Source organism: Ovis aries, chromosome 3, assembly GCF_016772045.2.
Source record: "Ovis aries strain OAR_USU_Benz2616 breed Rambouillet chromosome 3, ARS-UI_Ramb_v3.0, whole genome shotgun sequence".
Lineage (NCBI taxonomy): Eukaryota > Metazoa > Chordata > Mammalia > Artiodactyla > Bovidae > Ovis > Ovis aries.
The window spans coordinates 221151110-221218556 of NC_056056.1; the positions used below are offsets into that span (position 1 = coordinate 221151110).

Consider the following 67447-nt stretch of genomic DNA (forward strand, 5'->3'; position numbering starts at 1 on the left):
GGTGGTACATTTGTTACGATTTGTGAACCGACACTGATACCTCCTTATCACACAAAGTCGATAGTTGGCCTTAGGGATGGACATTCTTTGGGTTTGGACCAACCTATAAGGACATGTATCCACTATGACAACATCATAGAGAAGTTACATGGCCAGAAAAATCCTCCGTGCTCCATCTGTTCATCCCTCCTCCCCCTAACCCTTGGTGACCTTTGATCGTACTGTCTCCATAGTTCTGCCTTTTCCAAAAAGTCATCAAGTTGGACTCACACAGGATGTAGCCTTTTCAAACTGGCTTCTTTCACTTAGTAATATGCATTTATGTTTCCTGACTCTTAATGGCTTAATATTAATAGTTCTTTTCCTTTTAGCACTGAATAACATTTTATTGTATGGCTATACCACAGTTTATCCACTCACTGAAGGACACCTTGGTTGCTTCCAAGTGTTGGCAAAATGACTAAAGCTCCCCAAAATATCCGTATGCACGTTTTGCACAGATTTAAGTTTCAGCTCCTCTGGGTAAATACCAAGGAAGGAGAGTGATTGCTGGATTGTATGGTAAGTGAAAGTGAAGTCGCTCAGTCGTGTCCGACTCTTTGTAACCCCACGGACTGTATGTAGCCTACCAGGATCCTCTGTCCATGGGACTCTCCAGGCAAGAGTACTGGAGTGGGTAGCCATTTCCTTCTCCAGGAGATCTGCCCAACCCAGGGATCAAACCCGGGTCTCCCGCATTGTAGGCAGACGCTTTACCGTCTGAGCCAAGAGGGAGTGGGGGTTGTGTGGGAAGAGTATGTTTCATTTTGTAAGAAACCAATGAACGGTCTTCCAGAGTAGCTGCACCAGTCTGCGTTCCCACCTGCAGTCAATGAGAACTCCTGTTGCTTCACGTTTTTGCCAGCATTGGGTGATGTCAGTGTTCTGGATTTGGGCCATTCTAATAGGTATATAATGGTATCGCATAGTGGTAATGCATTTCCCTAATAATATTGGATGCAAGGTATGTTTCATATGCTTGTTTGCCATTTGAATATCTTCTTTGGCCAGGCATCTATTAGGATCTCTGGCTGGGCATGTTTTATAACCTCTCTGCTCCTCAGTTTCCACTTCTGTAAAGTGGCAAAAATAATATCTATCTGTTCTAGTTCTGGTCCCAGTAGAAGATAGAATTTGCCCCAGGTGGTCCAAATAAGTCACGTGACTAAAGAGACTACTTACAGAGGTGTGACAGGATCAGGAGCGCCCAGAGACCAGTGATGGCAGGAAGCTGCCGCCATCCTTGGGGCTGGAAGAACTATCAATAGCAGAGGAAATAATGTTTCCAGCGGAAGCTGGTGGGAGCTAGTCACAGAGGGCTTCCCGGCCAGAGTTGTAGTCATGGAGGTAAGCAGATGGTGCCTATGCGCAGCACGTGGCGATAGGAAGAGAGGCCCCATCCTCTCTCCCTCCCCCTCTGATCTCCAGCTGTTGTCTCCACTGGCCAAACCCAAACAGGCATCAGTAAGGGATGCAGTCCACAGGACTGGCACAGAGTCTGGATCTAGGGGGGACAAGGGAGGCCACAAGTGACGAGTGACTGGCACTGCTCATTGTGGGGTCATTCATCCACTCATTCTTTCAACAAACATCTATCTGGCACCTTCCAAGTGCCAAACACTGCGCTAAGCACCAGGAACCCTTTGGAGGAAGAAAAGAGACAAAGCCCCACCTTGGGGAATTTGCATTCTACCATTAAACTATGGGCTTCCTTGTGGCTCAGTGGTAAAGAAGCCACCTGCCAAGGCAGGAGGGTTTGATCCCTGGGTCAGGAAGATCCCCTGGAGAAGGAAATGGCAACCCACTCCAGTATTCTTGCCTGAGAAATCCCATGGACAGAGGGGCCTGGTGGGCTACAGTCCCTGGGGTTGCAAAACAGTCAAACACAACTTACTGACTAAACAACAACAAACTATATAATAAAGAAATAGCCCACTGCAGAATGTAATGCCAAGTGCAAGTACTAAGAAGTAAAAGGAAGCAAGAGAAGAGAAGAGAAGGGTGGGGCAATGTTAGATAGTCCAGAAAACATGCTAGAAACTCCCAGGGCACATTCCATGGGTTTGCTCAGCTGGCCCCTCCGTCCTGATACCCCCTCCTCCTTCAGGGATGCCAGGGCCTGCTGCCCAGGCAGAGGTGCTCATCCCAGGGCCCTGGAGCACCCTTCAGCACACTCCCTCTCCCGGACTTGGGCACCAGGAATGACTGCCCTTCGATTGGCCCCATTATGCCACTACTTCTGGGCGTTGGGTAGCTTAGCTGCAACCAGTGCAAGGATGGGAAAGATGTTTTAGTCCTGAACATAGACATAAATATTTGCATAACTGCATTTCAAAACTTCACAACAATCACTACAGGTTAAAACATACAAAAACTGGTACCCATCTCTGCCAGCCCACCCCAGCCAGGCCGCCTGGCCCTGGCAGCGCTCAGTGACTCGGCTTCCAACCAGCACTGCCTGTTACTCTAACCCTGCCAGAGAATTCTGGTCCAGGAGTCCCTCCCACCCCCCAACACAGTGTCAGAAAGGAGACAAGGGTAGTGTCTTTAAGTGAAGGTGAAAAGAATCCTTTTTAGACACTCTGGAGTGTGGACCTGGGCGCTGGGTGCAGAGGGCTGGGTGTGGGGTATTGGGGTGTTGGCTATTTCCACCGCAGCGGAACTTTTCAAACGTCCTGGGAGCTGGGGAATCACCAGGAGGGCTTGCTAAATCCCAGGTTCCTAGGCTCCGTCTCCAGTTTCTGTAGGTCTGGGTGAGGCCGAGAATTTCCAGTTTCTATTAAGTTCCGGGGTGATGCCCATGAAGCAGTCGCCCACTCTTTGACGACTGGAAGCCCTGGGATATTTAGATGCTGGAAGAGTTCGTCTGTCCCATCCCTCCCCTCTCTGCCCCACCCCACGGCCCCACTCCACCCCCCGCAAAACCCCAAGCCCCAGGGCAGGGATTGAATCTGAGCGTCTGATCTTTCCTCTCAGCTCCCGGTCCCCGCACAGGCTGCGACTTGGGGAGGGGGCTCTCAGTGGGCGTGGGAGAGAGCCGAGGAGAGATGGATCACTGGCCAGAGATCCGATGGGACCGCCCGGGTGGCCGGGGACGCCCCCTTCCCCGGCGGGCGCCGCCCACAGCCTGCGCAGTGCACCCGGATGGGGGGGATCCGGGGAGGGCACCCCCGGCTCGCGGCTGCCAGCTCGGACGGGCCCCGGCCCCCCGGCCTCCGCAGTGGGTGGGCGTGCCCGCGGCCCAGGCGGCCGCCTCCCGCCGCCCTCCGGCGGCCCCGGCGGCCCGGTGGCCGCAGCCGCGTCGGGCGCCCTGCGCGGGCCCGGGGGGCGGAGCGGGGCGGGGCCACCGCGGCCCCCTCCCCCGGCCCCGGGCTCCGGCTCTGCGCGGCGGCAGCAGCGGCGGAGGCGGCGCGGGGACCAAGGTGAGCGGCGGCGACGGGTCCGGGAGGCCCCCGCCGCGGGAGGGGGCCGGGGGAGGCGCGCGCGCCCCTCGGAGGGTTGGGGGGCCCTGGCGGCGCCGCCAGAGTGGCGTGTGTGCGCGCGCGCGCGCGTGTCGCGTCTGGTGCGGGGACACGGGGTGGGGTGGGGGTCGGGCTGTCCCCTTGGTTGGGGATCCAGCTTCTCCCACCCGGGTCTCCCGGGACCTCGGAGCTCGTCTCTCGCAGTCTCTCTCTGGACGCGCCCCCCGCCCCCACCTCGCCCCACTCCGCCGGCTTCTCTGTCTCTGAGTTTCTCTGTCTCTGTGGGTGGGTCTCTGCATGTCCGTCCAGCAGCTCGTCCAGCTGTCTCTTTCCTGATCGCCCTCCCCACTCCACCCCGCCACTGCCCCCTCCCCCTCGCAGCTCTCCCTTCTCTTTCCACTGCCCCCCCTTAATGGAGCAAACAAAGATGGTCGAGGGAGGGAGACACCTCGTTTCTGAGCCCTGTCCTGGCTCAGCGCGGGGGCCCCACCCCTTGGCCTCTGGCCGGGGCCTGCCGCCACCTTCCTGCAGGGAGCTGGCCTACAGAGCTGTGGGGGTGGGCTGGGGGCAGCAGGCACGTCTGAGGGCAGAGGGCCTCCCGCCTCCAGCAGGAGCATGTAGAGCCTTGTGCCCTCCACCTGGGGAGCCCCCTCCCATCTTTTGAGAGGTGGCACTTGAGGCGGACGTGCCCAGTCAGAATCAGATCTGACCCTGGACCCTTTGCCCTCGGGCAAAATCAGATCATGCCCTGGACCCGGTTGGCATGAGCAGCGCCTGACCGCTTTCTAAGATTTTTTTTTCCCAATGGAGCTGAGGTAGGGGAGAACTTGCTGGGGCGGGGGAGGGTCCCTGTTCCCCGGGTCCTAGGGTGTGGTCCAGCCCTGCTCGGCCAGGCCACTTCCTGAGGGCGACCTCCATTTCCCCCTCCATGGCTTGGGGCGGCGGTCAGAGCTGCAGGCAGCCGCCATGAGGACCCTGTGGGACGGCCATCGGGTCCAGGTGATTAGGTATGCTCATGGCAAGACCGGAGCTGCACCCCGGGATCCCAGAGGCCAGTCCCTGGACTGCATCTGAAGGGGGCGGGGAGCTCCCTGTGGCCACTCAGACCTGCTGCAAGGCCCAACCCGACTCTTCCTGGAGCTCTGGGAGGAGAGGCTGGCAACTCTAGACCGTCCTGTCTAACGACAGTGCTTAATATAATGCTGACCCCTGGGCTCCTGTCCTGACCTCTGATGGGGCACCAGGCATCTGCATTTTACAGCTTCAGCCCCCTTCTGATGCACCATCAGGTGTGAGCGCCGCTGGGTGGTGGCATTGGGTGATCAGACGAGGTCACATGGCTCCGTCTGCCTGGCATGAGGTGGGGCAGACCCAGGAGGAGCCCATCCTAGGGGCATGGCCTTGCTGGGGCAAGCCACTTGCCCTCTTTGAGCCCAAGTCCAGTCGATCAGAGGAGGTTCCGGCCTCCTCAGCAACTTTACTGCCGAATGGGCTGGGGTTCTGAGGCATTGTTTAAACGAAGGTGAGGCAGATGCTATGAACCCAAGCAGGCCTGGATCAGCATCCCAGGACCCCCGCTGGCTGGCTGTGTGGCCCTGGGCAAGTCACTCAGCTTCTGTGGGCCTCAGGTTCCTTATCTGGAAACTGGGAACCACAGCATTACCGACTCCTAGGGGGTGGTCGGGATCCAAAGGGGCACCACGCCCTGGCACAGCAAAAGTACACCTTGGCTGTGGGGGGCTGGGGGGTGGGCACCCATCGTGCGAGTGGCTGGGACTACTTGTGTCTCATCTGTTCTCCCTGTCTGGTGATGGGAACAGTCACATGGACGTAATTTCTCATCAGCAGGGAAAGTGATCTGTGCAGAAACGTTTGTTAGCTAATGGGGTTTTGGTTTCTAACGGGCGGCTAAAAGGGCCTGAGGATGGCCACGCGGAATTGCCCAGACGGCGTCGGGTGGCACTTAATGGCATCCGGCTGGGTGCCTGTGCCAGCTCTCTTGCTCAAGGCAGGCACTGGGAGACGGCACGTTTATCTTCCGGGCAACCCCTGGCAGAGTCAGGAGAGCAGAAACCCAGGACGGGCCGGGGTGGAAGAGGAAGGAGAAAGCCCTGGGCCCTAGCCTGGTGCCCCCAGTGGTGGGCATTCGTGGATGTGAACAAAATCATCTTTGGGACATCTGTGAGGGGAGTAGAGCTCTCGAGATGCCCACAGAGAGACAGAAAAAGTCATTCACTCATGCCTTCATTCCCCAGAGCCTTCTCCAGGCCTATTGGGTAGCTATGGTCCCCAGGGAGGCAGAGAGACCCACCCAGAATGGGGGAGGCCGCAGACACAAGCTGGTTGGGGATCTGTTGGCTCAGATGGGCTGTCAGTGGTCCTCCGGGTGAAAATCGGGGTCAAGACATCCTAGGGCAAGCCTCACCCCAAGGCCCAGGGTGGCCCTGAGGGATACGGATACGGAGGAGAACCAGCGTTGGAGTCGGGAGATGTGAATTAGGACTGTGGGCTGTGATAACAACCTGGGTTAGTGGGACAAGGAGGTGACTTCCTGGTGACAGTATAACCTTTTTTTTTTCTTTTAACCACATCCCTCTTTTATGTCTCAAAGTCGAACTTCAGTGGGGGGAGCACCTGGGGGGGGGGCGGGGGCTTTGAAGTCGGTGTGAGCAGAGTTCTAGTGACTCAGGAATCCTAATGTCTCAGGGGAGTAGCCTGGATGGCACTGCCCATAAGACTTGGCTCTGACCCCGACCCAAGTCCTGGGTGCCCTGGAGGAGGGGCCAGCAGGGGCCGACGGAGGGCTGCAAAGGCTGGAGACCTGAAGGCCAGGTCCACCTGGCACAGTTTATAGCTGTGTGGCTGCAGGAAAGTTGCCTAACCTCTGTGAGCTTCAGTGCTCTCATTTGCGTAGCGTGGATTGGAACACTCAGCTTAGGTGAAGACCTGGGTTCTGGAGACAGGCTGCTTGGGTTCAAACCTCAGCCTCTCCTCTCACCAGCTGTGTGACGTCGGCGAGTCACCAGACGTCTCTGTGTGCCTCAGTTTCTTCATCTGTGAAGTGGAGCTGATGGCAGCGCCTGCCACACAGGGTACTCGTGAGGATGACGTGGCTCCAGGGAAGGGCCCCAGAAGGACAGGGTGCCCTGTCCCAGCGTGGTTGACTGCACAGTGACATGGTCCTGCAGTGACAGTGGCTTGTAGTCAGGCTGGCCCGGCCTGGACCTCCTATCAGGATCAGTGTAAATGTTGGCATTGGAGCCCGCATCTGGGGTCACGTGATGACCATGGGGGCTGAAACGTGTGCAGGGCCCCTCAGTACCCAGTGTGGGGAAGCCCTCGAGTGATGCCAGCCCCCATCTCTACCCTCTGGGGAGAGCAGAGGGGACCGAGGACACATTTGCTACTGAGTTACCGCCGACCAAACCCAGAGGCAAGTGGGAAGGGGCTGGGGCCAAGTCCCTTCTGAAAAGGTTATCAAGAAAATCTGTGTGGTTTGTTGCAACGACAGGTATTGCCCTCCGGGATTCTGACTCCAAAGCGTGGACTCACCTCCAAAGGAGGGGTTGGCCATTCCCTGAGCACTTAACTGTGTGCCAGGCCCTGTGCGAAGTCTTCCCCAGGCACCATCCCACCCACCATCTCAGCCAACCCAGAAGGCAATCGTGGCCATGCCCAGTTAACAGATGGGCAGACTAAGGCTCAGAGAGGCCAAGAGCTGCCCGGAGACCCTGGCAGCAAGAGGCAGCGCTGGGGCTCAAACCCCTGGGTCTCTGGCTTGAGGTATGCTTGCTGCTTTCCACGATGCTATGTGCCTTAAGGTGAGGGAGTGTCACCAAGACACCTCACCGTCAGGAGCTGCCAACATGGGCTCGCCAACCCCAGCGGGGGTCCTGCTAATTTCTAGAAGGTTCTTGAAGTTTTGCTTTCTGTGCTGTCGGCTAGACCGGTTAAAGGCCTTCTTTGTGTCGCCAAACAGTCTCTCCAGCAAAATCAGTCTGCCTAGAGCCACTTATACCTGTTTGAGTCTGCAGTGGCTTCTTCTCTGTGCCTCAGTTTTCAAATCTGTGGAATGGGAATTTTTATATTTGCACTCCCTAGCTTCCCCTGGTGGGTAGGTAATGCTGGGAAATAGTAATAGTCAGTATAGCCCTTGACAGGTATCTGGAAAGCATCTTCTGTATTTGCCCTCATTTAACCTTCTGGGGCTTCCTGAGGTCATTGTGTCAGATGAGGAGGGCAGGATCTTGTCCAAGGTCACACAGGTGGTAAGGCTTTAGGTCTGATTAAGATGGACTGAAAACCAGCTACTGAGGCCACTTCTTGGTGGAGATTTATGAAGCCCCTTGCTTGATTTTTCCCCGTGACGGGGAGCTCACTACCTCATGAGCTCCTGTTGATTGTCAGTCTAGGACTTGAGTGGGTGGTGGTGACAGTCCCTGCTACAGGAGACTCCACATGGGAGAAGAACCTGAGCTTCACTTTGGCCGTGCTGGGTTTGCTGGCAGGCCCAACCATGGAGAGGTGGAAGGGTGTTTCCAGGTTCTTCTTTTCTCACGGTGGTGAGAAAAGAAGATGGTCTGATGGTCTGATGGTCGTCCCTCCCGCAGACCCAATATGAGGCTGAGTGAGGAGCAAACTCTCAGCACAGGGCAGACACAAGGTGCCTAATAAATCCTTGCAGTAGACCAGCCCTATTTCTAAGGAAAATTTAAATTATAAAACCCACATAGCCGTGTTGTACAAAGTCTGGAAAATAGGCCGCAGTTTCACCTGTAAACTCTGTCCCCTGCGCATCATCATTTTGTATATCATTTCCAGTCTGGTTTAAATAAACGCGTCTTGATGTAGAACTCTGTTCCCATGACGTCATCACACCACACGTAGCCCAGATCCTGTTCTTTTTCACTAACTGTGATCCTACGAGCGTTTCCCCCGCCTTCCTTCAAAAGTCCACTAGTTCTCAAGAGTGGCGATTTACGGGCTGCATGATATCCCGTGGATATTCGTCATCTGACTTGGACCATCCCCCTTTTGGTGGCGTCCACATGGACAGTGATGTGAAGAGCAGATTTTGACCCTGAGGTCACACCCCCAGAGGTCCAGCAGGACAGCAGGTCAGTCCTGCTGAGCTGTCTGACCTTGGGCAGAGTCCTGCCCCTCTCTGAGTCTCAGGTTCCTGCTCTGCTATGAAATAGGGGTAAGAACCTCCCGTCACAGGGCCCCTGGGAGGAGTAAACGAAGGGCTGTGATGTCAGTTACTTGGCAGTGGCAGGGTCTTGAAATATGGTAGCTGTTATTCCTGCTGCTGTTATTATTATTATTATTTAGGTCCTATCTCCCCGGTTAAATTGCGGAGCCCTGCAAGCAGGAGGGCTCCGTGCTTTCCTGCCTCCCACTCCTAGACATACTCCTTTGTATCTATTGATTTCATTCCTGACATTCAGGCCCCTTCAAAAAGAATGAGTCTCCATGTGGGCGAAGAGCTGGGAGATGTTTCGCTTACATAGTCTTACCTGGTCCATGAGTGGCGATCATCGGCCCCATTTTAGAAATGGCTCAGAGAGGGTGATGGCCCTGCCCAAGGCCACACTGTGGGAAGAAGAGAGCCAGGAATACTTCCTGGAGGAGGTGGCAGTGGCACTCGGCCGGCAGCATGGGCCGTCTGACCAGGCCGAGGGGTAGAGTGCTGGTGTTCTGGGGGTGCTGCAGAGGACCCTTGGAGCTCTCTAGGGCGGGGTGGAGCCCAGCACCCAGCACAGTGGGGGGCAGAGTGTGAGTAAGGCTCGGGTTGAGGGGAGTGCATCTGCTGAGCTGAGCTGACCTGACATGACGCCAGGGCGGGACTGAGCTAGCCATCTGGGCTCCTGACCCCACCTGCACTCCTCACCCAACCACGTCCTTCTGTCCAGGCAGGAACGGGTGCTCTGCGGGATCGGAGGCTGCAGGCATCTTCCTGGGGCCTGCTCTGTGAGCAGTGATAAAATATTTATCAGAGATGCTGGCGGCTGGGCTTCCCTGCACAGGGTACCGCTGGAGGCGGCTCACCCGGGCCTGCCGCCTTGTCGAGTTCTGCTGAGTCACGGGGGAGCCCAGTGAGCCACCTGCCTGCGCCCTCCTCAGCCCCTCTGCCCTTTGGCCACATGCAGGCCTCATAATACGTAAGCCATTCGGCTGCCCACAGCGCCCCGGGCATCCAGCGAGGCTAGGGCTGAGAGTTTCAGAGCTCATGCGGTGGCCAGGGTCACGGGCAGAGGCGGCCAACCGGACGGGGTCCCCCTGCACCGGCCCCTACAGGACCCCAGCTCCTCAGTCCTCACTGCCCCTGGCGAGGTAGGTCCCTGGCACCCCCGTTTAGTGACGGAGACCCCGAGGCACAGAGCAGGGATGCGACGGGCAGGCCTCAGGCAGAGGGCGGCGAGCACAGATTTGGCCCTTGGCTGTCCAATCTCTCCCCCGAGGTGCCAGACTCCCATCCAGCCCCGCGCCAGGGCCTGGGTGTTCTGCTCACCCCTAGGTTACACCGAGCTGTGACTTTGGGTTTGTGCTTTTCATTTGCAGGGTAACAGCACCAACAAAAACAATAGCAGACGGCTCCTGCTTGCTGTGGGCAGAAGGACGGGGCTTTCGGATTCTTTTGTTCGCTCATTCATAAAATACATTCTGGGTGCGGTGGCCAGGCCTGGAGACCGGTGGGGGACACTGGGGCTGTGGTGGGCCCCGCCCCCCAGAGCCAGAGAGAGTTGGATTCTGGGCCTGGGCCCACATACTGCTTGCTTGCGTGCTGTGTGGCCTCTGGCGGGTTGCTCCACTTCTCTGAGCCTCCTTCTCCCATTTGTGAAGGGGGTAGGGGACACCCTGCTTTCTCAAGCGAGGATCGCACCCGTGTCCTTGTGCTCCATCACATCTTCATGTCGGCCTGACGGCATCCATTGGCCTTTGGGACAGGTCTGGTCTCCAGAGAGATCCTGGAAGGCCTTGCAGCTGGTTCTCCCAGGAAATAACCCATAGCCAGTGCCCCAGGCCCTTGCAGATCCGATGGTTGAAGGTGGAAGATTCTTCCAAGCCTGGTTCTGAAGAATCCTGGCCCCAGGAGCCACACTCGCTGCCTGCAGCTGTGTGAGGGAGCCCTGTGGGTGGCTGGGGCCATCTCCTGGGGTCGCTCCTCCGGGGTCACCGCCCAGAGGTCATCTTGTATTCTCATTTGCTGTCCACCTTTCCCTCTAGACTGTCTCCTGCCCTTCTTCTGTCTGGGATTCTTTCCCTCCCTTCTTCACTGGGGGCTTTTCTTGGCTCTTTAAGCTCCTGCTGGAAGATGCCCTCCTCCTCCAGGAAGCCCTTCTGACTGCCCTGCGACCACTCCAGGCAGAGTGGGTAGGTGCCCCCGTGCTCTGGAATCTTTGCTCCTGTCTTTGATCTAGCGCTGGACCTGTTCCCCAGTCTCCTTCCCGCCAGCCTGGGGCTCCAAGGGCAGAATTCTGCTTGATTCATCTCTGGGTCCCAGGGCTCAGCTTAGGGCTGGCATACCCCAGGAGTGTCTGAAGAACAAGCGAGCGAGTGACCGACATCACAGCTGGATTGGGGCTTTAGGAATGTGTTGTGAGAGACGGTAGCAAACCTGTAACATGTGCTCCGCCTGTGAACTTGCTGTGTTTCTGTGGGGACCCCCATCTTCCTGGTCTTCACAGATGATGGATGTTCCACTACACAGCAGGTGATAAGGACTTCGGGACTGAGATTTGTGGGGCAGGGTGTGCAGAGCCCTGGGGGTCAAGAGGGCTGGGCCCCTCCTGTTGGAGCTGCATGACCCCGAGAGACTCAGTCCCTCCGTCAGGCCTCAGGTCCATTCTGCAAGCCCAGCTTTTATTTGTGGAAGAGAAGCAGGCAGGCCTGCGTTTGTGGGCTGCTCACGGTGGTATCCAACACTCACAGCCCAGCAGAAAAAAAAAAAGGACCGGAAGGAAATGCCCCGAGATGAGGGCAGTAACTTTCTCTGGTAGTTTGTTTCCTCTTCCAACTATTTCATGTTTTTTCTGGTTCTCTCAGGTTCTTTCAGTGACTTTACGTGTATGTTGAAAGCTTTGTGATGAACCCTGCGGGGCGACAGAGGCCCTGCTGCTGGGACACTCAGTCTGATGGAGAATTAGTCCTTTGTCAACAGACTGACCTGACGCAGCCTGATCGGGGAGGCTGCCGGGACTCAGACCCAGGGTGTGATGGAGCTGTCACAAAGGGAAGCTCAGAGGAGACTCCTGGCTGTGCCTGGAGTGGACACAAGGCAGTCAGAAGGGCTTCCTGGAGGAGGAGGGCATCTTCCAGCAGGAGCTTAAAGAGCCTTGTGAAGTTGGAACCTTGCCGGGGGTGGTGGTGCAGGGCAGTTGCTAGGGAGGCAGGTGCACTGGGGCTGGGAGGGCTGTTTGGCTGGACCTGGACGAGGGTGAGCTGAGGATGGTGAGAGACGCGGCAAGGGGCTGGACCAGATCCTGAGTGATGGGGGCAGGGGAGGGTGTGTGCCCCTGCTAGAGTCACAGTTGGCTGCCTCCCCTGGGGGTCCACCCGCCAGCTCCCCGCCCCGAGGGGAGGCATGGTGTGCTAAGGAGCCCCCGTGACCCTTACTTCTACAGGAACCCTAGGGGGCTGGCCGGGCTGTGGCCCCACTTTACAGAATGGGGAAAGTGAGGCCAAGCGCAGTAAGTGACCAAGCTTCAGATCTAGGTCTGTTTGTCCCCAGAGCCCAGCTCGGAATGGCTGGCCTCTCTCCTGCAGCCCTTGCTCGTCACTGGGCTTCCGGTTTGTCATCTGTAGGGTGGGGATTAGAACGTGGTGTCTTGGACCAAGTGAGCGCCCTTCGTAGAGCTAATTGTTAAGTCTAGCCCTTGACATTCACTAGTTCCAGGATTTCTGTTTCCTGTGGTTGGAACATCACCCAGGATGGCGAGTTAGGGGGACAGACGTAAGCACGGAAGGCACCTTGGGGACAGGGCTCTCAGGAGAACCCACAGAAATGGGACATGAGTTTGATGTCCTAAGACCAATGGGAACGAGCTTCAAGCAGCCCAAAGGACGTCAGCTTAGACCACCCCAGATGTGGGCCCAGGGGAGTATGGGCAGTGCGCCCCAGGAGCAGAAACAAGGCAGGCGGGTCAGAGAGGGAGCCGCCTCTGAATGCTCTGGGTCCAGCAAGCTGAGGCAGGTGGGAACACGGGGGCCCCCAGTGGGGGCAGGGCCCGTGCAGGTAAGATGCCCTCTGAGCTGCCTGAAGGTGCAGAGAAGAACCAGCCAATATGGAGGGAAGGCCTCCGTACTGACGGTCAAGGTCACTGGCCGTCACCTTGGTCTGTCGGCTGCAGGCCTTGGTGCAGGGCAGGGTGGGTGTGGGGGTTGTCGCTGAGCTCAGATGAGTTTCCTCCCTGCATGTTTGCTGACACAGGAGGCTCTGGCAGGTGCTGTAGGCACCCATGGATGGGCAAGAGGGGAGAAGGGGCAAAAGAGAGGCCCGCCCAGGCCCCAGCCAGGGCCCACCTTTTTCCTTCCATTGCTTCCACCAGGAGAGGGTGATGGTCCCCTGCTCCCTGCGGGTGTCAGTGGGGTGAACAAGGCAGGCAGAGGAGCCAGTGTAGGCTGCCCGCCCCCTCAGGGGCCTGGCCGTGTGCCCAGTGTGGGCCTCCGTCCCTGCTGGAAGAGTGAGGACAACTTCCCTCCCTCCCCCACAGCCTAGCTCCCTCCCAGAGCAGTTACGAGGCCAAGCAGACACTGAGGCCGCCACAGGGTACCAGGTTTGGCCGAGGTCAGGTTCAGATCGCGCGCTTGGCTCAGGGGCTGGTATGTGTACATTAGATTCTCAGGAAGTGCTTACTGGGCGGAAAGGAGGAAAGTGCAGACGGCCTTTGACAAGTTGTGTGGCCCTTGCAGCCTCCGTGTCCTCAGTGAAGAGAGCTGCCAAGCTGCCCCCAAACCCGGGAATGTTGTGCAGACAGGCCTGCTATGTGGAGAGTACTGAACTGCTAGCCAGATTGGAACTGCAGGAACCAGCTAAGGAAGGAGACAGGAGCCTGTCCTTAATTAGCGAGGGATCTCACTCTCCGAGCCTCTGGGGAATGTGCCACTGCAGCAGGTGGCCTGGACAGTACTGCCTTTCAAACACACTTGTGTGTGGTGGGGCAGGGCTTGTGGAGAAGACGTTGGTGGGGGAGGTCACTCTGAGCAGGGTTTTGCAGGATGCATAGGAGTTGGCCGACCAGACCAGGCTTCGGGAAAGTTATCCCAGACAGTGAAGGGCAAGCATGTGGACATGAACTGGACCTGGCCTCTGAGGACTGCACCCTCCACCAGGACGCTGACTTCTGCTTTCATTTGTTCGGGAGGCTGCAGGGAGGCTCTCGGCTCCCTTCCCCTGCCTTCAGACAACCCCTGAGGGGACAGCCTCCCTGGGAGGGGCTGGGCGCTTGTGACTGGCTGCTTCCTTGTTGTCTCATCCCTGCGGCGGAGCCCAGGAGAGCCCCCTCCTGCCCCCACCCCCGAGTCTGGGGAAATCCCGAGGGCCCAGCCAGTGCAAGAGGCGCCAGGCGGCGCGCAGTGGAGGCGGCAGTCTCCCTCCCAGGCAGCCTTCTCACCTCGGTCCCCACCCCCTCTGCCACTCACACAAGGAACCACAGAGAAAGAGCCCGGGCCTCCGTGACTCAAAAACAGAAACTGCCAAGACCTGAGTGAGGAGCTGCTCGGGGGTCAGGCCGGGTGCTGGGCAGGGCTGCCCTCCCACGCCCAGTGGGAGGCTGCCAGGGGGCATAGATGCCAGGGCACCGTGTCCCTCCGCCCATTCTGGCCCGGCCTCCTTGGGCTATGCCCCCCTGCCTAGGCCCGGTCACTTGGGCAACCTGTGGACCCATGGGGAGGCCCTTCCCTGATCCCAGTGCAGCTGGCAAGTCATCCAGCTGAGGCCCGGGACCCCTGACGCCGCGGTTTCGATACATTCACGCTGAGACAGCCAAGTCACAAGATTCATTACTTACAGATCCCAGAAGTGTGGGGGGCAGCCCCCGTCCCCAGTCACAGGTGAGCAGGACAGAGGGCGGCTGGAGGGCACCCCTGTGGCTCGGGGCGGGGGGACACTGACTTTTCTCAGGCTCAACTCTAAGTGCCCCCGCTGGGAAAGCAAAGTAGGAACTCGGGGCGGGAATCCCGAGCTCAGGCCGTTATTGGATAATCCAGATTTGGGGCATGAGCAGGGTGGTCACCCTATAGAATACCTGGGCAACTGAAGACTCACCCCGGGGTCCTTCCTGAAACCTTCCCCTCCCAACCCCCTCTTGCACCCCAAGGCGGCGCCGTGGTGCCCACGGTCCTCCCAGCCCCTGGAGCTCTGGTTCCCGCCTCCCCAGGCTGCATCTCCGTCCTCTGCTCTGTATATTGCGTTCCCTCCCCTGTGATGCCCCTCCGCCTCGGCCTGGAGAGAGACCCTGCCCATCTGAGCACCAGCCATAGCCCACACACAACACCCCCACCCCAGAAGGCCACCTCCTGCCTTTGCTCTGCCCATGGGGCCATGTGCTGTCCCCTCCAGAGCCCAGAGCCCCTCTGAGCACAGGGCCCTTCCCCTGCCAATGGCTCAGCCAGTGTTCTCATCGACACCGCGCTCAGACCAATTCCTGCCACCCAGTCTGCACCCCCGCCTGGCCCTGCTGGGCGAGGTCATGCCTCCAGGCCTGTTTAAAATGTCACTGCCTCTTGGTGGCTCGTCAGAGCTCCCCAAGGCCGTCAGGGTCCTCAGGGGTCCCAGAACCTTCCACCCGTTGCCTCCTCTGTTACTGGCCTCCTGTGACTCTCCAGGGAAGGGGGAACGTGGCAGCCTCTGGGGACAGGCTCTGGCCTACGTTGGTGCTCACTAGTACTAATGACTTGACAGAGGGGTGGGGGGGTCCCTCCAGAGTGACAGTGTGAGGTGTGTGGCCTCCAGGTCTGAGCTGGGCTCAGTCTCAGCACTTCCACTTGCCTGCCATGCAGCTGGGCAGGTCTGTTCCTCTGGGGCCACAGTTTCCTCCTTGGGAAAATGAGGGTGAATTTGACCTGAGTGGGGTGCCCCAGGAGGGAGGGGGTAGGTCCCAGTAGGACCTCAGTGTTCGAGCCTTTTCACCACGTCAGGATGTCCTTGCTCTGGGAGTGACCCTGCATGCCCTTTCTCGAGGCCTCGGTCCTTCTGTCTATAAAATGGACAGATGGGCTACATAAACTCCGGGGACCTTTGGGCCTGGCTTCCTGGGAGACAGGGTGTGTGCAGAGGGCCTGGGAGGCAGCATTGGAGCCAGGCCACGCAGCATCCTTTGTTGGAAGCCCCTTCTCTTACTTCCTCCCATGTTTACAGTACTGACTGGCTTTTCTCGCAGGCAAAGAGGGCCAGGTGGGTTTTGTTAAATGCCCTTTCTGAGCTGCTTGTGTCAGTTGCCAAACTTAAACCAAGTTCATCAACCAGAACATATAGGAACTGCAGACGCGGGAGGAGAGTGTAAAGGAGGGCGGAAGGCTCAGGGACCCCAGGGGCCTGGGACAAGTGTCCCTTCCCTCCAGACACCTCTGGGAGTGGAACTGTCCGAGTCCCTTGCTCCCCTCCACCCCTTCCACCCCCACCCCCAGTCCCTCCCCAGGAAGCAGTCTGATGGCGGCTGCCACCCTGCTGTGCGGGCCACAGGGAAGATGCCCTGTCTGAGGCCCCACTGCCCTGATCTCACCCCTCGGGTATCACAGGGACCGCCAGCACCCCTCCTGCAGCTTCACAGCCCTGTCCGTGAAGCAGGAGCAGCAGAACCTGCATGAGAGGGCATTGGGACGGCAGGACTGTACACGTCCCTCCCTCCGGGCTGTGCCTGGCTGTTAGAAAATGCTCATAATACCTGTTGTGTTATGGCTATCATCGTTATCAAGATGTTCCTGGATTAAAAAACAAACACATACCAAGAGATCACATGTGAGGTATGGACTGATTTTTTTTTTTTTTTTTTTGGCCATGCCCAATGGCTTGTAGGATCTTAAGTTCCTGACCAGGGGTCAAATCTGGGCCTCCTTCAATGGAAGCACTGAGTCCTAACCACTGGACCACCAAGGAAGTTCCTATATGAGCAGGGACTGTGAGCCTTTAACTGTGAGCTTCCTGGCAACCAAAACAAAGAGGGAAAGAAGATCACTCACTAGATTTATAATGCCCTTAAGATGAAAACAGAGCCTTTCCTGGCAATGAAACCCAAGGGACAATCCTCCTAGAAACCCTTGTAAGGGCTCCCGGTGTGATGTTGTGAGCAGCATCTCAGTCCTCCTGTTGACTGGCTGTATCCAAGGACCGAGGGTCTGGAACCGGACACTCAGGCTCTCCTAACTGCAGGGGAGATGGAGAGGGACCCCCCAGCTGGTCTGCAAGGAGGACTCAGTGAGGTCCATAACCTTGAGATGACTGCAGTGTCCTGTGTCATCTTCAATATGAGGATCTCGCCTCAAGTCTGTCATTGAGCCCTGCGGTGGTGCTGGTCAGTTGCTAAGTCGGGTCTGATTCTTTGCCACTCCATGACTGCAGCACGCCAGGCTTCCCTGTCCTTTTTCCGGGATGTCCCTGGTGGCCCAGTGGTTAAGACTCTTGCACTTCCACTGCGGCGGGTGCGGGTTCAATCCCTGGTCAGGGGACTAAGCTCCCACATGCTGCACAGCCTGGCCAAAAGAACAGCTGTTTTCCCGCCTCCATTCCAAATCTTTGGGTAACAGAGATGCTCCATACAACGGGCCATGCTCACTCGTCGGCTTTGCCTTAAGAGGGCATCTCAGCCCTTTCAGAGAAGCCCATGAATACCACACCTCTGTCCCCACACCCTTCCAGTAAAAGCACACTCACATTCTGGAGTGATGCAGGCTTCACAGATCCTGGAAAGCTCCAGGACCCTGTCTTGACAATCTCTGATCTGGGGTGATGGAGGGGAATGCATCTTCTGGACCAAGATCATGAATATTATTTCTCGCAACTGGGCTTTTGTTAGGCATGGAGCAACAGAAAGCTCAAATTTACCAAGAAACTCTCTTCCGTACAGACTCAGATGTTTTCAGCATGACCCAGACAGAAGTGGGCCTCGGTATCTAATACCCTCCTAGACACGCCAGGCCCTTGAGCTGGTGGGCACTCTTACAGTGACTGCGGGACGCAGGGCAGGACAGGGAAGTCAGCCCTGAGGCGGCGTAGGCATCTCCATTCCATTTTACACCTGGGGAGGTGTCCAGTAAGTGGGTTGCTGTTGTTCAGTTGCTGGGTTGTGTCGAACTCCTCGCCACCCCATGGACTCCAGCACACCAGGCTCCTTTGTCCTCCACTATCTCCTGGAGTTTGCTCGATTCACGTCCGTTGAGCTGGTGATGCCCTCTAACCGTCTCATCCTCTGCCGCCCCCTTCTCCTTTGGCCGTCAATCTTTCCCAGCATCAGGGTCTTTTCCAGTGAGTCAGCTCTTTGCATCAGGTGGCAAAGTTTGGGAGCTTCAGCAACAGCCCCGGATTTTATGACATCATGTCTTACTCACTGTTTCTTTTGTCTTTGATTACGTTAAATTCATGTTACAGTCTCTTTCCAATAGTTTCTTGGCTGAAGTTCTAGGAATTTCACCCCGATATTTGTGTTTGCTTTCCTTGCCTCGTGGTGGCCTGTTTCCCTGTGTGTTGGATAATTTGGGCCATGAGGTTACTTCCATCCAGGCTTTATCCGTGGAAACCCCAGAGGCCTGGCTTGTGCACCTGCCCCTCCAGAGCAGCTTTGTGGTTGCTCTGCCTAGAAGCCTAGGGCTGGCACAGCCTGGAGCCACTGCTATGCTAATCAGTTTAGGCTCTCTCCTCCCGCCTAACCCACCCGTCTGAAGGCAGACCCTTGACTACAGATTCTCAGATGTACAGGCTTTTTCTTACCTCAAGTTCATGTGGCCAGAGACAAGTTTTCTTGTCCTCTCTGTCACCAGGCAGATCTTTCTCCCAGCTGCCCATTTATTAGGGGTGCCGCCCCCCCCCCCCCCAGACCTCTGGCTTTCTGTGAAGGACTCAGTTGCGCCCTCCATCGTCCTGCTTGCTGGTGTCGTATCTCCCAGCTGCTGGTTTTCACCTCTCTGTCTCAGCGTGTGAAAGTGTTAGTCACTCAGTCATGTCTGACTCTTTGCGACCCCATGGACTGGAGCCCGCCTCCAGAGGCTCCTCTGTCCATGTGGATTCTCTAGGCAAGAATACTGGAGTGGGTTGCCATGCCCTTCTCCAGGGGATCTTCCCGACCCAGGTATCCAATCCGGGTCTCCTGCATTGCAGGCAGGTTCCTTACCATCTGAGCCACCAGGGAAGCCCCCCTCTCCCTACCCCACAAGGCTGCCACACCTTCATTTAGCATCTGGGTTTTTAGTTGACAGTCTTTTCCTGTGGTTTAATTGTTATGCTAATTTGAGTACAACTCTCGGAGTATAATAGTTAAGAATGCAGACTCTGGAGCTGGACTGCCTGGGCTTGAATCCCTGCTCCGCCAGCATGAGATGTGCTCCGTCTCTTCAGCTGTGAAATGGGGATAGCAGAGAGCTGGAGCTGCTTCAAGCGCTAGAGGGTGTTGACAGAAAACAGAAGAACGCCGGTTGTTTTGCAAAAATAGGTGCATTCGGGAATAGCAAAGAATTGCAATTCAGGATGTGCAACCTATGGCAAACCACAGGCAAGTCCAGGGCACCATTCTTTTGTAAGAGAGAAGGGGAGTTTGGAGGGGCTGTTGTAAACAAAAGTCCATTGGAGGAAACGGGGAGTTCCAAGTGTAGTGGTTTTTCATTGGCTGAATTGTCCCAGTCTCTCATTGGCTGGGCTGTTGCCAGGCAAGGAGAAATTCCTCCTTCCTCCAGCTGGGTAGTAGTAACCTTCTTCCTGCTGGAGACGCAATGGTATGCCTCTTACTGTTGGGTCTGCGACTGACCGGGAGTGCTAGAATGTGAGGGCTCCCCCTTCTGGCCTCCTGGCTCCATGTTAAATGAGGTTTCTGTTAAGATACTTGAGATCACTCCGTATCGAATTATTGTATATTGCAAGCATTATGCTGGCCTTCAGTAAAATCAATATTGTTGTTGTTCAGGCGCTATGTCATGTCTGACTCTTTGCGATCCAAGGACTGAGGCACTCCAGGCTCCCTTGTCCTTCAGTATCTCCTGCTGTTTGCTCAAATTCATGTCCATTGAGTCAGTGGTGCTAATATTTTAATTATATAATAATTATTAGATTAATTATGTAAATTAATATCAGATATGGTATAAATATACTGATAAGGAATATCTTAGTGATAATACTAATATTATTATCATTCTGGCCTGTGGTGATTATCCTCACTTTTTTACAAGCTCAGTTCTGCATTTAGACATGTATAATTTTTTAGGCAACAATACTAGGGGATATGTAGGGAAGAGTTTTCAGGTTGTGTAGTTCCCTAAATTGACTTTTAAGTGGTGAATGCAAAATAGTTGCCGTATCCTCCAGGTATCACTGCTTCTTCCCAGGCACTTTCAGAGCCTGTATATACCTGTCTCTAGTTCTCCTAAGTTGCAGGCCATCTTTGGACTCTGGTGGAATCTGGCTCAGCCACATACCTGCCAGCTCTGATTCATCTTGCTGCTGCTGCTGCTGCTAAGTCGCTTCAGTCATGTCCGACTCTGTGCGACCCCATAGACAGCAGCCCACCAGGCTCCCCTGTCCCTGGGATTCTCCAGGCAAGAACACTGGAGTGGGTTGCCGTTTCCTTCTCCAATGCATGAAAGTGAAAAGTGAAAGTGAAGTCAACTACACACTTTCAAATCACAATTCAAGTGATTCCTTTTGTAAAATAAAGAAGTGATCTTATTTTATGTATTTAAAATTCAGATTTTTAAAGACTGCTTCCTAAAAGAGGGCTTAACGACATACGGTTTGCTATCTTAAAAGACTAAGGTGTTCTTCATACCATCTTTTATCTTTTTTTTGCCCCGTCTCACAGCTTGTGGGATCTTAGTTCCTCAAGAGATCAAACCTATGTTCCCTGCAGTGGCAGCACTGGACCACCAGGAAAATCCCTTTGTACCATCCTTTTAATTTTCTGTAAGGTTATAATTTTTAACTTAACAACCAGGTGGAAAAATGAGGCTAATCTCCGAAAGCAAGTCCTTCAGTTCTGACTCATCTTGCATCTGTGCAAATCCTCCAGCCCTCATCTGGCCAACATCCTCAGGGCCAGATGTCACGGCGGAATTCCTGTTATTTCTGAATGATGACGCAGTCAGTTGCTGCCCTGTGGAACGCGTCAGGGCGGCAGCCTGGGGATGTTTTTGCACAAGATCTCCACCACGTCAGGTAGACAGAGACTCTAAATAGCCTCGCTTCTGGTCAGATCAGGTTTTGTGGCTAAATGAGCCCTGACAACATCTGAGTTTCCAAGTTCTTGGCATATCTGAACCTCAGATGGAGTCTTGCAGTGGTGGGGGAAGTGACTGGACCTGACTCCCACTCCAGCGAGTCTTCACAGGGAGCTCAGTGGTCAAGAACCTACCTGCCAAGCAGGAGTCATGGGCTTGACCCTTGGGTCGGGAAGATCCCCTGGACGAGGAAATGGCAACCCACTCCAGTGTTCTTGCCTGGGAAATCCCATGGACAGAGGAGCCTAGTGGGCTGCAGTCCATGGGGTCGCAGAGACTTGGGTATGAATGAGCGACTGAGCGACTGAGCGTAGTATAGCGTGAACAGGACAAGTTGGGGTTTGTAGCCAAGAAGCAGGGTGAGGGTCAGTGGATGGGAAAGCTGGAAGAGGAGACATGCGGGGAAGGGGGACTCTCATTGACCCACTCCACCGAATTCTAGCTGAAGGCCAGCCAAGTGGTGAGACACGGGGAGCTCAGATAGCAGGGTGGGGGGTTTTCACTAAACTGACTCAGAATTCTTGCTCAAAGTGGATTCTGCAAGGACAGAGAGTGGAGCCCAAGGTCAGCCCTCATCCAGCAGAGAGCTCCAAGGAGACTGATTAAAGCTAGGTCAAGAGGGAAGTCTTCATCGGTGTCCACTGGGCATTTGCTTTTCACCTCTGCCTGGAGGAGCCTCAGCTGCGGGGGGCGTCTGATGGAGGAGGCAGGCCCAGTCCTGAGATCCTCACAAGGAGAGAGGCGGGCAGCCTGAGGATTGTTGGCTGAGCTGGGTTGAGGGGAGAAAGATCCTGGGGACTCGGGATCCAGGGGACACTGGAGGAATGGGCATGGAGAGCAAGAGGCCAGCTGGTGATGACTGCTAAGGTTGATGACCACCTACTGTGCACCAGGCCCACCCTGAGCCTCTGACATTGCTGAATGCATTTACAGTCTTGGGATCCTTGCGGGGAAGGTGTTCTTCTGACTCTAGTCTTACAGATGAGGAAACGGAGGCACAGTTAAACAGAGGAGAGGTGATCAGCTCAAGACAGTCAGCTGTTAACGGATAACCCCACCATCCATCCCAGGCCAGCTGGCTCCAGAGTCCACACCCCAAATCACGGCTCTCTCCTGCCTTTTACTATTAATATAATCACTGTACAAGAGACGAGTTGGAGGGGAGGGACAGGGGCATCCAGACCGAGGGCAGAGGCTGGGTAGAGGCCCGGAGATAGGTAGTGGGCAGAAAGACTGGGGAACAGTGGTCGCCTTGTCTCCTAGCGGGGGTGGGGCTGGGGGCGCTCCAGGAGGGGGCCTGGAGGGGCTTCGTAGGAGTTGCAGCAGAGACCAAGGAGCAGTGGCCGCGGTCTGCAGGAGTCTTGGCCACCTCGCTGGAAATTTGCAGCTCATCCCGCAGGCTGGGGCCTCCGCGGAAGCCTCAGAGCCAATAGGCAGGTCATGTCTGGGTGGCAGAGTGGCTTGATCGGCCAGCGGCAGGGTGGAGTCCTGTAGACTGAGAGGCCAGGAGGCCAGGTCAGGGGAAGGGGAGGTGGTGAAGTCTCGAGTCCTTGGGCCCTGAAGGTGGGCAGGTTCCCCAGTCCAGCAGGGGCTGGGGGACAGCAGGGGCCGGGGGTCAGTGGGGGAGGGGTGCTACCTGCCCAGGCTTTGCATGGGGAGGGTCCTAGCCTCTCCCAGGATCAGGCCAGGGTTCAGTCCACAGCCCACTATGAAGGAAGCCAGGACTGGAATGGGGACTCCAGTGTCCATCCTGGCCTGTGACCGGCCAGGTGACATCAGGACCTGGGGCCCCCACGTCCACTGTGGTGAGGGAATCAGACCACCCTGCTGGCAGAGAATCAGGTCCCCAGCTGGGGACTGTGGGCCAGCCCGGCTGGGGCCAGCCCTCGGTAAGGGGTCCCTGTTGCTGGAAGGGTGAGGGGCTCCCCTTCACACCTCCCAGTGAATCTCAGCAGCAGCTTCTCCTGCATTAAATGTATCACCTGGTGGACGGAGCCACGTCCTCCAGAAGCAGGAGGATGGTGGCTGGGGCGGAGGCCTTAGATTCAGCAGAGTCCAGCTGACCCACCGTCATTGCCTCCTCACTGGGCTCTGTGAGCTTTATTTACAAAGTCAAGGACGCAGGCTCTCCCCCCACCACTGACCTTCACCACCCTGGAACCAGTCATTCTTGGAAGAAGTAAGTGAAAAGACCCTTCCAGAGCCCCCGTCCCCCCCAGCCCTGGTCCACAATCGCAGGCTCCTCTCCTGGGCTTCCCATCGTCAGTCTGAACTCTGGTTGCCCGTGCAGTCCTTGCTCTTTCCAAGGATTCTTCTAAGAAAAGGCTGCTGGCCAGGAAAGTGCCTGGGGAGGAGAGGAAACTGGACATCAAGCCCAGTCCACCCAGCTCTGCCCAGCGTGGCCCCGGTCCACCTGGCTGCATAGTGGGGATGCGGCTTGGAGCTGCATTTATCTGGGTTGGGAAAGGCAGAGCAGCCCCCCGCTCTGTGGGCGTTCAGGGGCCACGATGCTTTGGCCAGAAGTTACCTGTCACCTCCGGTCTCCTAGAGTCTGAGTGCCTGTTAGAGAAGCCGGGAGTAGGGGACGAACGTGTCTCCGCTTTGCTGGGCGTTGGGCCCGACCTTGCCACATTCGGCTGTGAGGTTTCCTGGACACAGAGGTCAAAGCCGGGGTCTGGGTGGGCGGGGTGCAGGCTCTGTCTGGAGAAGCTGATGCCCTGGTATGTCGGGGCTGCCTTCATCAGTTGCCATAGACTGAAATCGACTTTCTTATAGTTCTGGAGGCTCATTCAACCCTCCCAGGGACAGCCCGAGACTTGGGGGCATAGGGGCTTGCAGGGGAGGCAGCTGAGTGGGGAGCAGAGCCAGTCTGGAGGACCGGGAAGCCTGGAATCTCTCCTGCTTTACCACAGGGACCTACCTATAGACCAGAATCAGGGTTCCACAAAAAAAAACAAAGCTCCAATACTTTGGCCACCTGACGCGAAGAGCCCACTCATTGGAAAAGGCCCTGATGCTGGGAAAGATGGAGGGCAAAAGGAGTAGGGGGCGGCAGAGGATGAGATGGTTGGATGGCATCACCAACTCAACAGACAGGAGTTTGAGCAAACTCCGAGAGATACTGAAGGCCAGGAAAGCCTGGCGCTGCAGTCCTTGGGGTCGCAAAGAGTTCGACACGACTGAGCGACTGAATAACGACAAGAGTTGCACAGCACTCTCCCGGGAGAGACCTTGAGAACCAATTGTTGAAGATGAGAAACTGAGGCTTGCCAGAGTCTCTAGTGGATGCCGTTTTGGGATCTAAGAACAGGGACGTCTCCTGGTCAGAATGCCCACCCCCACCCCACCCCAGGCCTGGGATCCAGATCCAGAAGGAGGAGGGGAGGGTTCTGAGAGCAGAGGAGAGAGGCCGCTAGTCTGGGGAAGGGGGGCCCAGGTGGGTCCTGGTGGCAGCGGGGTGGGGGCGGGAGCTCTGCTGGTAGGGAGAAGGCTTGAGGGGACCGTGAACATGTCAGGAGATGTCAGATGGCAGAGCTCGGATGGAATGGTGAGCGCCCCCTGACAGCAGAGACCCTGGCTTTTTTGTCCCCTGCTGTGTTTCCAACACCTAATGCCAGGCATGCAGTAGGTGCTCAATAAATGTCTCCATCATTTATTAAAGCCCTGGGGAGGTGAGCTTTGTCTCCCCAGCAGTACAGCATCCCTGCCCCCATGCTTCTTAGCTGACAGCTCAAGCAGACAGCTCACCCCCCCTCACCTTCACTGTCTCCGTCTCTGAAACAGGGGTAATAATAGTTGGTACTGACTCTGAAATCACCAGAAGGGACACTTTTCCCTGGAGTATCTTGGACTGCAAGGAGATGCAACCAGTCCATCCTAAAGGAAATCAACCCTGAATATTCATTGGAAGGACTGAAGCGGAAGCTCCAATACTTCGGCCACCTGATGTGAAGAGCCCACTCATTGGAGAAGACTCTGATGCTGGGAAAGATTGAAGGCAGGAGGAGAAGGGGGCGACAGAGGATGAAATGGTTGGATGGCATCAGCTCAATGGACATGAGTTTGAGGAAGTTCTGAGAGATGGTGAATTACAGGAAAGCCTGGAGTGCTGCAGTCCATGGGGCCGCAAAGAACTGGACACAACTGAGCTACTGAACAGCAACAACGATGAAGCCAGAGAGAAAAGCTCCCCAAGTCTGAAGACTGAAGGCAGAAGGAGAAGCAGGCGGCACAGGCTGAGATGGTTGGATCGCATCACCGATTCAGTGAACACGAATTTGAGCAAACTCCAGGAGATAGTGAAGGGGAGCCTGGCTTGCTGCAGTCCGTGGAATCGCAAAGAGTGGGGCATGACTCAGTGACTGAACAACAACCTCGAGGGCAGGACCCACCCACCTCTGCTGGTGGTGCCCCCACCCCAGGCTGGGCACAGGGGCGCCTCTGAAAGTCCCCCCACTCATGAACTATACAGTACATTCTGCTTCTGATGGCGTGGTGCCCATCCAGCCTGAGGACTGGTTGTCCAGCCTTGGGACAGTCACTGAGAACCATCGCATTGCAAAGCCTTCGGAGATGACCAGTCTAATCGCCAGGTGATGCTGGTGTCACCGTGGGTGGTGGGGGCTCAGGCCTGACTCCAGTCTCTTTCTGCGACTGTCAGCCAACAGTAAGCCACCCTTTGGCGTGTATCCCACAACCATGTGAATGGTCTCGTCCCACCTCCCCTCAGCACGGGGGTCTTGCCCATCTCAGAGAAAGGAGACATGGGTCAGGTACTCCCCTCAGGGCTCTTAGTGCCTGGGTGGGGCCCCTCCCGGGTGTCCAGGCCCCCAGAGTGCAGAGCCACTGGCCGGTGGGATTCCTCAGCGAACTGGAGGGATAGTCCCAGCCTGCTGTGGGGAGCACCAGCCTTTGCCACCAGGGGGCGGAAGTGCCCCTCCAAGCGGGCAGGGTGCAGCCGGCTGAGGTCAGCGCCAGCAAGAGGTCCACGGAGCTGGCGGCTGGCTGCCTCTTCTCCACTCCTGTACTACCCCTGGTGGCCTAGAAGCCTGGAGGCCTGGGTTCCAGGGCCGCACGGACTTCCTGGCATCCTGCTCCCAGGTGTCAGGCTGTCCATCTGTGAAGTGGGCACATGACTGAGCCATGCCCAGGGGTTTGCAGAGTCCCTGAGATACTTCCGAGCAACCCCAGGCGTCACCCTCAAAGATCCTGGCCGGGGTTCCTAGCCCCGAAGGACTTTCTGATGCCAAGTCCCAGTGCCTTGAGCCCATCCTAAAGGTCATTGCCAGTCCTTGCACCTTGACCATGAAGACAAAACCTCTGGACCAGCCCCTCAGCACAGTCACCTCGAGGATCAAAGACACCTGGGCCGCCATCTCCTGCCACAGCTACAGGGAGCATGTGGCCCCTGAAGGGCTTTGTCGTTGTTCAGTCACTAAGTCGTGTCCAGCTCTTGGCCACTCCATGGACTGCAGCACGCCAGGCTTCCCTGTCCTTTACCATCTCATGGAGGTGGCTCAAACCCATGTCCATTGAGTTGCTGATGCCATCCAGCCATCTCATCCTCTGTTGTCCCCTTCTCCTCCTGCCCCCAATCCTTCCTAGCCTTAGGTTCTTTTTCAATGAGTTGGCTCTTCACATCAGGTGGTCAAGGTATTGTAGCTTCAGTATCAGTCCGAATGAATAGTCAGGGTTAATTTCCTTTAGGACTGACTGGTTTGATCTCCTTGCAGGAGAAGGGTTTTATGGGATCTCAGTCCCATGTCCCTCAACCCCATCCATCTTACTGATGGGCAGACCAAGATCCGAGAGGTCACCAGACTTGATGGCAGGTCCAGTGGACCCCCGTTCTGCCCAGGGCTCCCTCCCCCAACAGAAAGAAAAGCCCTGTGGGTCCCCCTTAGTGACCAGGGTCCTGCACCAGGTACTGACCTCCCGCTGGTGGGGGAGGGGCTGGGATGAAGTTTCGCTCCTGAAGAAGGAGAGGATGTGGTTGATGCCATCAGGCCTGGCACAGCTTTTGCAGCAAGGTTACTCTGGCAGCCTCAGGGGTGCATGAATGGGTACCCCTGTCTCCCATTCCCTTGAACAGAGGGCATTCCCTTCCCTGCATCCCAGGCACACACGGGCCCAACCCAGCCCCACCCCGCCGTACGGTTGCTCAGTCCCCAACCCCTTACCTGGCGCAGAAGCCTCCATGAGTGAGTGGAGGGCCCAGTGGGCACCGGGAGACCTCCTGCCTGCCTGCGGGGGCAGCATCCCAGTCAGAGTGGTCATGTGGGGCCTCAGGCCCGGGAGGCCCGGTCATCTGACATTTCCCAGGAAGCCAGAAATCAGGGCTTCTGTGTCAGTGCTCCGTGGTGAAACCCTGGCTGTGGTCAGTTTGGGTGTTTTGTTTTTCTCCCCCGCACCGCGAGCTGTGCAGAACACGTTTAGGGGCCGGACTTGGTCTTTGGCCTCCCCGTTGCCCTCTGCTTTAGGGGCTGGGATGGTTTGTCTCCTCCCAGCCTCTGCCTCAGATTCTGGCCCTGGGGGCTGCCTGCTCCCCTGCCTGTCCAGCCCCCACCCACCCCGAACCCCTCCCTGCCTGTCACCAGCCCAAACACAGAAGACCCCTGGGTCTCCACTACACCCCCAGCACTGGGCCGTTGGTTGCAGACGGATCGTACAGAGGTCTGCTGCTGGGCTTAGGGGGTGCAGTTAAGCATTTAGCACCGACGGGGCATGGCTTTTAAATCCTTGAGCCAGCCAGCCCCACCTCCGGCATTTCTGGCTGGCCACTTCTCCCGGCCCCTCCTCTTCTAGCCCCACTCCTGCCCCGCTCCTTGGACTGCCCTTACCGCCCACATCCAGAACAGTCTAGCCTCCCTCTGCACTGAGCTGGCCCCTCGTGCCAGCCAGGTCCTGCCAGTGGCTGAGTTCTTCCCATCTGAGGGCACCGAGCGCACGAAGCCAGCACCCTCCCCCGAGAGCCTGCCTCCAGCTCGGGAGCCCGCCCTTCACCCTGTCCACCGGGATGTGAACGGGCCCTGGTGGCTGTCTGCTGCATTTACACCAGGGGCAGTGACAGCGGTTCTGCCTCTGTCCAGGGCGGCAACTCTTTTTCTATGTATAATTTTATTCATTTATTGACTCTGCTGGGTCTCCTCTGCTGCAAGGGCCCTTCTCCAGCTGCTGCCAGCAGGGCCTCTTCTCCCATTGCACACACAGCCTTCTCGTTGCCGTGGCTTCTCATCGCAGAGCCACGCTGTGGAGTGTGCAGGCTTCAGTAGTTGTGGCCCGTGGGCTCAGTAGTCACAGTTCCCCGGTTCTAGAGCACAGGCTTAATAGTTGTGACGCAGGGGCTTAGTTGCTCCGAGGTGTGTGGAATCTTCCCAAACCAGGGATCTACGTTGGCAGACACATTCCTTACCACTGAGCCACCAGGAAAGCCTCAGTGTGGCAATATTCACAGTGCATTGAATCCCTTCCCACCTGTGAGACAGATATTTATCCATCCATTTAACCAAATATTTCCCGCATACCTATTGTGTACTGACCTCAAGAATGCAGTGGTGAACTATATCATAGTCCTGGACCCCCTGGCTTAAGGCATCGCATGGAGAAGCCATCAGATGACCAGAGGGAACCCTGAGCCTAACCAAGGTGAAGGCAGTCAGAAGGGGGGGGCGAGGAGAGGCAGGATGGTCCTCCAAGGATTCCAGGCTCTGGACTTGATCCCCAGGGCAGTGGGAACCAGCAGGAGCTCCAAGCGCAGGAGGGCGCATGGTATGCCGAGGATCACCCTGGTCACCACCTGGAGGACGGGCTTGTCCCGTGGCCTGGGTGGCCCCAGGGAGACCAGTCGGGGTGTCTGTTGTCCTGGGCTGGGGAGGTGACAGTGGAGGTGGAAGGAGCAGACAGGATCCACAGTTGTTTCTACAAGGGCGTGGAAACCACCAGGTCCCTCCTGGCCTGTCATTCACGCTGGGTCATGCAGGTCTCAGCCTTGGGGGTGATGTCCTCTGGGGGAGTCAGAGATCTCTGACCCCTTGATTCTGAGCTCAGAGTCAGGGGGCTTGCTGGGCAGAACTCTGCCTCCCGAGGGTGAGGGTAATGCCTGGTGTGCAGTACGTGCTTGCGAAACGTCGGTTGCTTTTCCCTGGACAGTGTCTCCTCCCCAGTCCATACACCTCATATGAGGCTCTCCTTGCTCCTGGAGCCACAAAAGACGCTCATTGGTTGCTCAGCCTGCGCTTGGCAAATCATCCCACCTGGGGCATTCAGCAGAAAGAGCCCCAGCCTTGAGGGGGCAGGGGGTTGAGCCAGACCTCTCCTCCACCATCACCACCTCCTCCACACTGAGGTACAGATTCTAGCCTCTGAGTGCGGACAGTAATGTGGACCTACACTGTGTCGGGCTGAATTACCAAGACCAGCGGAGTGAGGGAGGGGTGGCGGCAGGGGCTTTGGCTCTGTCATTGACAGGGGGAGGGGGGCAGGTATCTCATACAGAGAGCCTGGATGGGGGCCTGGGAGGCCCCCGGGGCTCAGTTCCATCTTCTGTACAGCGTTGGGGAAAGAGGGTCTGAGCACCCTTCCTTCGCATGCTGAAACTCTAGGCTCTGCTCCTCCTCTCCCCCAGTGATGCACACGGGACACATTTACAGGAAGACGTGAGGCCAGGCCTCTAGTGGTAAAGGCCTTGCTTCGGGAAAGGCCGTGGGAACGCAGGAGGGGTGCGACACTGTCTTGCCCTGTCTGATGGAGAGGGCAAGGGCCAGGGAGCCCCATGGGCATCCCAGAAGCTGGAGGGATGTTTTGCCATGGGCTCAGGAGGCCTGAGTTAGGTCCAGCTTTGCTGTTTGTTCATTATAGCGTTGGGCAGGTTCTTTCACCTTCTGAGCCTTGGTTTTCTCAACTGGAAAATAGGCTGAAGACCTCGACCTAGTTAACCTTCATGAGAACCAGGGAGAAGCCTGTGTCCACATGGGGGGGTCTTGATAAATCTGTCTGGGCGCAGCCTTTAGTGGGGAGGGATGGAGAGGTAGGGGGCACTTGGTACACCAACCGCAGCAGGGGTCCTGGGCCGGGCACGGAGCAGAGCACCGTCGGGATGTGGCCGCAGGGCCTATCGCGGGGTGGGCGATTGGGGTCTGATTGTGCAGTCGTGCGTGTTGGTTTCTGGTGGGCACTTGTGGCCCTTGGAAGAACAGAGGGAACCCAGAGCGCGACTCCAGGAGGGCGGACTCAGGCGCTAAAGCCTTTTACCGCTAAGGCTGCCGTGGAGGAGCCGGCCCCGCCCCCAGCTCGTGGCCCCGCCTCTACACACGCCCTCTCTGGATGCCACGCCCCCAGCTCGAGGCCCCGCCTCTGTGCACGCCCTCTTCAGAGGCCACGCCCACGCCCCGCCCCGGCCCAGCACCCCGCCCCCTCAGTCCGGCCCCGCCCCCGGGCCCCTTTTGCGCCGGGTCCGCGCGGTATCAGCCGAGCTCCGGGCGCTGCGCGCCGCGGCCGTTCGGAGCAATGATTAACCCGGCGCGGCGGCCGGCGTGGGGCCCGGGGCGGAGGCGCGGGGCCGGGGCGGGCCCCGGGAGGGCCGCCCGGCTTCCTGCTTTCGCCCAAGTTTCCTCGTAGAGGGCGCAGCGCCGGCTGGGGCCCGCGGCGCGGCGTGGCGCAGGGCGCGGCGCGGAGCGCGCGTGGGCGCGGAGCCCGCCGCCAAGGGAGGTCACCATGAGGACTCTCCGCAGGTTGAAGTTCATGAGTTCGCCCAGCCTCAGTGACCTGGGCAAGAGAGAGCCGGCCGCCGCCGCCGCCGCGGACGAGCGGGGCACGCAGCAGCGCCGGGCCTGCGCCAACGCCACCTGGAACAGGTAAGGCCGCGCCCTCCCGGCCGGCCCCCGCGGATCCCAGAGCCAGGGGGCGGCGGGGGCGCCTGGAGCGAAGGACTGTGCCCGGGGGGCAGCTCTGCGCCTCCTAGGGTGCGGAGAACTCGCTCCGCCGGAGTTATGCGGGCGGGGAGGGAAGTTTAGTGCAGCGTGTTTCTAGAACGGAGGGACGAGACCGCGGGCCCAGGGCTGGTCCCAGGGACACCCCTACCCCACCCCGCAGCTGGTGGGTGGCGGGGTGGGCCCGAATCCCGCAAGCCTGCCTTCCTCCGAGGGTCTTCCCACGTCTTCGCCCCCCATGCCCCTGCTCATGGCAACCTGGGAGGTAAATAGAGCAGGAAGTATTTATCCCATTTCGCAGATGAGCTTCGCGGGCGCAGTCGATGGGTTGCTCTGCTTCCTGTTTCTGCGTTTAGGTCCCTTTGGTCGGGAGTGGGGGCGGCCGGCTTTCCCTTGAGCGCGGGGGGAGGGCCCCTGCCCTCCCAGCTGTCAGCAGGGGTGCAGCAGCAGCAGCTGCCTGGCATTCCTGAGACGACCCTCCCCCAGCGAGCCCTTCCCAGACAAGCAGGGGCCGTGGGAAGTCCCACCCCCACCCCACCAGCTTTGTTTGAAGAGCGAGGCTGAGGGAATCCGGAAAAAGAGACGATTTGTTTAGTGGGGTTTCCCACCGTGTTTGCTCAGGAGCCCTTTTCAAAAACAGATAATTTCCACCGAAAGGAAAGTGGGAGGGGAGGAGAAGAGAGGGGCGCAGGCTGTCCAGGGGGGCTGTGGATGTGTACCGCCCCCACCACTGCACACGCCCTGCCAGATGCTCCACCGTCTGTGGTCTGGGCCACCAGGAAACCAACTGTCAGCATGGACACTCACCTATTCCTGAGCGCGACGGGAAGCACGGGGCTGCCAGCCTGAGACCAGCCTCTGCGCCCTTCGCTTCTGTCCTCTACCAGGTTGCGAGCGGCTTGAGAGTTAGGGACCTGTCGGCCTCAGTTTCCCCATGGGTCAGCGTTCCTTCTTACAGGACTGGTGTGGGGATAGGGAGGGAAGGACTCCCCTTGGGGCATCTCCTGGGCCCAGTGCCCGCGTACAGTTCCTCCACGCGCAGCATTGAGAGAGAAGCAGTCCCCCTCCTCGACTCTCTGACCTGATCCAGCCGGAGGAGACAGACAGAGCTAATTCACATTCCAAGTCTGCCTCTTCCCTGCTTGAGAGAGTCACTGAGGCTCCCTGGTCCTCAGTTTCCTTGTCCTTAAAATGCCCACCTCCTAGGCTGTTGTAGGGATTAAAGGTGAAGATCTATACTCAAGCCCTCAGCGTGTGTCTAGCATGTAATAGGTGTTTGGTAACTCACGACTCAAGCTCAAATTCACTCTGGGGACATGTCAGGGTGGGCCTTGTAGGGATAGGTTTTAGGGGGGGCCTCTCATGGGTTCCCAGGTGGCACTGCTAATAAAGAACCCGCCTGGCAGTGCAGGAGACCTAAGAGACACGGGTTCAGTCCCTCAGTCAGGAAGATGCCCTGGAGAAGGGAATGGCTACCCACTCCAGCATTCTTGCCTGGGGAAGCCCATGGACAGAGGAGCCTGGCTCCCGTCCGCAGGGTCACGGAGAGTCCAACACGACTGGAGCAGCTGAGCGCACGTGCGTGCTAGAAGTCTACTGGTTCCTGACTTCCACCAACAGCAACTTTCTCCTGCAGTGCTCACCGCTACTCGGGGGTCTCCAGGCAGAGGTGGGGGCACCCTAGGATCGGCTCTGAGTCTTCCAGAGCCCAGGGGGGTGCCTGTAGGGAGAGGCCACATGGGCCCCCCCCCCCCCCGCCACTGTTTTTTTCCTTAACCTAAAGGAACTTCAGGACCTCAGAGCCATTCTGTGCCCCATCCCTGGCGGACTGTAGGGTGTGGCCCGGCCGGCAGCCAGCTCCCCCAAGGCTCCTAACCACCTGGCCTTGCACCCGTTGCAGCTGGACCTGCCCGGCCACACTCCTGCAGCTGAGCCCCTGCAGGGGGCCCCTGGCTCACTTTGCCTGCTGCCAGCATAACCCGGGGAGGGAGATACGATTACCCCCATTTAGAGGGGAAGAAGGAGAGGACCAGGAGGCCTGCCCGCACTGATGCCGCACAGCACAGCGCCTGCTGTCCTCCCCCTAGCAGAGAGAGCCCTGAGTCAGCGAGGGACAGGGTCTTCCCCACCGGCGCTCCACGGGTATCACCAAGGGGCCGGGGCCTCTTCTAGCTGCAGCCTGCCTGCTGGTCCACCCCACTCCTTGCAGTTTTCCCCAGGACAACAGCCTCGGGGCGCAGGGCAGTGCAGGACCTGCCTTGCTGAGCTGTGGATGCCTCATTTTGAGTCCAAAGTGAACCCCCTTTCTCTGTGTGGCCATGTTAGTTTCCCAGGGCAACTAAAAAAATTGGCACAAACTTGGTCCCTCTCTCTAGTCAAGGCTGTGGTTTTTCCAGTGGTCACATATGGATGTGAGATGAGAGTTGGACTATAAAGAAAGCTGAGTGCCGAAGAATTGATGCTTTTGAACTGTGGTGTTGGAGGAGACTCTTGAGAGTTCCTTGGACTGTGAGGAGGTCCAACCAGTCCATCCTAAAGGAGATCAGTCCTGGGTGTTCATTGGAAGGACTGATGCTAAAGCTGAAACTCCAGTACTTTGGCCACCTCATGTGAAGAGTTGACTTGTTGGAAAAGACCCTGATGTTGGGAGGGATTGAGGGCGGCTGGAGAAGGGGATGACAGAGGATGAGATGGCTGGATGTCATCACCAACTCAATGGACATGAGTTTGAGTGAACTCCGGGAGTTAGTGATGGACAGGGAGGCCTGGCGTGCTGTGATTCATGGGGTCGCAAAGAGTCGGACACGACTGAGCGACTGACCTGAACTGAGCTGAACTGGTGGCTCAAAACAACAAACTCCTTCTCTCCCAGTCTGGAGTGCAGGAGTCCAAAATCAGGTGTCCGCGGGGCCTCGCTCCCTCTGGAGGCTGCAGGGGAGGGAGTGTCCTTCCTGCCTCTTACAGTTCCCCATGGCTCCTTGGCCTCTGACCACACCGCTCCATTCTCTGTGTCTGTCTCCACCTGTGTCTTGTCCTCCCTCTCTTTCTTCTTATACAGACACCAGTCGTTGGATGTAGCGCCCAGCCTAAATCCAGACTGGTTTTGTCTCAGAGTCCTTAACTAATTACGTCTGCAAAGACTCTGTTTACAAATAAGATCTAGGGCGTTGGGAGGACATGAATTTCTTGGAGACCCGCTGCAGTGACCTGGGCCAGTCCTCTGACCTCCCTGGGCCTCTGTTCCCTCATCTGGATGTGGGACAAAACACAGAGCATGTGCCCGTGACGGGGGCACCCACGCGCCAACTGGCCATTCCTTCCTTTGTCCACTCATTCACCCACTGGCACTGTCCCAGCCCCAGGCATGGAGTCGGGAGTCGAGGAAGGGGGTCAGGAGGTACACAGGGCCGCAGGTAAACCCACGAGGCCTGAGCACGTGGTAGTCAGTGCTAGGAAGGACACAACCATGGGGGAGTGTGAACACTGGCCATGCGCGGCAGGGGACTGCCCTCCCTTCTCCCGTGGGTGCGCAGGGGAGCTCTGGGTGCAGGGCTGGCCCACCAGGCCACACTCATGAACCAGAAACTAGAGCAGAACCGTCGGAAGCTGTTTCCTAAGCCCCTGCGGCTGCTTTCCAGGGTGGGCTTGTGCCTGGGCCCGTCCCAGGGCTGGCCCTGCAGAGGGCTAGGCGCCTCACCTGTCACCCCACCCACAGCCCCTCGTCCCCTCCCCAGGGGCTGGGAGGTGGCATGCTCTGTCCCTGTCTGTCCTTGTGCTGGCCCCAGGTAGCACCTCGCTCGGTCTGGACCCTTCTGTGTGTGCAGGGCGTTGAGCTGTACAAAGGTCATGTCCCTGAGCTGAGGGGCCAGCTGGGGGACAGGCAGAGCCCCCCAAACCCTGGCCTGAGTCCTGCATTTGGGCCACAGGTATAGACTATTAGGGAGCCCTACTTGTCGCCCGAATGCCTGAGCCAGTCGCCTGCCTGCCTTCCAGCTGTGGGTGCCCATGCAATGCAGGGGTGGGGCCCTCTCATTCCTGCTCCAAGGCTGCAATGGCGGCCTTCAGAGAAACCGAGGCCAGAGAAGGAGAGGGACTTGACCAAGAGCCCCTGCTAACGCTGGGTCTGAACCCTGGTCTGACTTGAAGCCACGGCCCAGGGCTCGTGTCCACTGGGGCCAGGCCAGGCGGGAGTTGGCAGTGGGAGCCCAGAGGCTGCAGCCCGCCCTGCTCGTCCACCCATCCCTGGTCCTGGAGGGGCGAGGCGGGGGGCGGAGAGTGTCCTGTGCCCAGCTCTCCTCCTGGGCCCTGAACGCCACATCCCTCCGATGGGGGTGCCCACCCCCAACCGGTATTGGGCCCTGTCCCAACCCTGGGCATGGAAAAGGCTGCCTTCTTTCCCTGCAGCAGCCTGCAAGGTGGGACTCCTGTCCCCACCTTGCAGATGAGGACACTGAGGCTCGGAGGCGAGGAGACCTGTCCAGTTCTAAGTTCAGAGCTCCTGCCACCACTTCATGGGGGTCTCTGGGTGGCCGAAGGAGGCTGGCTGAAGCCTCCAGGGTGACGGGTGTTTGGGAGCGGGAGGGGGAGGGCAGTGGGAGCCTGTGCTTGGCATCCCCGCCGCCCCTACCTACTCAGTCTGGGGCACCAGGCAGTTAAGAGGGTGAGGGGCACACCTGGCAGAGGCCTGCACGCCTCGCTTGTTTCCTGAGGCTCCAGAGGCAGGTCCGGAGCAGAGCAGGCCTCCACCTCCAGACCTCGCCCGTGGCCCCAGCCTTCCCAGGAACCCCTGGAGACGTGTTGTGTGACCTGCCAGGGTTTTGTCGCCTGCTCACTCTCTGCCAGGGTTTCCTACACGGACAGATGAGTGACAGGGAGAGGTGCGGCCAGGGTCCTGCCCTGCTGGGCTCCCACCTGCTGGCAGCCCCACGCCAGGGCAGCCAAGGCAGGTCCCCCCGGAGCCCCACAGTCAGCCCTGCCTCCCCCCCGCCTGAGCACGGGGACCCCGGCCAGCCCTGAGGGCAGCAGGTCTGGGCCCCATCGTGGGGGCCGTGGAGCCTCACTCAGGGGTCCTGGGCTTCTCTCCTCGCCCTGTGCTCGGATGACAGGTGCTGAGACTGGTTCCTGCTGTCCTGTCTCCCTAGGTGGGCGGGAGGTCTGGAGAGGGCCTCCCAGCAAGAAGAGGTGATGGGTCGGCCTCCACTCGGGCCCCTGGCCGCCTGCGGTTTCCACTGGGCCACTGCGCGTGTCCCAGCTGGGCCTGCCTGCCTTGCTCGGGGAGGCCACGGGCTGGGGTTTCACTTCTGTTTGAGGGGAGAAGTCCTACAGGGGCCTTGCCTCTCCACTCCCGTCCTCTCTCCGCCACCCCACCCCTGCCCCGGTCTCCTGTCTATCCCAGCAGGGCTTTATTCTTGACCCAACTCAAAACTTTAGAAACTGCGTGGAACGTCAGCTGCAGAGAAATAGGAAGCAGCAGGACCTTGCCTGGCCGCCACCCCCATTTGGAGCAGCCACGTGGGGTGGGAGGACGGTGGGCCCCGGGCTCCTTTCTGGCCCCACCAAGCGTCAAGTTGTATGACGCTGGGCGTGCCCTGGCTTCTCTGAGCCTCACCTTCCTTCTGCAGCTTGGGCTATCGTAGTCCCCACCTCATGCATGGCTAGGAGATGGAGAAAACCCCGAGGCAGATGGTAGAGCCGTGGGGGATGCTTCTAGGGGCACCCCTGCCCCCCCCCACCCCCACAGTCAACTCTGATGCTATATGTGTGACACACGTAACCCCACAGGGTGCTGTCTGTTTCCCAGTGTCTCCTGCAGCAGCTGTGATTATATGAGTCCCATTGTATGGATGGAGAAACTGAGGCACGAGCAGTCCAATCTTGGCAGAGGTGTGCAGCCGGGGAACCCAGGGCTGGGATGCAAACTGAGACCAGCCTTGGGGCTAGAGGTGGGTGGGGCAGGATCAGGGTCCACAGAGCAGGAGGCCAGGATGGCTGGGGAACTCAAGGGGGACCCCAGGGCTGGGCAGGGTGCTGCTCACATACACATAGAGCGGTGTGAGGCCTGGGCTGCGAGAAGCAGGCAATGATCCAGACAGAGCTCTCCTCTTGCAAAAGAAGATAGGGTCAAATACACTCCCCACACAGGTGGGAGGGGAGAGGGTCCTGACTTCATGGGGAGCCTGCAGGAGAGGGGACAGCAAGGATGAAGGCCTGAGGCGGGGTAGGGGGCGGTGCAGGTGATCCAGTGGGTGCTGGACCCCCAAGGGCCTCTGGAAGGCTTCCCCCAAAAGCCAGTCTTCCCATCCAAAGGCATGTGGTTAGGGTGGCCTCTGGGTGGCGGACCAGAGCGGGCTGGGGTTCCTCCAGAACGTTCACTGGAGGCAGGAGGAAGGATTTGAAGAGGCTGCTGAGAACAGCAGGACCAGGCCCGGGAGGCTGACGAGGCCTTCCCCCAGGCCGTCCCCTCAGCCTGACGGAGGCCTGGGCCCCAGGGTGGACTGAGCTAGGCCCCTCTGAGCCTCCGGAGTGGCCAGGCCCCACAGGGCCCCACGTGCCAGCGCCCTGGGCTCCCGCCTCTGGCAGGATTGGGAGGGGCTGACCCCCTACAGCCCCACCAGGCGCAGGTCCCCGGCTGTTCGGATGTCAGGGTGGCAGCTGCTGTCCGGCTTCCTGCCGCCGTTTGACTTCCCAACAGACTCTTACTTTTTTTAGCCTGTAAATGGGGAACAGCCGGCCTGTGTCAGAGCTGTAGGCTGGGTCCACACAGGCCTCCTGCTGGAGGCGAGCGCGATCCCAGCCGGACCACACTGAGGCTCGGGCCTGGCCAGGCTTTCATCCCCCCGGTCCTGGGGGCAGTCACGCTTGTGACCCCTATTTCTCAGGCAGGAAACAAGTGGGAGAGCGTGTGGCCCTGGCCACGTGAATAAGCAGCACTCCAGCAACCCGCCCCTGGGTGGTCGGGCCTCAGGTCAGAGGACGAGGCACCTGGCCTGGTCCCCAGGTGTGTCCCTGCACTGCTCAGAGCTGCCTTCACCCACCTGGGGCGTGGGGGCCCTGCCCCTGCCCTGCCCCTTCTAGGGTGCGAGCTGGAAGCCCTGCCCACTGCTGGCTCCACAGAAAGTAGGGGCAGCTGTTGGGGGCGCTCAGTGGCCTCCTGGAACCTGGCCGCTCTGAACCTCAGTTTCCTCATCTGCAAAGTGGGTGGCCAGTCCACGTTACTAGGAATGGTGGGGCTGGGGAGAGCAGACAAGGGCTCTGGGAGCTTGGTAGCCGCCGCCTCCTCCATGGTGTGCACAGCAACAGGTGTCCAGCTGTCCCTAAACACCAGGAAGCAGTCTATGGTGCTGAGCCTTACAGCAGCAACCGGGTCCTAAGTGGAGGGCGGTGGAGCCACCAGCCCTGATTCTCACTCTTGGGAGCTTATGGCCGGTGGCAGGAACTAACATGGAAGTAAACAGCAAAGTGCCAGGACGTGAGTCTGCAGGACATGAGGGAAAGAGAGGATGTCAGGAGGGCTTCTTGGAGGCGGTGGCCCCTGAGCCAAAGCTCCAGCGTGAATAGTTACTTGCCTAATCCCATGGACAGAGGAGCCTGGTGGGCTACAGTCCACTGGGTCGCAGAGAGTTGGACACAACTGAGGGACTTCACATCCACTTTCACTTTCACTTTAGTAGATAGCATAAGGACCACCCGCCCCCATAGGAGAAATGAATACAAAGACCCTAAGGTATGGCACCAGTACTCTGCCTGGTTGGGAGGAACCATTCCAGACAAGCCCTGGATGCCACATTCAGGCTTTAGGCTGTATCTGCAGGGCCCTGGGTGGAGGCGGGTGCAGTGAGGAGGCCGGCTGTGCAGTCAGAGGTCAGGTGAGTGTGAAGGAAAGACGGTGCAGCGGAGATCTCGGGGGTAGAGATGGGCAGGGCTTCAGGGCCAGCTGGATGTGGAGGGCCAGGGAGAGTCAGGATGAATGTCACTAGCCAACTCATGGAAAAGACCCTGATGCTGGGAAAGATTAAAGGCCAAAGGAGAAGGGGGCAGCAGAGGATGAGGTGGCTGGATGGCATCACCAGCTCAGTGGACTTGAATCTGAGCAAATTTCTGGAGATGGTAAAGGACAGAGGAGCCTGGAACACTGCAGTCCATGGGGTCACAAAGAGTTGGCCACGACTTAAGGACCGAACAGCATTTACCAGGCTCACTTTTGAGCCAGGCCAGAGCACGCAGCCACTAATGGCACAGGGCCTTGTGCTCTGAGGTTTATAGATAGTGGTGGGAACCAGTCGATGAAACAAGTCACCTGTAAACACGTACCTGCGCACTGATGGAAGGTAGACACAGACCACCTGGGACCTGAAGGAAGGACGTATGCAAAGGCCCTGCAGTGAGGGCAGCCTCCCCAGTGGGGCCAGGTGCAGACAACACAGATTCCCAGTTCAGGCGGTCAGGGGCCAGCTCAAGGGCACCTGGAAGCACAAGGTGGTTATCTTTAGGGGTGCAGGAGGCCATCAGAGGGTGTTCCCTAGTTTCTGGCCTGGGCGCAGAGGGTTCAGAGATACAGGAAGGGAGGCAGAGTGTGTGGAAGGTACCTGGGAGCTCGGTGACATGACAGGGCTGGAGCTTGAGATGGGATCTGAGGCTCTGGGGCCGATGGGGTCCCGTGGGGCAGCCGATCTGTGTGCTCCAGGCCTGCCTTCTCTGCGAGAGGCCGTTGCCCAGCTTCAAGCCGAGCAGGCGGGGTGCCAAGGGAGAGGGAAGGCAGGCTAGGGCTCAGGACCTCTGGTCAGCAACCCTTTTTTCTCCCCCTCCAACCTCCCCTTCAGCATCCACAACGGGGTGATCGCCGTCTTCCAGCGCAAGGGGCTGCCGGACCAGGAGCTTTTCAGCCTGAACGAAGGTGTCCGGTGAGTGGCCGTCTGTCCCGTCATGCGGGCCCAGGTCTGGGAGCAGTAGGAGGGCCGTGCTAGGAAGGGGGCACCCCACGCAGGCCCCCCTGTCCTCTAGCCCCAGGTTCTACCCTTAGAGCTGAGGTGGGCGGTGACCGCTCTGTGACCCTTGACCCCAGCTGTGTCCCATGGCCTTCGCACCCCACTCTCTGGTCCAGGACCGCTTTGCAGGGGAAATAGGGAGGGACTTGGGCAGTGGTTCAAGATGACGCCCACATTCTCAGCTGCCGTTGAGCATCGCGAAGGATATTTATTCTGTTACAAGAGGAAGGACCCACCTGCCTAATGACGGGAGTTTTGTTCCCAGAAAGGCCATTACAGCTCAGTTGAACGCCCCTTATTTCCTGCCAACGGCTGAGAACTGAGCTCAGCTGCGGGATCTGGGACAGACCAGCGTCGAGGGCATCTGGGAAGGCCGAGGCATTGGTCCTACGTTGTAGCGGAGGAGGCTGAAGCTCAGAGGTCGAGAGACTTGCCCAGGGTCTCACAGCTACCTTGTGCAAGGAGGCATTTCCCACCTCCGTGCTCTTTCTCCCTCACGCCCCGGCCGGTGCCACCCTGTCCCTGCACCCTGGGGTAAACAGGCAGCAAACCTCTTTGTCAGCTCGGGGCAGGAGTAAACGAGGGCCTGGGACAAGGTCACCCCACCCCCACCCCCCGAAGGCCTAAGATGGCCCTTCAAAGTGTGAGTTGCTCAGTCGTGTCTGACTCTGCACCCCATGGGCTGTAGCCCACCAGGCTCCTCTGTCCATGGGATTTCCCAGACAAGAATACTGGAGTGGGTGGCCATTTCCTTCTCCAGGGGATCTTCCTGACCCAGGGATCAAACCTGGGTCTCCTTGATTGCAGGCAGATTATTTACTGTCTGAGGTACCAGGGAAGCCCATATATGTTTTTTTTTTTTTTAAGATACAATTTATCCTTTTACAATGTACAGATGAGTGGTTTTTAGTGAAGTCAGGTGGGCCTTGGAAAGCATCACTACAAACAAAGCTAGTGGAGGTGATGGAATTCCAGTTGAGCTGTTTCAAATCCTGAAAGATGATGCTGTGAAAGTGCTGCACTCAATATGCCAGCAAATTTGGAAAACTCAGCAGTGGCCACAGGACTGGAAAAGGTCAGTTTTCATTCTAATCCCAAAGAAAGGCAATGCCAAAGAATGCTCAAACTACTGCACACTTGCACTCATTTCACACACTAGTGAAGTAATGCTCAAAATTCTCCAAGCCAGGCTTCAGCAATACGTGAACCGTGAACTCCCTGATGTTCAAGCTGGTTTTAGAAAAGGCAGAGGAATCAGAGATCAAATTGCCAGCATCCACTGGATCATGGAAAAAGCAAGAGAGTTCCAGAAAAACATCTATTTCTGCTTTATTGACTATGCCAAAGCCTTTGACTGTGTGGATCACAATCAACTGTGGAAAATTCTGAAAGAGATGGGAATACCAGACCACCTAACCTGCCTCTTGAGAAACCTCTATGCAGCTCAGGAAGCAACGGTTAGAACTGGACATGGAACAACAGACTGGTTCCAAATAGGAAAAGGAGTACGTCAAGGCTGTATATTGTCATCCTGCTTATATAACTTCTATGCAGAATACATCATGAGAAACGCTGGACTGGAAGAAACACAAGCTGGAATCCAGATTGCCGGGAGAAATATCAATCACCTCAGATATGCAGATGACACCACCCTTATGGCAGAAAGTGAAGAGGAGCTAAAAAGCCTCTTGATGAAAGTGAAAGAGGAGAGCAAAAAAGTTGGCTTAAAGCTCGACATTCAGAAAACGAAGATCATGGCATCCGGTCCCATCATTTCATGGGAAATAGATGGGAAACAGTGGAAACAGTGGCAGACTTTATTGTTTTGGGCTCCAAAATCACTGCAGATGGTGATTGCAGCCATGAAATTAAAAGACGCTTACTCCTTGGAAGAAAAGTTATGACCAACCTAGATAGTATATTCAAAAGCAGAGACATTGCTTTGCCGACTAAGGTCCATCTAGTCAAGGCTATGGTTTTTCCTGTGGTCATGTATGTATGTGAGAGTTGGACTGTGAAGAAGGCTGAGTGCTGAAGAATTGATGCTTTTGAACTGTGGTGTTGGAGAAGACTCTTGAGAGTGCCTTGGACTGCAAGGAGATCAACCCTGGGATTTCTTTGGAAGGAATGATGCTAAAGCTGAAGCTTCAGTACTTTGGCCACCTCATGCGAAGAGTTGACTCATTGGAAAAGACTGATGCTGGGAGGGATTGGGGGCAGCAGGAGAAGGGGATGACCGAGGATGAGATGGCTGGATGGCATCACAGACTCGATGGGCGTGAGTCTGAGTGAACTCCGGGAATTGGTGATGGACAGGGAGGCCTGGTAGGCTGCGATTCATGGGGTCGCAGAGTCGGACACGACTGAGCGACTGAACTGAACTGAACAGCTTGTACCACTATCACCGCTATCTAATTCCAGGCCGTTTTTATCACCCCCCACCCCTCCCCACCCAGACCCCTTAACAGTCATTCCCTATCACCCCCCCCCACCACCGCCAGCCTCTGGGAGGTTCAGCCCACCTCATCTGCATGGGTTTGCCCAGATGTTCCCTATAAGTGGAGTCATAGGATAATGCACATGGCCTTGGCGTCTGCCTCTTGCCCTCAGCCCGGTGCGCCTCCACGCCCGGGGCTTGACTGGGCTGGAGCAGGTATCAGCGCCTCACTTCTTTTTATGCCTGGATAATACCCCATTGTATGAAAACACGCCCTTTTGTCTCCCCAGTCCTGTGCTGACAGACGGTTGGGTGGTGTGCACCCTTCGGCTGTTGGGGGCATCCGTGTAGGAGACCTCGCGTGGATCTCTGTTCCCGCTGCTCCAGGGTCTGCACCTAAGGGTGGGGTTCGGGGGTCCACACCGAACCTCAGGTCTACACTGAACCTTTTGAGGAGCTGCCCAGCCCTTGTCCGCAGTGGCCGCGCCGTCTTGTGTTCCTTCTCACCGAGTGTGAGGCGTCGGTTTCCCCAGCTTCTCCCCGGCATCCCGGCAGGTGTTACAGCCTGGGGCCTGGATTCTAACAGTGCCGGGGTGGGTATCAGGGTCTGGGTTTGGTTCCAGCGGTGACTGGCAGTGGTCAGCCTCCCCCTGACCTGACTGATAACGTCTCCCCCGCATTACTGGCCACTCGTCTATCTTGGAGAAGCATCTGGCCACATCCTCCGGTTTCTGGGCCGAGGGGGTTGGTCTCCCACTGCAGGCGGCCCCCACCCCACCCCCACCCTCACCAGCACCATGGGTTCTCTGACTCCTTCCCCCCAACCCCCACAGGCAGCTGCTGAAGACGGAGCTGGGGTCCTTCTTCACGGAGTACCTACAGGTGGGTGTGCTCTGCTCCCCGTCCGGCCCGGGGTTGCTTCCTGAGTCGGCCGGAAAGGACGGGGTAGGAAGAGGGTGCCTGCTCCTGGTGGGTGCGTGGCGCGCTGGGCTCGAGGTGTCTACCTGGGCGTGACTCAGTTTCCCCAGCCAGCCAGCTTGGGTTGTTGGGGCGCTTATGCGATCAGAGGCAGGTGAGGACTCAGAACCCTGCCTGGCACGGGGCTCGAGGTCACTTTTGTGACTGGTTGCCCACCTCTTCCTGGAAGATCAGGGTTGGTTTCCAGAGTCCCAGTGTTCTTCGTCTACAAGCCCTGGGCCGTGTCGCCCTGAGCCGTGTCGCCCTGAGCCGTGTCGCCCTGAGCCGTGTGGTGACAGTGTTAGCGTGGCACCGAAGTCACCCTTTCCCAGGTGCTGCAGAAGCCACAGGCCTGCAAACAGAATGAACACACTGGGCCCCGGGGCCCCCGAGGTCGCACAGGCAGGAAGGCCGAGGTGGTGCATGCAGGGGTGTCCTCATGCAGGCTCCCCAACACCCCCCCCCGGGAGAGGGGAGGTGAGAAGCAGCCTGGGGCTCCTCCCCATCCTGTGGGTGTAGGGTTGGTTTTTCACTTAACAGCTTTATTGAGGTGTGAACTGATACATTGCACGGCCTGTCCTCTGAACAGTGCGCAGTGCAGTGGTGTTCGGCATACTCACAGCTCTTCTCGGGGGCACAGACAGCTGTCCCCACTGTCCGTCACCCCGAAGGGCGACCCTGTCCTCGACCCCCTTCCCCTCTCCCCGCAGCCCCAGGCCACCACTGATCTGTTTTCTGTCTGGATCCGCCTGTGTGGACATTTCACATCGGTGGGACTGCATAGCCGTGGCCTTTTAGCCTGGCCTCTCTCACTGAGCACGGCGTTTTCGAGGCTCCTCCACGTCGTGCCTGTCAGAGCCCCGTCCCTTTCTGCAGCTGAGTGACGTGCCCTCGTGGGCCGGGGCTGCTCCCGGGTCCTCGGCCCCCGGACTGTTCCCGCCCTCTGGCTGCTCCAGCTGTTGCGAAGGCCACCTGGCGTTGCTCGAGGAGTAGTCCCGGGGGCTGCCGTTTGAGCCTCAGGTGGACCATGGCCCCGCTCGCGCCATCCTTCGGTCACGGAGCCCCTCTTGCCTGAAAGACCCTCCTTCCACGTGGGGTTCAGGGGCAGCTACCTGCCCACCCGCTCAGCCTGGAGCGGGAGACCCCGGCCTGGCCTGTCTCTGGGGGGCAGGTTGGGGGTTCCTTACCCACTTCTGTCTCAGAACAACCTGGTTGGGTCAGTCGCCCGTGTCCACTAGGGGAGCTGAGATCCCAGCTCTGGGGCAGGCGGGCTGTGGGTCGTCAGTGGGCCCCTCCCCCTCAGGGCCTCGGCTGCCTGCTGGGAAGTGTTGGGGGCCCTGGGTCCCCCCACCCCAGGGCGGTGACGGCATCTCCACGTGTGCCTTGCAGAACCAGCTGCTGACGAAAGGCATGGTGATCCTGCGAGACAAGATCCGCTTCTACGAGGGTGAGTGTGGCGGCTCGGGGCCAGGAGCGGTTGCTGGCTGCTTGAGGGCGTGGCGCCTGGGCACCCTGGCTTCACCTGGGCTCCACCTAGGGCTCTGGGGAGGTGGGGTGGCCCTCCCAGGCGAGGGGGCTCAGAGGGGCAGGAGTGATGTCTCGAGGGCAGCGGGGCCAAGATCTGATCTTGGGAAGGGACCTTGATGGGGCCCTGGAGGGCCGAGGGATGTCGGGGAGAAGGCCTCTGCTTCACCTCACTGCCCACGAGGCTCTCTGGCCCCCAGGGACCCCGTCCCAGCAGCCTGGGAGAACCCCCATCAGGATCTTTGAGGACCAGATGGGGAGTGGTCTAGACCCGGGACATGGCAGAGTGGGGAGTCCCCATCCAGAGGAGCAGCTGACCTGGGCTCCCGGCCGAGGTTTGGGGCCCCGTGAGGCCTCTGGGTCATTGTACCCATTTCATAGCTGGGGACAGGGCAGTGGTGGCCCTCAATTCATCCAGAACCATGGTGTGTGTAAGAGGTGGAGGTGGGATTGGAACCCAGGGCATCCGGGTCCAGAGCATATCCCCTTTGCCCTTCTAGGGACCAGACCAGGAGTCACAGCTGGCCTCTCCACCCATGGTGGCCCTCAGTGAGGAGAGGGGGGCTCCTGACCAGGCCCAGAGCTCTGGAAGGACAGGCCAGGTCCCAGAAACATTGGGTTCCCCATGTTTGTGGGCTGGAGGGTGATAAATGCAGGGTGTTCGCCTCCTGGTAGGGGTGGCTTGGCATAGAGATGAATCGAGTTATGCAGAGAACCCAGCTCAGGCTGATTACGTGCTGTTGCGGGCCTGCTGTGTGCCCCGCCCCATGCAGGCCAGGCCCCTCTGTGCCAGAGCCAAGCCCCACACACGCCCCCCTGTGCTGAACTCATCCCAGCAGCTTCCATCGCCCAACTCGCCCGACAGACCCATGCAGAAGGTTCCATCGTTGTAGCCACTGAACGCTGGGGACACTGAGGCACAGGGGGGCTGAGTCACTCGCCCGGGCTACACGGCCCCTCCCTGGCAGCCCGGTGCCCGAATCTGCACTCCTCTCTCTGCTGCTCCAGGTTTCCCCTCGCATCCTCACTGACCCTGGAAAGCAAGGGCCTCAGCCCATTTCACAGAGGAGACTGAGGCCTGGGACACTCAGCATTAACTCAGCTGTGTCCTCTGTCCCTTCTGCACCAGCTCTGCGTCTGTTGGGTGGAAGCGGCCAAGGCAGGAGCCTGAGAAGGGCCGTGAGAACCACAGATGTGGGGACAGGAGGCACAGGCCACTGGGGATCTGGGCGAGCTTCCTGGAGGAGGTGGCACCTGAGCCGGCAGGAGGATTTCCTGGCGGAGGGGCCCTCCCACACCCCTCTCCTGACTCGGCACATTCCAGCAATGCCTGCCCTCCCACCAGCTCCGGCCCAAGGGAGCTGGGCCCTTTGGAGAAGAGGCGCTTTGTGCAGCTTGGTGGAGTCTTGCCCATGGTGGCTGTGGCCACCAGGCCACCCAGCAGGGAGCACTAGCCCCATCTAACCTCTCCTGGCCTCGGGGACTGGCACGGAGCTCCAGGCTCGGGGCCAGAGGGCCTGGCCTCCAATCCCCAGCTAGCCGCAGACACGTCATTTCCCTCTGTCCCCACCTCGGTGCTGGGGGTCAGGTAGGCTCCATCAGTGCACTCCCTACAGGTCAGGCCCCGGGGTGGGGGGGCCTCTGGGGAGCTGGAGGTGGACCTGGGCCCTGCCTGGCAGGGGCTAACAGCCCAGCTGGGCACACAGACATGGAGCAGACAGCGACAGTCCAGTGTGATCGGTGTCAGGAGGAAGGGAGGCCCTGGGGAAGGGCGGGTTGGCTCCACCTGGCAGTCAGGGAGGGCTGCATGGAGTCAGGCCTTGAAACGTGGTCTTTTCAGGAGGACATGTGGCCTCCTTCAGCCCATGCGGTGGGGACAGGGGCCAGCCACACCCTGAGAGGCAGCCTTGGGAGCCCACCCTACCCCACTGCCTTCTACCCCAGTTTAAGTCCCAAAGACTGCTCCCTGTGGCCAGCCATGTCCTCAGCCCATGCCTCTGCTGGGAGGCAGGTGGCCCCACACAGGGCAGCCCCAGGATCTTGCCACCTGCCCACTCCAGCCTCCAGTGAGGCCTTGAACGTTGCTCCTGAGCAGACTGATTCCTGGAAATGTGGGAAGCTCCAAGGGGCCTTGAAATGGCAGCCTCCCTCCAGGGAACACATTCAAGGTGACAGTTCCAAGGACTCAGCTACAGCTGGGGTCATTTCTCAGCAGGCAGACACTCAGGGTCTCAGGGGGACCCAAGGGTCTTGCGTAGGCTCCAGGCCTTGGACTTGGCCTTGTCCTGCAGGAATCCCGGCCGGTTAGAGGTCAGGCCACCCACCTCCGCTGCAGTGACCCTCACACGCTCACCTCTGAGCCCCTTCGGTGGCCTTTCCAGCTGCCCTGGGGTCACTGCTATCCCCGGGCTGCCTCGGACTGAGACCTGAGCAGAGGTCAGCCCGGCACATCTCTGTCTCCGAGGCCTGCATGATCAAACCAAAAAGGAAGGTAAACAGGCTGACCAGACCCCCATCCCAGAATCGGCTCAAGGGCTGTCCAACCCTTGGGCAGTCCAGGTCCTGCTGGGTTGGTTGCGAACCACAGAGGTCCACCGGTCAGCGTCAGGCTAACAGCGAGTGCCTGCTACGTGGCAGCGCTCAGCCTACTGAGCGTGGACACGTGGATCATGCCCATTTCACAAAGGACCGTATGAGGCTTGGGCTGATGGGGGCTTCCCGGGGCCAGGCTTGAACGCCACGTGCCTGCCTCACCGCTGACAACCCCAGCGCCCCCCCGCCCCCAGTCCCCGGGCGGCAGAGCGCCCAGCCAAGAGACGGGGCCGAGCCTCCTGACCCCTGGTCTGCGTGCTGCTCTGCCTGGGCCCGTGCTCAGTTTTACAAGGTCTCCTTTTCCCCTGCATTTCCGCCAGACGCGGGCCTGGCGCGCGCCCAGAGCCGCCCCACGGCCGCCCGGGAACTGAGCTGCCTTTCTTCTCGCCTGCGACGGCAGGGACCTCAAGGGACCTTTGTGTGCAGGCCAAGCTCCTCAAGGGGTGGGCACCCACCGTCCTGGGTTCCATGCAGCCCGCCGTGGAGCCCCCGGGGAAGACCGGGAGCTGGCCACCAGGCAGACGGGTCATATGCAGAGACCCCCTCCTCCCCACGGTCACCCTCCCCCTGCCAGGCTGCCCTCTCCGAGCCTGGCACCTCAGACCAGGGGACTTTACAGGTTGGGGGCACCCCCAGAACGCAGGGAAAGGGAACTGAAAAGGAAGGGCCCTTCACCAACCTGGTTCCCAGGGAAACCTCCAGGAGCCGGGTGTGGGTGGTGTGGTCTGGGAGGCTGGCCAACCTGCAGTCTGCGGCCCTGGCCACTCGGCTCCCAGGGACACCACCACGCCCGTTGTGTCCCCAGCCGACTGCTGGTCTGGCTTCCCGTTGGGGGTCCCGGCCAGCAGCAGAGCCCTCAGTGACACACCCCGGCAGCCTGCTCGTCCTGAGCCGGCAGCCTTCACCCCGGCTCTCCGCTTGTTCCAGGCAGGAGGGCTAAGGGTTCAGCACTTGGCATTTCCTGGGGATGCCCAGAGCCAGCGCAGGAGTACCTCAAAATGTCCCTCCCCTGAGGGTCTGTCCACCCTGTGGCTGGCGTCGCTCCTTCCTGTTGTCCAGATGCCTGCTTCCCATGTGTCTGCCTCCGCAGTTTCTGTGCCGAGGGTGTCAGCTCACCAGGCAAACCCTCGGCTAGCACCTCCTCCAGGAAGCCCTCCCTGCCTGACTCCCTCCTGCCTGGGACGGGTCTCAGCTGTTGAAGGCCGTCATCCTGGCTCCCCAGGGCCCACCCTAGGCAGCCCCAGGTGGTGGGGACAAGGGCCCTGAAGGAAGAGACCCTCTCCGAAGCCCAGCTCTTCATCTACCCGGTGGGGTCACTCCCCGCCCCTCACCGCTCCCAGCCCCGATTGCTGCTGTCTGTCAGCGTGGTGGGACTCGGGCAGTTCAGGCTTAGCTGGGTCCCTGGTGCCAGGCCTGGCACAGTGTAGGTGCCCTGCGAGTGTCTGTTGGAGGAGACAGACAGACAGGGTGGCAGGGGGCAGTGGATGAGACGAGGTGTGAGTGGAGCACCCAGGGGCTTGTGTGTGGTGCAAACAGGAACACACCCCCCCATACCTTCTCTGCCCCAGGCCCTGCTTTGTCCAGCTTCCTTCTGTCAGCTCTGGGAGAGGAGTATTAACAGCGGCGCCCGCCCCCCCCCCCCGCCCCCGCACCGCACAGTTTGCAGATTTTAGTTCCCCAACAAGGGATAAAACCCAGGCCCCCTGCAGTGGGAGCTCGGAGCCCCATGCCCTGGGCCACAGGGCAGCACCCCCCACACAAACCCCATTATTTTTGTGGGGAAACTGAGGCACCAGGAGGAGAAGCAAGGGGTCCCGGTCTATCGACCCGGCTGGTCCGGGGGGTACCTCCAGGGCCTCGCGTCAGCTTCAGGGACCGCGCCCTCCCCGGGTGCGAGGAGGTGATGCATGACTTGGGAAGACAGAAAGTATCTGCCGGTGCCCCTGGGGTGTTGGAGACCATCCCTGTGCCCACAGGACAGAAGCTGCTGGACTCGCTGGCGGAGACCTGGGACTTCTTTTTCAGCGACGTGCTGCCCACCCTGCAGGCGGTCTTCTACCCGGTGCAGGTGAGCGGCCCGGACCTGGGGGTGGGTGCGCCTCCACTCTCCGTGGGCCGTCTGCGCCTGCGCATGCTGCCCCCTGCCGAGATGGACGGAAGGCAGCCCCCTCCCCAGGACCCCAGGAAGACCTGAGCAATGCTCAGTGCCCCACACAGGAGGGTCTCTGTGTGTGACCCTCCCTCTCCCAAGGAAGCTGCTGGGGCCCTCTCTCCTCGGAACAAGGGTCGTCTGGGGAGGAGGGCAGGGTGGCCGGGGGCCTGGGGGTCAGCGGGTCCGTCCCAGTGTCTTGGGGGCTCTCGGTGACAGAGGTGGCCACGTGTCTGCAGGGCAAGGAGCCGTCGGTGCGCCAGCTGGCCCTGCTGCACTTTCGGAACACCATCACCCTGGGCGTGAAGCTAGAGGATGCGCTGGCCCGGGCCCACGCCCGTGTGCCCCCCGCCATCGTGCAAATGCTGCTGGTGCTGCAGGTGGGTGGGGCCCCAGGCACCGGGGCAGGCTCCCTGGGGACAGAGCCTGGTTCTTGTCCATGTGAGACCCACCAAGCAGGGACCCTCGGGAAGAACCTGGGAGGGAGAGGAAGCTGCCGGAACATAGGAGGAGGCTGGCCTGGAACCCTGCGGGAAGCCGTGGTGTGTGGACAGAGTGTCCCCGGGGCTGGGCCCCAACATGCCCCCATCCAGCGGTGGGGCTGGGGACCACCACTTCCCACTCCCTACAGCAATTCCAGACCTTCCTGTTGGACCTTTCTGCAAACCGCCACACCCCGTCATGAGCACGGCACCCTACAGTGAGCCAGCTTACCTTGCTGTCACAGCTCGGGGGGAGCACCATCAACCACCCCACCTCACAGGCTCACAGGGAAAAGAAGAGTCCTTGCTTGCCTGAGGCAGACAGGCTCCAAACCCAGCTCACTGTCCTGAACCCAGACGTGCATGCGCAAGTCCTCCTAAATTAGGGTCTGTGAGGTTGGTCAGGGGGGAGACCCAGGGCAGCTGGTTGAAGATTGCAGAGCAAGGAAGGGGCTGATGAACCTTGAGGGCTGAAGGGTCCAGAGGCTACTCTTGGTGGGAACTGGTTGTCCTGGCAGTGAAGCAGGGTGCCAGGCCTGCAGTGGGCATTTCGGAGGGATTTAGGTCCGACCTGGCTGGGTTTCTGTTGATGGACAGGGCTGTTGATCCAAGGGGACAACAGAGGATGAGATGGTTGGATGGCATCACTGACTGGATGCACATGAGTTTGAGCAAGCTCCGGGAGTTGATGATGGACAGGGAGGCCTGGCATGCTGCAGTCCGTGGGGTCGCAGAGTTGGACCCAACTGAGCGACTGAACTGAACTGGCTGGGTTGCCCTGGGTCAGGGAGGGGCAGGGAGCACCTGGAGGGACTTTGCATCTCAGCCTGTCTCCTCATCTGTGTGATGGAGGAGGACCACCTCCCTGGGGGCAAGTTCAAGGATGATGGGAAGAAACCGGTGCGGAGTCCTCCATGGTGCTTGCTCTTGGGGGCAGGAAGTGACCACACTGGGCTTTCTAGCTGAGGAATAAGGTGTCACCTTGATCCCAGGCTTCCCTGGTGGCTCAGTTGGTAAAGAATCTGCTTGCAATGCAGGAGACCCAGGTTCGATCCCTGGGTTGGGAAAATCCCCTGGAGAAGGAAGTAGCAACCCACTCCAGTATTCTTGCCTGAAAAATCCCATGGACAAAGGAGCCAGGCTGGTGGTAGTCCATGGGATCTCAAAGAGTCAGACGTGACTGTGGGACTAATTTTTACTCTTTTTTTTGATCCCAGGAGGGCTTCCCTGGTGGTTCTGACAGTAAAGAGGTCTGCCTGCCTGCAGTGCGGGAGACCCAGGTTCAATCCCTGGGTCGGGAAGATCCCCTGGAGAAGGAAATGGCAACCCACTCCAGTGTTCTTGCCTGGAGAATCCCATGGATGGAGGAGCCTGGTGGGCTGCAGTCCACGGGGTGGTAGAGTCGGACACGACTGATCGACTCCACTTTGATCCCAGAGCAGCTCCTGGGTGGGGGCCAAGCCAGGGCAGTGCTGACCCCTGGTGGTCCCTGTGCCTCGTGCAGCTCCTGGGCTTGGGCCCGTCTTCCCCCAGCATCGTCCTGCCCCGCCTGGCTGCCGTCCGCACACCAGCCTCGGCCCTCTGCCCTTGCCTTGGCCTCCACTTTGCATGGCCTTGTCCCAGCCCCACGGTGAACTTGACCCCGGTTTTCAAGCCCCAGCTGGACCCGGTCAGCGTGTGTTGAGGGTCTGCTGTGTTCTCCAAGCGCACTGAGTTCCCCAGCCTGCTGAGTTCCACCTGTGGAGTCACAGTTCCTTTTCATGGGGTCCTGGAAGCTGAATAGCAGTCATGTCCGATTCTTTGCAACCCCACAGACTGTAGCCCGTCAGGCTCCTCTGTCCATGGGGATTCTCCAGGCAAGAATACTGGAGTGAGTTGCCATGCCCTTCTCCAGGGGATCTTCCCAACCCAGGGATTGAACCCAGGTCTCCCACATGGCAGCAGATTCTTTACTGTCTGAGCCACCGGGGAAGAAGCCCTGCATCTGAGCTCACCCAAATAACCCAGCCCCGGGGCCCCGTTTCCTCACTGTGCAGTGGGGAGCAGAGACCAGGCTTCATAAACAAGTCCTGGGAATGAAGGGACATACGGTTTGTGCACCAGCCGGCACAGCTCAGCAGTAACATCCTCACTCACGGTGCTGTGGTTGGGGGCGGGGACAGTTCCTCCATGTTCATCTGGATGACTTCTGGGGGCATCCACAGGGCTTCCCAGGTGGCCCCGTGGTGAAGAATCCTCCTGCCGATGCAGGTTCCACCACTGAGTCGGGACTGTAGCCTGCCAGGCTCCTCTGTCCATGGGGTCGCAGAGAGTCGGACAGGACTGAGCGCACGTCACTCTGGGGTCTGTAATAAGATGTTCCTTCTTTCATTTCTTTGTTTTGTCTGTTTATTTGTGGGGGTTTCTGTTCGTTTGCTTTGGGTTGGGTTTTGGCATGCAGAACCTTAGTTCCCCAACCAAGGACTGAACCCATGCCTCCTGCCTTGAGAGCACAGAGTCTTAACCACCAGACCCACCCGGGAAGTCCTCCCCTCTTTGATTTCTGATATTAGTCATGTTTATCTTCTCTTTTGTTCTTCAGTAGCTTGGCTAGAGGCTTGTGGATTTTTTGATCTTTTCAAAGCTTTTGGTTTTGTTGGTTTTCTCTACCCATTTTTGTTTTCCGTTTCACTGACTTCTGCTCAATTTCTTTTTTCCTGCTTACCTTGGATTGAGCTTGTGCTTCAGCTTCTAGTTTCCTAAGGTGGAAGCTTAGACAATCAATTTTGGACTTTTTTTATTTTCTAATGTATCCATTCAGTACTTTAAATTTCCCTCTAAGCACTGCTTTTGATGCAGCCCATAAATTTGAATGTTACATTTTCATTTAACTCAAAATACTTAAAAATAGGTCTTGAGATTTCTTCTTTGACCCACATGTTAATCAGAAGTGAGTTGTTTAAGCTCCGTGTATTTGGAGATGATCGGTTATTCTGTTTCTGGTTTAGTTCTTCTGTGGTCTGAGAGTAGACATTGATTTCTGTCCTTACAGATGTGTCGAGCTGTGTTTTATGGCCCAGAATATGGTCTGTTTTAGAGAATGTCCCATGTGAGCTTGAGAAAAATGTGGATTCTGCTGTTGGACGAGGTTGTCCATAGATGTCGATTGTGTCGGTTGATTGATGGTGGTGCTGAGTCCATCTGAGTCCTTCCTGGTTTTCTCTGCTGGATCTGTTTCCAAGCGCTTTCTCTATTTTCTGGAGCCGCTAGCTGTGGGAATGGATTTCTCTGTTTCTCCTTGCAGCCCCATCGCTTTTGGCCTCCGTAGTTCCCTGTTCTGTTGTTAGGTGTGTGCACATTAGAGATTGTTGTATCAACTTGGAGAATCAACCTCTTTATTGATAGCTAATGATCTTCCTTACTCCTGCTAAATTTCTTTGGTCTGAAGTCGGTCCAGTCTGAAATTGGCATGGCTTTTCCTGCCGTGGTGGGTGAGCTGTGATCTGTTAACACATTTAATCTCTTGCATTCCCTCACTTCTCCTCTGCGTGTGTTTCTGCCCTTTAAGTGGCTTTCTCATAGGCAGCATAGAGCTGTATTCTGTTCCTGTTCTGAACTATCATTTAACATTAATTTGGGTGTGTCTTGTTTCTTAACTGTTGGCAGTCCTTTGAGAATGATCCATTCATTCGGAAACATGCTTCATTCAGCAGCGCTCACTAAATCCTGCTGTGTGCCCAGCCCTCTGCCGGGGCTCACAGCTGGGTGGGCAAGACCAAGGCTGTCCCGTGGGCAGCCTCGTTCCTCAGGCCTTGGTTCCAATGAAATGGGAGCAGGTGGAAAGCCCTTCAAAGCTCCGGGTGAGGGGAAGTGTGCAGCGTGGGAGGGGGATGGGTGGTGCTAACAGATGGGAGGGGCTTGACCGCCCAGCTCAGATGCTGCCCTGGACCTAGGCCCCGCCCCTGGGGGCAGCCTTGCCTGCCTGCAGTGCTCCGTGGGACAAGTGGGTGAGGTAGGGGGCCCCGGCGATGAACTTGGCCCCAGTGACTGCCCAGAGCCTCTGGGAAGCCAGCTCACAGCCGTCCGGGTGGGGGTTCAGGGTACCTGGCCTGATTTGGCCTCAGAGCCTTCTCCACGGACATCGCAGCGTCCCAGCCACACCGGCTGCTGTGGGCAGCGGGCCCCCACGAGAGCGTTGAAGCAGGAAGAGGCTCAGAGGTTCCAACCGGAGAGACGCCTGGAAAGGGAGGGTGCAGTAGCCCCTGCCATGGGGGCCAAGACTGAAGAGAGGGGGTGGGTCGGGCCATTTGTGGTGGCCTCTGAGCTGCACCCGGCTGGGCTGGGAGGCAGGGGATAGGCTGACCAGTGACCTTCCTGCCCTCTCCCTTTCGCAGGGGGTGCACGAGTCCCGGGGCGTGACGAAGGACTACCTGCGCCTGGAGACACTGATCCAGAAGGTGGTGTCGCCCTACCTGGGCACCTACGGCCTCTGCTCTGGCGAGGGGGCCTTCACACACTCCTGCATCCTGGGTAGGGGTCGCCTGGGCCTGGGGTGGAGGGCGGGGTGGCCCCTGGCCCCATCCACACCTCTGCCTGGGAACCCCAGCCTCCAGTGAAAGGCCACACCGAACCAGAGGTGCAGACGCGGCAGGTCTGCCCCGAGTACCCCCCGGCCATGTGGCGTGCGGATCACTGGGCATACAGGGTGGGTCACCTGGGGGTCCCTCCTTAAGGGCTGACCTGGTGGGCAGACAGCATTAGTGGTGTTGCTGTGGCTCCTCTGAGAGCCCCCCAGAGGCCCCTGCATCCGCCACAGAAGTCATGTCCGTGCTAGGTCCTGGGGTCGGGGTTTTGCTAGGACCTAGCACATGCAATGACCCAGAGCCCAAGAAATTCAGGCTTATTTGGGGGCTCCTGGGGTATGTGGAGGGATTATGGAGTGGGCGTGCCTGGGCGTCCTGGGGCTGCTGGCCGCCTTGGTTCAGTCAGCAGTGTCAGCTGAGCACCTGCTGGGTGCCAGCTTCTGCTGTTGGTCCTGGGGTTCAGGGGGGACCACACCCCACTGTCAAGGGTTCTTGCCACCAGGGGAGGCAGACAAGTGAGTAAATCATCCCCAGATGAGTGCTCAAGGTGACCCCTGCCAGGTGACATGAAGTGACCCATGCCGTGGGTGAGGCGCTCAGGGAAGGCCAGGCCGGGGGCTCAAGGGCAGGGAGGACCTGGGCCTGGGACGAGGTACGTGAAGAGGACCCGGGGGCCAGCTGTACATTGTATGTCCAGAGGGCCCATCCACCTGCAGGTCTGAAACCTGCCCAGCGGCATGCCTCCTCTCAGGTGGGCCCCAGCAGCTGGAGGAAAGCTTTGAGCCCCCCCGGCTCGTGCGGCCCTGGACCCCGAGACCCCTGCCAGGCCAAGAGGGAGCCTGTCTTCCGTGGTCCACGAATGGCCCGTGGGCCGCTGGCCACGCTCATCCCTGCCACCTGGTGGTCGCTGCATGGAACCGCAGGTCCTGAGCTGGGGAGACTGCGCCCCGCCCCCATGGCCGTCCTCTCCCCGGGGTTAAGAATAAACCCCAGCCCTGCCCTCATCCTCTGCCCCATTTCAGCATTTGCCACTGCCTGAGCTGTGGCCCCCAAAAGGGGTTTCTGCCCCCCCCCACACACACACACAGTAGGACCGCAGCTCTGAGGGTGGGGACTCTGTCCGCCTAGGTAGGTGCTGGCGTGTAGCAAGTGCTTGGGCCTGGTGACTTCCCGCGGGTCGGAACGTGGAGGTCCGTGCACCAGGTGCGCGTGTGCGAAAGGGCGATTCCGTCGAGCCCCGCCCCGTCCAGGCTGAGGGGGCAGGCCGCGGAGAGGAGGAGGGACCCCCGTCCCCGGGATGGCCGCAGGATCCGTGGGTGCGGGGCTCGGACTCCCTTCCCTGGAGCGGCCGCTGGGTGCAGAGCCGGGCGCGTGGTGGCTGCAGGAACCGGGGTTGCTCCGCGCCTGGCCGGCCATGCCTGCTGACGCCCTCTCCGCCTGTCTCTCCGCAGAGAAGCACTACCTGCGGCGCTCCCGCTCGGGGGACGTCCTGGCCAAGAACCCGGTGGTGCGCTCCAAGAGCTACAACACGCCGCTGCTGAACCCCGTGGCGGAGCACGAGGCCGAGGGCGCGGCGGCGGGCGGCGCGGGGATCCGGCGGCACTCGGTCTCCGAGATGACGTCCTGCCCCGAGCCCCAGGGCTTCGCCGACACGCCCGGCCCGGGGCCCGCTGGTGCCTTTGGCACCTCCCCGTCGTCGCCCCCGTCGGGACCCTGCCCCAACAGACTGTACCCGCCGGCCCAGCCCCCCAAGCCTGGCCCGGGTGCGGCCCGCGGCTCCCCTGCCTCTTCCAGCCCCGAGAACCTGGTCGACCAGATCCTGGAGTCGGTCGACTCGGATTCAGAGGGGATCTTCATTGACTTTGGCCGGGGCGGAGGCTCAGGCACGTCCGAGTTTGAGGGGGCGGGGGGCCGGCAGAGCGTTGTGTGACTCTAGCCTCGCGATTCTACCGAACCCGCGTGTGTGTGCAGTGCGTGAGCGCGAGCGTTTTCTACTCTCCCGTCCAGACTCCTGTCGACCTCGGCCACTTTGGCATTCCTGTCTTTGTCAGAAAGACTGTTGCCAGATTCCCCCACCCACCCCCAGCACCTTTGTTCTGGGGCGTTGGGGGCCCAGCAGGTGCCTGGCAGCCTTGTGTGCGTGTCTGGGCATGGCCTGCACCCCAGCCCTCCAGCATCCACACCACGGAGACTGTGAACCCCTCAGCTTGGCCAGGCCCCTGGAGCGACCCCAGGGTGGATGGCCGACCCACCTTCCCTCTGTCACTCGCCTGGGGCCACAGCGAGACCACCTGTACTCCACTCTGCCCCAGACCCTCCAAGCAGCCTGCCCTTGCTCTGCCCAGGGCAGCTGTGGGCAGGGATTGGGTGGAATAAAACCTGTCTACCTGGCTCCGGAGCTGTGTCTGCGACACCAGGCCACGCGGACATCTCTGCAGGGTCTTCAGCCCCAGGCCACTCACCGGCTCAGCAGGGCCTCCCCTTCCTGTTCTTGGAGGGGACAGGCTCCCAGGTCAGCTCTGAGCCACCGGATGGGGGCCTTCTGGCCAGGGGTGGGGGGAGACCGTGACCCATTCCAAGGGCTCCCCTCCTGTGGAGTCAGTTTTTGGCTGGACGTGAGGGCTGGGTGACGTATGAGCAGACAACAGGATGGACCCAGGGCGGGTGAGCTGGTGTGATGGGTACTGCCACGTGGATGCCTGGTGGCAAGCATCAGCCTCTGGGGGTCTGCACGTGGAGCTGTCGGGTGCGGTGTCTCCTGGTGGGAGACAAGCCAGGAGCCCCTGCTCCAGCCCAGGGTGGGGTTCCCAGGGGGCGGCCGTGCAGGAGCTCAGCTTTGCGGTCTGATCTAAGGGATGTTCTGACCACACGGGGCCTCGTGACTGCTCCAGCACCGAGAAGGTCCCTGGGAGAAGTGGCCAAGAGAGCAGGCTTGGGAGATGGGGCCAGGAGCCTGTTCCTGGTCCGAGAACCAAGAAGGATGTAGCCACTCAGCTTGGCTGGTGGGGCTGAGATTGCTGAAGCAGCCTGCTTGGCTCCCGGCTCCCAGCTCCCGTACGGAACCCCGGGCCGGGCCTGGGACCTGCTTGGGATGGGGCAAGTGCATCATGGGACGGGTCCCCTCTAGACTGAAGGACCGGGCAGAGGGCGGTGGTCGAGGTGGGGAGCTGTGGTCGAGGTGGGGAGCTGGCTGCCTGCGCTCTGCCCTTGGCGGGGAGGGCCCCTTAGGCCCTGTTCTGCCCTCACCTCCCCAGCACTGGAGGTCTGAGCACCCCAGGCCCATCTGATCCCTGGGGGCTCTGACACCGGCTGGCACATGGCCCCACGATCAGGCATGACCTTTGTCTGCAGGAGCCTCTGAGCTCTTTGACAGGTTGCTCCACCTTGGGAGGAAGGGCACCCCCAGACACCTGACGCGCATCCACGGCAGTAGGGAAACGGAAGCCCAGGGGGTGTAGGTGCTGAACCCAGGTCCCACAGCAGCTCTGGGGCACTCAGGCGGGGTCTCCAGCCTGGGCTATCCCCAAGCCCCCCATTAAGGGGCATGCTGCCAAGGGGGGCCTTGAGCGTGTCCATGTTTTATACCCAACCTTGTTCAGAAAAAGTTTAAGGTGCTGTGCATCAAAGTGTCTTGCTATGAATTGGTAAATTATGAATGAAAACTCGGGACCAGGGAACTCAGATTCAAAGACCAGGTATTTCTGGTGCCTCTAGATCCACAGAACTATCAGATACAGACATGTGGGCCTTGGTCCAAGGTGAAACCCAGGTGTCCCCTCCGAGAACCAAACCCTGCACCCAAGGTTTCACCACGGACCATGTCTCACTTTGGCCTTCAGGGAGCTCAGGCCAGGCTCCAGGCTAGCTGTGGCCAAGGCAGGCCTGTAGCCCTGTGTCTGCTCCACCTGCCCGCCTCCCACCCCCGAGCCGTGGTCTGCTCTCCCACCCCTCCCCTGCCACCTGTTTCCCCACCAATTCACAACACTGGTCAGTCTGAAATTCAGACCTGAAAACAGGAACTGTGGGATCAGAAGCTTACATGTGGTTGTCTTTAAGAGCAGAGTGGAGAGAGACTGGAAAAACTATTAATATAGCTGCCTGGAGCCCGAGAGAGGCACGAAGGTTTTGCTTCATGAGTTCTTAGGAGATCCTCCTGCCAAAATGGGTTCATTATTAACTTGTCTCCCCACAAGAAGGCAGCCCCGCACAGCAGGAAGGCCCCCTACCCTGTTCCCACTGAGCCCTCGGCCACAGCTCAGTGCCCGGCACATGTTGGTTCCATCATTTACTGAAGGTTGATTAGCATGGACCCTTCTTCAGTGGATCATCTGTCTGCATCTCCAGGGCTGGGGTTCGAGAGACCGGCTCACTATTTTTGTGTTTTGTTGGTTGGTTGGTTGTAGGTTTTCTAGGGGACCCTCCTGACCACGCTCCCCTTTGCTCTCAGATGCAGAGTCTCAGGCCGGCCCACACCAGCTGATGCTGGATCTGCGTTTCAGCCAGATCCTGGGGGCCCGTGTGCTGTGAGCTACACCCAATACCAGCTGCTCTCGGGTTCCAAGCACACAGAAGGCCCACACTTCCCAGTCCCCTTGGGGCTAGGTGGTGTGCTGTGACCAGCTCTGGCCAGCCAGTTCTGAGTAAAGGGGCCCTTTGGCACTGGTTCTTTTCGTTGCCAGGCAGAGATCCTCCAGAGCTCTCCTTTTCTCTGCGTGGAGATTGGCAGTATCCAGATGGGGCTGCTAGAGTAGGCCGGTTCTCAGGGGGCTGCGGATGGGCAGCGTGCATGAGAAGTAGACCCAGGTTGGTGTAAGCCCCTGAGACCGGGGATGTTTGTTACTGCAGCATACCTGGCGTGACTGACTGATACACTCCTCTTTTCCCAAACACTCCAGAGGAGGGTGGTCTGTGGATATGGAGAAGGCTGATACTGGGTGATGGCATTTTATATATTTACGTGTGTTGCATACCCCGTCGTGGGCAGAGCCAGGACCCAGGGTTCTGATCCTGAATTGGTCATGACCTTGCTATGTCATATTGGGCCGAGTCACCCACCCTCAGATTCCCGATCTGTAGTGAGGGTCTTCCCAGATGTAATATCCTGTGACTGGCGGTGTTTTTCTGCTCGTCTGTGCACTGTGGACGCACACAGAGCAGGGGCTGTAAGATGATGGACCCCGAGTTACCGAGCGTCCTTCACGAAGAAGCTCTGTGCAGTTGACAGTGTGCAGCCGAGCGAGCACTTAATGGGTTTTGACCTGAAGGTGATAATGGGTGAATGAACTGATGGTTTCAGCCCCAAGACCCCTTCTCATTGACGAATGTGTTTGCAGAGTGCTCAGAATTGCTTTAACAGCTGTAAAAACTATAAAAAGGTAAGGTATCATCAACATCGTCACAAAAAAATTTTCTCATGCTGACATTACTCTTTTCACTGTGGGAATTTATGTCAGCCTGTGTTGGGCAGGGGAGGGGGGACAGGGTAGTCTGAAATAGGAGGGTGCAGAGCCAGGCAGGGCTCTTATTTGCAAGCCATGGAAGCAGACTCTGGCATATTACACAGAGAAGGAGTTTGTCATAGGATGTTGGGAGTTCCTAGAGTTGTCGGGGCTTCCCATGCAGGACAGTGGTAAAGAACCCGCCTGCCAATGCAGGAGACGCAAGAGACACGGGTTCGATCCCTGGGTTGGGAAGATCCCTTGGAATAGGAAATGGCAACCCCTCCAGTATTCTTACAGGGAGAATCCCATGGACAGAGGAGCCTGGCGGGCTACAATCCATGGGGTTGCAATGAGTTGGACTTGACTAAACGACCGACTGCAGGCATGTAGTTGTCAGGAGGTGGGGAGGACCAAGCTAGAGACTTTCTTTCCAGGAACAGTGCCTCAAACCATCGCATATGACAGGCCTGGTGGGAAAGCTGCCACTACTGTGGCCACTGCACAGGGATGCTCACACCCCATAGAGATACTCCCATTGCACAGGAAGGCTGCTAAGGCACAAGAGATGCTCCTACCACAGGGAGATGCTCCTACCACTCAGAGATGCTCCTACTGCACAGAGATGCTCCTACCACTGAGAGATGATCCTACCACTCAGAGATGCTTCCACCGCACAGAGATGCTGCTACCACTCAGAGATGCTTCCACCACACAGAGATGCTCCTACCACTCAGAGATGCTTCCACTGCACAGAGATGCTCCTACCACTCAGAGATGCTCCTACTGCTCAGAGGTGCTCCTTCCACAGAGATGCTTCTACCATTCAGATATGCTCCCGAGGCAGGAGATAGATGGGCCCTAGGCTGAACAGCTGGAGTTTGTCCCCTTTGGATAGACACTCCAAGATGAAGAGGAGGAGCTGAGCCCTGCCCAGATGAGACACCACGTATTTCTCATTCTCAAGGTCAAGGAGACATTCCCAACCATACATGCGCAGGAAGGCTTCTTGGAGGTCAAAAGGGAGTGCTGTCAACCTACTCATAGGCTTTTTCGCTAGAATCTGTCTTGGCTAAGAGATGTGTGTGCAGACAGGGGAGGATACTGGGGTATGTGAATAAATGGAGCCAGCAAAGGAGCTGCTTCCAGCTACCCCGAGGGCGCTGCTCTCTCTCTGAGCCCACCGTGTGTCTATCCACACACACTCTTCTAATAAAAGCTTCGCTTGTTTCACTATTCTCCATTTCTTTGTGGAAACCCATTTTATGCAAAGCCATACGGGCAGGGCCTGGCCACCAATCTAGTGGCTGAGATTCGGTGTTCTCACTGCTGCGGCCTGACTCCAGTCTCTGGCCAGAAGCCAAAATCCTGCTTCAAGTGGCTGCAGGCTGAAGCTCCCCCCACCACCTCCCCCCGAAATCACTCCCACTATATGGAAGTGCTCTCACCACATAACAATGTACCAGTTACCCTGGGCCAAACCCACAACTGTCACCAGCACCAATAGCAATCATGTCCCAGGTACTTAAACTGTACCCACTGCAGGGCCCCTCCTCCCCACCCCCTGCCCTGGCTGAACATCGGAGGCTTCCCTTTCCCGTAAAACATTGCAGGGCCGCCTTCTTTCTCATGGTGTAGGTCACAACGGTGGAGTCTAGTCAGTGTCAGGGTCCTGGTTGCAAAGGACTCTGGGTAAAGCCCTAGGTCTGGCCACCTCGGGTGGAGAGACTAATACGGTGGGGAGTCTGCACACAGCAAAGGCATTTGGAACGTTCGGGGTGTCAGAGGACACAACCAGCCTTCCACCCTGATGCCCAAAAGGCATCAGGAATGAGAACTGCTCAGTTGTAAATCAAAAGGGTTTCGAGAATTAGGTCCAAACAGTGGCAGCAGACATCAAAGGGCGTGTGCTGTGTGCAGTCAACGCTAACAACCAGACGCATTTGCTTAAAATTTGGACTGGGGCACATGTCAGGAGGGCAGACGGTCGGGAAACCTCGCTTGGGTTCCTGGCTGGGCTGCGCAGCAGCAAATAAAGCCCTTCACCTCGCTGGTCTCTGCCCATAAAGGGGAGGGTTGGAACACGAACTCCTAGGCGCCTTTTGGCTCAACTTGGATATCACGCCTAAGCCCACACTTAGTGGGAAAATTTTGGTTTCATGGTTTTAGTAGCATTCAAAGCAGACCACATCTTGGCTCAAGCAGCTAGCAGGGAGAGTTAAAGTTGGGAAAAAAACAAACCCAAGACCACTGACGAGGGGTCTTTCTTTCCTCATTCCTTTCAAGCTCCCATCCCCCAGCACTTATTAATGTGGAATTTGCGGCTCAGGGGAAAAGCAACTCTCCGACTTCATAAACATTTGTACGGAGCAAATTTAATAAAGCTGGGAATAATACCAGTCAGATGTAATTCCTTCATTTTGCATTATTATTCATTCTTTTTTATCGCAAAGCATTTGAAATGCAAGGAGTCATTGTTACAGCTACAAAAGGGAATGACTAACTGGTGGGTGACTGATTAGACGTGCTTGGGGAGAAAAACAGAAGAAAGAACCAAAAAGGGAGGCACTGTGGGTCTCACAGTTTCTTTCTACTTCTTTTGCCTTTTATTATGAATGGCGGGACACACCTGCATTCTTTTCCCAGAATCATTCTGACTGCTTTATTGTATATGTTTTAATATCACCAAGCTGTGGTTGTGGAATTTGTATGAGAGTTTCACAAAACACAGAAGCGAGGAGGGCAGCATTCCCCCCGACACAATCTTAATACCGTGAAATTACATTGCTAGTCAGACCAGCTGGGAAGGGGAGAGGGGTGTTTTCTCTTACTTCTGTCCAAAGTCGCTTTTTGAACCAGAAAATTGTCCCAGTTTCATGAGACTGATCTTACCTTGATAATAAAAGATGCTTATATTCCACAAAAGGGAAACAGAAGGCAGCATAAACACTAGCTGAAACCCATCAAGCATGTAAGTCATGGGGCATCTCCTCCATCTCCTTGTCATGTTTTGAGAAGGAAGAAGAGTTTTGACCTAGAAATAAGGCCCCTTTCCCAGTCCATCCAGGGGCTCATATGTGCATGTGACTTAGAGGTCAGGCAGCACCATGGACCCCTCCGTCTTCTCACCTCAAAGTCCTTTGAGAGCAAGGAAGGTACCAATAATAACATACAAGTGTTTCCCTGGTGACAGATGGCAAAGATTCCACCTGCAAAGCAAGAGACCCCAGTTCAATTCCTGGGTCAGGAAGATCCCCTGGAGAAGGGATAGGCTACCCACTCCAGTATTCTTGCCTGGAGAATCCCCACGGACAGAGGAGCCTGGCGGGCTACAGTCCACCGGGTCACACAGAGTTAGACACGACCCAGCGACTTAACACTTTCACTTTCACTTTTCGGGATGTGTGAGGTGAACAAGCCCACATGCCAGGATGGCCACAGATTGTTTGCACAGAAAAAGGCAGCTGCTTGGGGGACAATAGGAACTGTTGGCATTCATTCATTCATTCATTCATTCATATTGAGAACGGTGACTGCCATGCGCTGGACGCAAGACTGGACACTTGGAGATACTGCAGTCAGCAAACAGCCTCGTAGTGCTGGCCTGCCTCGGAAAGGTGACAGCTGAGGTTTAGAGCCAAGCACTGGTTCCCATTAATATTAAACCGTATTCACTTATTTCATGCTTACTGTCAGCACAACTGGCGTGAAGCTGTCTTTTGCTTTATATTTATTTCTATTGATTTGTCTGTGCTGGTTCTTGACTGCAGCATGTGGGGCATTTGCCCCACGCAGGGTCTTTTAGCTGTGGCATGCAAACTCTTAGCTGTGGCATGTGGGATCTAGTTCCCTGATCAGGGATGGAACCTGGGCCCCCTGGATTGGGAGCTTCTTAGCCACTGGGCCCCCAGGGAAGTCCCTAAGCTGTCCTGACCTTGGGGAGGATAAAGTTCTGGTCTGTCTAACCCCCTTCCTATCCCTGGAATGGTCATGCATCTCGGGCTCAGCCACCCAGGTCTTCCTTGGGTTTTCTTCTGCTAGCACTATAAGGAGAGAAACTCTTTGCAATTTGGTTAAAAAAGCATAACAATGTTTTATCAGAGGATACTTTTGGTCATAAGAAATAGAAAGTCCAAACTAGTTTGAAAAATAAGAAAATCTATTGGTGCCGAAGGAAGTGTGGGCCTCAGCCAGGTTTGATCCAGGGGCTCTACAGGGTCACCAGGAACCCAGTTCCCTGCCATCTCTGCTTTATCCCAAGCCTAGATCCTTTGCGGTCCCAGGATGGCTGCTTGCTATCCCAGGAGCACCATGCTTCTTCATCTAGGGTGGGGGAGAGGAAAAGATAGAGCAGGAATTGTTTCTTCCTCAAACTTCCAGGCAAAGTCCAGTTCATCCCACCAACTGGAGTGTCCTGAACTGCTCGCTGTACGCTGGTGAAGGCCCGCGTGATTGGGCCCTGCACCAGTCTGTGGCAGAGGGTGATACCACAGCGTGGCCTCTGCAGTCAGATCCCCCCGCCCCCTTGAAATGGGGAGGCTCAATACACCCGATTATCTTGCCGGCTGTACACCGGCCACTGGGGACCACAGAGCCCCCACTCGCAACCACAGAGCCCCCACTCGCAACCACAGAGCTGCCAGCAGCCGCACCACCTTCCGCGCATGGCAGCCTGGGACTGTGCCTGACCCCTCCCCTGAGAGGAGGAGGGGGGAAGAGGGGGCGGGATAGCTTCTCAGGAAGGACCACTCCCCCCCCCCCACCCTGCCCCGAGCTGCTGTGTTGATACAGAGGGAAAGGGGCGAGGACAGAACCAAGACATGGGTCAGGAGGCCGCTGCCCTGGGCCATGTGAGAGACGCTGGCGGCCTGGGCCACTGGCACCGGCGTGGGTGGAGAGAAGTGTTGGCGTTGTGACGCGTCTTCAAGGAAGAGCTATGGGGGCTCATCCTAGGCCTACACGTGGAGAGTGAGGGAACAAGGGGAGCCAAGGACGCGCCCTCGGTTTGGAAGGGCTGGTGGAGAAGGAGGTGGGACACCCAGGAGAGGAGTCCAGGTGGGCGTGTGGAGCTTGAGCTGCCTTCGAAGTTCTGCACGTGCAGACGTGCAGTGGGCGTCCAGAGACAGAAGTCTGCATTCAGGAGAGTTAGTTGGTGATCACCATTTAGTGGGTGATGGGCGGTTTTCAAAGCAGGAGGCTGGGGAGCAGGTAGAGATGAAAAGAAATGCACACTCAGCCCTGCGGGGGCACTGACCTCCAGAAACCAGGGAGCCTGGGGGCAGCGCAGACAGAGCTGCAGCCAGAAAGGTGGGCGACGGACCCCGGCCCGATAGGAAGACCCGCATGGAGAATCCCGCTCCTGAACAGCTCTCTGGGTGAGAGTCAAAAGCGTTAGGGGCTCAGTCGTGCCCGACTCTTTGCGAACCCATGGACTGGAGCCCATCACGCTCCTCTATCCACAGAATTCTCCAGACAAGTATACTGGAGTTGTCACGTCCTTCTACAGGGATCTTTCCCACCCAGGGATCAGAACTCCGGTCTCTGGCATTCCAGGCATTTTCTTGACTGTCTGAGCCACCAGGGAAGCCCTAGGGATTCTAATGTGATCCTATCGGAAGACCAGTCCTCCCCTTGCCTGGGGCCCCGGATTCTTCAACGGCACCTTCAGGGCTAAGGGGCCTTTCCTGAGTGTATGATGCCCTGCCTAAGGGGGTCAGTAGGTACCTAGAGCCAAACATCCTGGAATGTGAAGTCAAGTGTGCCTTAGAAAGCATCACTACAAACAAAGCTAGTGGAGGTGGTGGAATTCCAGTGGAGATATTTCAAATCCTGAGAGATGATGCTGTGAAAGTGCTGCACTCAATATGCCAGCAAATTTGGAAAACTCAGCAGTGGCCACAGGACCGGAAAAGGTCAGTTTTCATTCCAATCCCAAAGAAAGGCAATGCCAAAGAATGGTCAAACTACCGCACAATGGCATTCATCTCACACGCTAGTAAAGTAATGCTCAAAATTCTCCAAGCCAGGCTTCAGCAATACGTGAACCGTGAACTTCCTGATGTCCAAGCTGATTTTAGAAAAGGCAGAGGAACCAGAGATCAAATTGCCAACACTGCTGGATCATGGAAAAAGCAAGAGAGTTCCAGAAAAACATCTATTTCTGCTTTATTGACTATGCCAAAGCCTTTGACTGTGTGGATCACAATCAACTGTGGAAAATTCTGAAAGAGATGGGAATAGCAGACCACCTGACCTGCCTCTTGAGAAACCTATATGCAGGTCAGGAAGCTACACTTAGAACTGGACATGGAACAACAGATTGGTTCCAAATAGGAAAAGGAGTATATCAAGGCTGTATATTGTCACCCTGCTTATTTAACTTATATGCAGAGTACATCATGAGAAATTCTGGGCTGGAGGAAGCACAAGCTGGAATCAAGATTGCTGGGAGAAATATCAATAACCTCAGATATGCAGATGACACCACCCTTATGGCAGAAAGTGAAGAGGAACTAAAAAGCCTCTTGATGAAAGTGAAAGAGGAGAGTGAAAAAGCTGGCTTAAAGCTCAACATTCAGAAAACCAAGATCATGGCATCCGGTCCCATCACTTCATGGGAAATAGATGGGAAACAGTGGAAACAGTGTCAGACTTTATTTTTTGGGGCTCCAAAATCAAATCACTGCAGATGGTGACTGCAGCCATGAAATTAAAAGATGCTTACTCCTTGGATGGAAAGTTATGACCAACCTAGAAAGCATATTCAAAAGCAGAGACATTACTTTGCCAACAAAGGTTCGTCTAGTCAAGGCTATGGTTTTTCCAGTAGTCATGTACGGATGTGAGAGTTGGACTGTGAAGAAAGCTGAGCGCCAAAGAACTGATGCTTTTGAACTGTGGTGTTGGAGAAGACTCTTGAGAGTCCCTTGGATTGCAAGGAGATCCAACCAGTCCATTCTAAAGAGATCAGTCCTGGGTGTTCTTTGGAAGGACTGATGCTGAAGCTGAAACTCCAGTACTTTGGCCACCTCATGCGAAGAGTTGACTCATTGGAAAAGACTCTCATGCTGGGAGGGATTGGGGGCAGGAGGAGAAGGGGACAACAGAGGATGAGGTGGCTGCATGGCATCACCGACTCGATGGACATGAGTTTGAGTGAACTCCGGGAGTTGGTGATGGACAGGGAGGCCTGGCGAGCTTGCAGTCCAGGGGGTCGCAAAGAGTCGGACAGGACTGAGCGACTGAACTGAACTGAACTGAGGGTTTCCCTGGTGGCTCAGACGGCAAAGCATCTGCCTGCGATGCGGGAGACCTAGGTTCCATCCCTGGGTCAGGAAGATCCCCTGAAGAAGAAATGGCAACCCACTCCAGTACTCTTGCCTGGAAAATCCCATGGACGGAGAAGCCTGGTAGGCTACAGTCCATGAGGTCGCAAAGAGTCGGACTCGACTGAGCGATTTCACTTTCACTTTAAGGGGATC

The 67447-nt window shown here is 57.8% G+C and overlaps 1 protein-coding gene across 5 annotated transcripts; it reads left to right on the top strand.

Annotated features, from left to right (window-relative positions):
- Positions 1-3423: 3423 nt before the first annotated feature.
- PRR5 (proline rich 5) lies at positions 3424-56919 on the top strand. Of its 5 annotated transcripts, XM_027968199.2 has the most exons (9): positions 3424-3461; positions 30644-30766; positions 39661-39741; positions 43096-43144; positions 44609-44666; positions 49312-49403; positions 49724-49864; positions 54340-54475; positions 55980-56919. In XM_027968199.2, the coding sequence occupies exons 2-9, from the start codon at positions 30654-30656 to the stop codon at positions 56456-56458; spliced, it is 1149 nt and encodes a 382-aa protein (XP_027824000.1). In that variant the 5' UTR covers positions 3424-3461; positions 30644-30653; the 3' UTR covers positions 56459-56919. The 5 variants fall into 5 exon arrangements, with proteins under 5 accessions (XP_027824000.1, XP_027823998.1, XP_042103802.1 ...); XM_027968197.3 differs by lacking the exon at positions 3424-3461 and having other exon boundaries at positions 30383-30766; XM_042247868.2 differs by lacking the exons at positions 3424-3461; positions 30644-30766 and adding an exon at positions 34919-36724.
- Positions 56920-67447: the final 10528 nt, after the last annotated feature.

Bases quoted from the DNA above. Each gene is read 5' to 3' on its own strand.
- PRR5 (XM_027968197.3), top strand. From the start codon at position 30,627: ATGAGGACTCTCCGCAGGTTGAAGTTCATGAGTTCGCCCAGCCTCAGT. The intron at 39,742-43,095 runs GTGAGTGGCCGT...CAACCCCCACAG, and splicing joins AGCCTGAACGAAGGTGTCCG to GCAGCTGCTGAAGACGGAGC. The intron at 44,667-49,311 runs GTGAGTGTGGCG...CTGTGCCCACAG, and splicing joins CAAGATCCGCTTCTACGAGG to GACAGAAGCTGCTGGACTCG.